The sequence below is a fragment of the Physcomitrium patens genome, chromosome 20 (genome assembly GCF_059467195.1).
Source record: "Physcomitrium patens ecotype Gransden chromosome 20, ASM5946719v1, whole genome shotgun sequence".
Lineage (NCBI taxonomy): Eukaryota > Viridiplantae > Streptophyta > Bryopsida > Funariales > Funariaceae > Physcomitrium > Physcomitrium patens.
Genome location: NC_143429.1, coordinates 14891521 through 14963609, shown reverse-complemented (window position 1 = coordinate 14963609; position 72089 = coordinate 14891521). Strand labels below are relative to the sequence as shown.

The 72089-nt window shown below is 33.7% G+C and overlaps 4 protein-coding genes across 10 annotated transcripts; 1 reads left to right on the top strand and 3 right to left on the bottom strand.

Annotated features, from left to right (window-relative positions):
• The first annotated feature begins 24669 nt into the window (after nucleotides 1–24669).
• LOC112273043 (callose synthase 9) lies at nucleotides 24670–45982 on the top strand. 4 transcript variants are annotated; one of them, XM_024501374.3, is made up of 53 exons: nucleotides 24670–24801; nucleotides 25021–25165; nucleotides 25715–25802; nucleotides 26064–26354; nucleotides 26693–26790; nucleotides 26939–27102; nucleotides 27208–27322; nucleotides 27750–27860; nucleotides 28091–28228; nucleotides 28527–28619; nucleotides 29162–29256; nucleotides 29636–29747; nucleotides 30204–30329; nucleotides 30727–30803; nucleotides 31052–31148; nucleotides 31438–31590; nucleotides 32068–32170; nucleotides 32445–32568; nucleotides 32782–32971; nucleotides 33142–33194; nucleotides 33437–33497; nucleotides 33648–33729; nucleotides 33936–33985; nucleotides 34200–34286; nucleotides 34480–34577; nucleotides 34817–34847; nucleotides 35069–35160; nucleotides 35492–35591; nucleotides 35823–35986; nucleotides 36393–36513; nucleotides 36821–36954; nucleotides 37530–37617; nucleotides 37832–37992; nucleotides 38178–38287; nucleotides 38429–38575; nucleotides 39095–39163; nucleotides 39708–39927; nucleotides 40194–40308; nucleotides 40575–40694; nucleotides 40878–40996; nucleotides 41113–41196; nucleotides 41380–41492; nucleotides 41766–41818; nucleotides 41927–42103; nucleotides 42308–42355; nucleotides 42612–42767; nucleotides 43200–43313; nucleotides 43661–43749; nucleotides 44036–44194; nucleotides 44336–44558; nucleotides 44868–44918; nucleotides 45132–45314; nucleotides 45458–45982. In XM_024501374.3, exons 4-53 carry the CDS (start codon nucleotides 26120–26122, stop codon nucleotides 45692–45694), a joined length of 5940 nt encoding a protein of 1979 aa, XP_024357142.1. In that variant the 5' UTR covers nucleotides 24670–24801; nucleotides 25021–25165; nucleotides 25715–25802; nucleotides 26064–26119; the 3' UTR covers nucleotides 45695–45982. The 4 variants fall into 4 exon arrangements, with proteins under 4 accessions (XP_024357142.1, XP_024357144.1, XP_090101341.1 ...); XM_024501376.3 differs by having other exon boundaries at nucleotides 25646–25802; XM_090245215.1 differs by having other exon boundaries at nucleotides 25635–25802.
• Nucleotides 45983–46727: 745 nt separating this feature from the next.
• Nucleotides 46728–48925, bottom strand: LOC112273045 (uncharacterized). The gene is made up of 3 exons (XM_024501381.3): nucleotides 48016–48925; nucleotides 47506–47735; nucleotides 46728–47370 (listed from the first exon to the last, which is right to left on the bottom strand). Exons 1-3 carry the CDS (start codon nucleotides 48329–48331, stop codon nucleotides 47092–47094), a joined length of 825 nt encoding a protein of 274 aa, XP_024357149.1. The 5' UTR covers nucleotides 48332–48925; the 3' UTR covers nucleotides 46728–47091.
• Nucleotides 48926–50509: 1584 nt separating this feature from the next.
• LOC112273044 (heat shock 70 kDa protein 14) lies at nucleotides 50510–53698 on the bottom strand. The gene has a single exon (XM_024501379.3). The coding sequence runs from the start codon at nucleotides 53217–53219 to the stop codon at nucleotides 50769–50771; it is 2451 nt and encodes an 816-aa protein (XP_024357147.1). The 5' UTR covers nucleotides 53220–53698; the 3' UTR covers nucleotides 50510–50768.
• A 2986-nt stretch (nucleotides 53699–56684) lies between these two features.
• On the bottom strand, nucleotides 56685–59499 carry LOC112272987 (uncharacterized). 4 transcript variants are annotated; one of them, XM_024501256.3, is made up of 5 exons: nucleotides 59160–59499; nucleotides 58331–58420; nucleotides 57716–58087; nucleotides 57243–57594; nucleotides 56685–57015 (listed from the first exon to the last, which is right to left on the bottom strand). In XM_024501256.3, the coding sequence occupies exons 2-5, from the start codon at nucleotides 58385–58387 to the stop codon at nucleotides 56840–56842; spliced, it is 957 nt and encodes a 318-aa protein (XP_024357024.1). In that variant the 5' UTR covers nucleotides 58388–58420; nucleotides 59160–59499; the 3' UTR covers nucleotides 56685–56839. The 4 variants fall into 4 exon arrangements, with proteins under 4 accessions (XP_024357024.1, XP_024357026.1, XP_090101337.1 ...); XM_024501258.3 differs by having other exon boundaries at nucleotides 59134–59493; XM_090245211.1 differs by having other exon boundaries at nucleotides 58331–58642; nucleotides 59160–59472.
• Nucleotides 59500–72089: the final 12590 nt, after the last annotated feature.

Genomic DNA, 72089 nt, shown 5'->3' with positions numbered 1-72089 from the left:
TAGGGAATCTTTAAAGAATATTCTAAGAGAATATTCAAGGAATCTTCTGGAAGTTTCTAGAGACTTCTTTCTAGAAGGTTCTAGAAACTTGCCTCTAGAAAGGTCTAAGGACTATGTCCCTAACATAAACATTACTTTGTATTAGAATTTTGTGTAAGGCATCTATCTTTAGTTATTGTATATTGTCAAGAGGACGAGCCTCCTCAAAAAAACATAGAATCCTTGATCACAAGTTGGTTATAAAAAAGAACAATGTTATTTCAAATAAAATCAAATATAAAAAATAACCAAAGAAAAAGTATAATTTATAGATTAATTTCTTTCTTATACTAAAATGCATCCAATATCTAACTCTAATCTCAAATCTAAACTCTTTTTTACTAAAATATCTATAATTTATTTATTATTAATTAAATCTAAAAAAAAATTAGCTCATTAAGAATAAAAAGAAAAGAAAATCTAATAAATGGTATAAAAATCTCAAATCAATCTTGAAATTTTTTGCCTAAAAAATCCACTAATTTCTTTCCACAAATTTGTTTGAATATCATTCATCAAAGCTCTATTTCTTATGTACTAAGGCTTATTGAAAATTTCATAATTAGATCTAGTTTTTTTAAAAATATCAACATAAAAAGACAAAAATACAAGAAGTGGTGTACAAAATCCCAAAGAAGTGTTGAATCTCCCCTCCTAAAAACTCCAGCAACCTCTTTTTTACAAATTTTCTTGGATTTCCGTCGTAAGAGCTTCATTTCTTATGTGCCATAGCTTGCTCAAAAGCTCACAATAAGATTTAACTTCACTTCAAATATCAATACAAAAAAAAAAAAAATGTAAGAAGTAGCATAGAAAATCCTAAATCAATATTAAATCTTCTCTCCAAAAAACTCTAGCAATCTCATTTTCACAAATTTGCTTCACTCTTCCTCCTCACAGCTTTATTTCTTGTGTGCTATAGCTTATTGAAAGGCTTACAATTAGATCTAGTTTTTCTTCAAATATCAATATAAAAAGATAAAACAAAAATTGGAGTAAAAAATTCTAAACTAATATTGAATCTTTTCTCTCAAAAATAATAGAAAAATAAAAATAAAAAAATAAAAAATAAAAAATAAAAAAACTACTTTTCTAAAATTGTTGCCCTAATCTTTTTCTAATACTTACCTTGAATCACTATATAGTTAGATATCTATTCTAAAAGATAATATCTTCAAGCTTAAATAATCCATTCAAACTAACAACTTTTTATTTCAAATTCCATTCAAATTTATAAATATATATTATCATTATATCCTTCTCTTTCTATAAGTAAAATTAATTATCCTTCAAATAAATTTGATGTACTTAAATTAAGTGCATCACAAAAATACCAAGACTTTATAAAATAATCATGTGATCTAAATATGATAACTATTCATGGCCGAATTTATATTTTTTATGATACAAGTATCATCTCCATTATTATAATCGCTTAGATATTACTTGTACATATATTATATGATCTTGTAGGATACTACTAAAAATATTAATATCATCAATGTAACATCTAATAATTGACAAGGTAGATAAAACTTGTTCTATAATTCATTGAAACTCAATTGGTGCATTCTTAAGATTAAATAGAAGAAACTTTTAGTAATATAATTTATATTTATTATCTTGATCAACTCTCCAAAATATTTTCTTCACCAAATCTTCAACAAGTAATTTTAATTGGTAATAATCATATCTTAAATCCAAAATCTTAAATACTTAAAAGAATCCTACTACATCAAATAATTCTATTATTATTAGCATTGGATATTAATCACACTTAATCTTATGATTAAATGGATAATAATCTCTATACATCTATTTCTCTATCTAATTACTAAAAATATCTTTCTTTGAATGCATAGCTATAATATAAGCATATTTACTATTAATAAGCTCAATCAAGCTTGTAGATAATAATTCTTTGCAACAAGCATGGACACCAATTTTTTTGAGGTACTAAGCTTGTAAGGTTATCAAAAGATTAGTTGATCAACTTTCAATTGGATGTGAATAGGTTTGCCTTTATAACCTTTAAGATTTTAGAACTAAATGCAAAATAATTGTAATATATGCAGATAAAAGCTCGTACCTTTCGTGCTTTGGCATTAGTAAGTTGTGGTCCTAATTTCAATTGTTAATCATCAAAATTTATGGTTTCTTTTTTCACCAATCAAATACCACTATATGCCAGCATGGCCTTTAACTGTTAATCTATTAAAGAAACAACTCCTATATCCTCAACATTCTCACTTCTAATTAAATGAGGGACTTCATCACCATAATATTTGTATAAATTAGAAATGTTGGTAGAATATGGAATGTCTTTCAAAAATAAATCTTGTGAAAGAATCTCTTGAATATTTGTTTTCTCTAAGTTTTTAGCTAAAATTACAAAAATACATTGAACTTGTAGTTCATCAATTGCATGCCTCTATAAGCAAAGAAATGACTTGGATTCTTCAACCTTAATAAATTTAGCATCTTTTAAATCATCAAATTGACTCACTAGTTTTTTTAAGACAATAGAATACCAAAACTACAATTTTTAGGTAAAGATGTACTTAAAGGATGTTAAATGAAGTAGAAAAATATTAGTGGAGAAGAAATAGAGTCTTAATAAGTCTTGGAGGTAATTATCTTAGTTGATTTAGTATTTTTTATTTATTATTGAATATTGAAGAATATTTACAAAGATCAATATTTCTATTGGATTTCTATCTATATATAATACTTATAAAAAAAAATATAAATGTTAGTTACTAGTTGAAAGAAGTGTAAGAAAGCACATCATGTCTTTTTAATTAGTTATATTGAAAGTAAAATTTATAGTAGATTTAAATTAATTTTATCACTATAAAAATTATCAAAGTATAAAATTATAGCCTTAAATTGATATTAGTATTATAAAACCATAATAAGAATTTTTAGAATTTATTTAGAATTTATTTAGAATTAAAAAAAAAATAGAGCAATTTCTAAGACTTTGGTAAAAATAGGTTTTATAACTTCGGAATCCATTATGAAGAAATGGAGTAAGATTTGAAGGCCTCATTAGATTCCTAGGCTAATTGAATTTTTTTAAATACCATAGTGAAGTTAAAAATATAAAATTATAGATTTTACCAAGTAAAAAATAGGAGGACTAGCAGCTAGTATAGTCCTTGAAAGAAGGGAGGTGCACAAGTTCCATATGGGTTGTAGCACCTTGAAGGTAGTTAGGAAGATAAGACTAAGGTCTCATGGCCTCTCTTTGGAATCCATATATACTACTTGTGAGCCTTGAAGAGGCTTAAACTCTTAATATCTTAAGGAAGTTACCCTTGAGGTAAAATTATTTACTTAATTATTTATTTATTTATTTGTTATTTTTCAAACCTTCATAATTTCCTCATAATAATTCGGATTTACATTTTTCTTATACTATTGAAAAGATAAAAAAAAAAAATCTTTTTAAAAATATATTTTTTACTTTTATTTTTTACTTTTTACTAAATAAAAACTCAATAAATAGACTGTGACTAGTTTTATTGTGTATAATTGTTTGATTGCACTTATTTTACTTATTTTGTATTTTTCATCTTTTATTATTTTTTTTTGCTACTTTTACTTCACACCACCTATTACAAACAGCTCTTAATTGAAGCCATCTTGTAATTGGATTAAGGAGTGAATTTTACACTCACACATCTACTATTCTTTGACTATTATTTTTTTATCCCAGAATACTATTATGGTCTTAAAAATGCTTTTAAATAATAAAACATATGCCAAAAATCCATATAAAAGTCTTGAGATCCATAGCCTAGCCTAAAAAAAAATAACATTTTTCAGTAAGATCATAAGCAATTGTAGTGTCAATTAAAAAGCCCATAGCACACTTTTTTTTTATTGGCATTAGGTTCTTCATAGGTTTGTGAATTGACATCCCAAAAAAAAAAAAAAAAAAAAAAAAAAAAAATAGACATTGGTTTCATGTTGTTTGAATTAATATTGAGATTTTGAGAGATTTTCAAAATTAATAATGTTCTTGGTAGAATTAGGATTTGAAAAATTAAAATATATATATAAATTTAAGGATTTCTTGAATTTTTTACTATATATATATATAAATATATAGGTGAAATCTAGGTAATATATTGGTGTGCTAGTTGTAAATGTGTATGCAAATTTTGAGGTCAATCAAACAACCAGATTGAAGTACATAAAGGTTTTTGTAGATTGAGGTCTTAAAAATTGGAGTTTGTAGGTTAGTGAGTGTTTCTAAGATCTTCAGCAATTTGTCAATTGGATTGAAGTGAAATTCTTTTTTCTGGATATTAAACTTGATTTTCAATGTATAGGTAAAATTTGAAAGCAATTCAATGGTTTAAGAAGGAGATATTGGCACTAGAAGTTCAGAATTTAGGTTGGAATAGAAGGCCCCCTAACATCCAATTAGATTATATTGTATTTGTCTCAATTGATAAGTGTAATTTATCTTTATATGTTTTAAAATTTTTCTTGTTATTTTTCTTTGAGCTAAAAATCATTTTTTGTATTTCTTTTGAGATTTTTTTAAAATTTATTTTGATAGGTTAAAGTTTGATTGGATTTATTTAGGATTATTTGAAGTTTATTTAAGGCTCTATCAGGCTTGATAGAATTATTGTTGTCTTTTTATTTATCTTCCACAACTAGGTGCTTTGTATATTTTCAAGTAAGAACATACATAATATGACAATGTAAATGACCTTGACAAGGCCATTTAATAATTAATAAGTTTATGTAGCCTAATTTTTTTAAATCTTCATGACTAATAAAAGTGACATCATAAAAGAGTTGACTAAAAAAGCTAAGGATGGTAGAAGATTGTAATTGTTTAGGATACATAATTAATAATCTTTGGAAATGATATTAAGCTATTTGATTAGGTGTAGTTCCAATATCCATGTGAATGTACTGTCAAATAATAAGCCTAATCTTTAATACTATTGCCAAACTTGTACCAATATTTGCAAAGAGCTCTACAAGAGTAATATCCTCATTTGGTAGATGCTATTAAATAAGTTAGACAAAGGTAGGTAAAAAAAGAAGAAGTTGATAACTTTAATATATCTAATGCGGATACAATCTCTTCACCTTGGCAAAAAAATTATGCACATGTTTTTTTGAGAAGAAATGGATCCTTTTTATATTTTGTATAAATTTCTAAAGTAAGTAGATTAGTTGGTCCTATAGAATGGAATATAAATATTAATATTTCTTCTAATAAAACCACTCCATAAAATAAATTAGATAAAAATGTACTACAATGAAAAAAGATTTTTGTTGATATAAGTATAGCAATTGCAGCAAATGTGACTAGAATGAATTCTTTTCTTCTATCACTAATAGACCATCCTAGTTGAATCCATGCTTCTTCAATCCAATTATTTAGGCCAAAACCAAATGGATAAAGGGCCTTTTGACCCACTAAAATATCACAGTTGGTGGTACTAGTTACTACATACTTTAGAGACAAATGTGAATAAAGTAGACCAAATATGATATAAAATATTAATTACAAAGGTTTCTTGGTATAGTTAATAATTTTCTTCATACTCCTTATTAAAGTAACAATGGTGAAAAGACAAGGTCCGAATTCTATACAAATAAGACTTAATTTTTGAGTAAGTTGCTTACTAATCATAACTAGCTGAATTTTAAAATTTAGCATAATATGAAAAAATATAGCATGACTAGTATTGCCACTAATATAACTAATAATTAGTATGTTATTATTATTAACTAATTGTATACTTCTTAGATATAAATTTTGATATTTTTGAACAAATCTAACTACAACATCAGATTAAAATGCTACCTCAGTATCCAATGGTACTTCACTTATAGGATTTATGTTTGTAGCCTTTAAATGACTTTCATTAAATATAGTAATAGCTTTGATTGTAAGTTTTGCTTGTAACTTAGCTAAATCTTCTTGAGCTGAAGGTTTTGTTATTACTTGAGTTTCTTCTGATAATGGCATAGATCCTTTGCCTTCCAACAATTTATTAACCAATTAAAAGATACTTATTCCTTTGAATTCTTAAGCTAATAAGTCAATACTAGAAAATATAGGCATATTCAATGCTATGTAAGTCAAAGTATGTATTATATTTTTAAGACTAATATCTTCATCTTACATTGAAGTTGAAATAAAAGGATTTTTTGGAAAATTAACATCTGCAAGGCCAAATGATAAATGAAATTGTACATTAAAGGATCTCTATAATTGCTTGAATGACCACACAAAGATTTTAGTGCCTTATTTTTTGTAGGTGCCATATTCTTAGTTGTTGTTTGGACATATATGGCAGTTTCAACCACCATATGTCTTCATATACTAAACATATAATTTTTTGGAAAAACAAAACTTGTTCTATTTCTAGAAGCCATATGAAATCTAATATTACATTATGTATATTCTTGCTTAAGAATGCACTGGGAACCTAGTAGTAGAAGATAAATAATTATTCAATAATAATTCTACTAAGTTTAATAAAACCTTAAATAAAATTCAAGTAATCCCTAATAACCCAATCAAATTTTATCTTATCAAAATAAATTTTTTAAAAATCTCAAAAAATATAAAGAATTTTTTAAAAATACTAAAAATAAATTCTTTAATATAATCTTAATTGATATCCTAATTGAATCTTAATTAAATCTTATGTCAAATTCTAATAAAATTCTAATTAAATCTTAGGTCTTAAATAAATTCTTAACTAATCCTATGGCAAAATAGAACCTCAACAATTAATGATCAAACCATTGTTAACAACTCAAAATTTGCATACTTTTTAATGTCTTAATAAGAAACAATCACAAAAAAGATGAAAACAATTGAACTTACCAATTGAGAGAAATGCAAGATAATCCAATTGGATGTTACATGGCCTCCTATTCCAATCTGAATATTCAACTTTTAGTGCAAATATCTCCTTTTTGAACTAGTTAATTTCTCTCAAATTTCACCTAAATATTGAAAATAAAATATAATATCTATACAAAAGAATTTCACTTCAATCCAATTGACAAATTGCAAAAGATTTTAGAAACACTCATTGACCTTCAAACTCCAATATCTAAGACCTCAATACACAAAAACCTTCATATACTTCAATTTAATTGTTTGATTGACCTCAAAATTTGCATACATATTTACAAGTAGCACACCAATACACTATTCAAATTTTACTTATATACACACTACAAAATTCAAAAAATCCTCAAATTTGTAAACATATTTTTATTTTTTTTAATACAATTATAAAGTTTTAAATTTTTTTAATGAAACCATAGTAAAAAATAATATCTTTTAATAAAAATTGGCATATTCTTTTAACATCTTTTATTCTTAATACTTGTCCTTCAATTATATTAGATAAATCTTCTCATACATGTATCAAATACTTCATTTATTTGAGTTCCATAGGCATTGCTACTAAATCCATCATCTACTTATAATATAAAGCTAAAGGATATATTGCATGTAATCCATCTCAATACCAAATGTTTGAATACTTTTGGTAAGTTTCACAAGATCCTATAAAATTTGCTACATCTTTGTGCATGCCCTTCCACCAATATTTCTCTTTTAACTTAGTAAATGTTGTCCAAATAATCTAATGTCTAGCCCATAGACTTTCATGAAATTCTTTAATAATCTTTTGTTGAGCTTCTAAACAACATATAATCTGTTGTGGTACTTCTCTTCTTTTTTTTGGATGCTTTCATAAATATCCATTATCTAAAAAATATCCTTAGGCTTTTTTAAGGATTTCTTAAATTCTTAATCTTTCTAATCTTCTTGTTGCTTTAATGTGCTTAAATACTCTCTAATATCTTTCTATTTTTTTTTATATAAATCTATTACAAATATTTCCAATGATATATTCAAATATTTACCTTCTTTCTTTAATAATGCATTAGTATAAAATTTTTTATCCACATCAACTTCCAAATAAATCATATCTTTTTCATCATAATATCTTATTCTTGATAATATATCTGCAATTAATTTTTTTTTCCTCCAATGTGTTTAAATTTTGGATTTATAAATTTGATATATGTTATCTATCTTAAGATAGCAATATTAGAAATTGAAAAACTTATAATCATGTCCAATAAAGATAGACAACCTATTTTTGTAACTACCAATATATTAATTAAATATTCTTTTTTAATTTTCATAGCTATTACTATACTTTATAATTTTATTTTGATTTATACATTTGTCGTTTGCCTAACATTCAAAATCTCTTTTTTAAACCTTATTATATATCTATTCCCCTATTCATCATCTTATCCAATTATTTAACTTATTCTAATTGGACTTACATCAATTATTCATATCACCAACCTTCTATATTCATAAATTACTTTCTTCAAAGTTAAAAGTAAAAAAAGAAGTTCTTTTAATTTTTCCATAGTTTTTTTTTTTTCTCCTTTCTATTAATTTTTTTTCTTAACAAATCATATAATAGATCTATTACATTTACAAAATGAAGTATCTATACATGATTAAAAATACATGCTCCTAAAAATCTTCTAATTTCTATCATGTTTATATATTCTTTTATTTTTTTAATAATATCAAATTTTTTCATATTTAACTTGCATCTATATAATCCACACATGTGTCCTACCACCAAAACTTTTTTTATTCCAAACATTGATTTTTCTCTTGATAAGGTTCAATGAAGTTCTTCTAAACTTGTCAAAATCTTCTTACAATCATCAATTTAATTGGCTACAAACTTTTTACATCCTTTTAAATCCAATATCTCACCTTTTTTTCTTCTTTACATTCCTTAATTAGTACATTATGTAGAAAAGGTATTATTATTCTTGAAATAAAACCCTTTAATATTTTATGCATTCCATTTATTATATGAGTCAGAAAATTTATAGCCCCTTGTATTAAAGTACTTATTTTGACTGATACTAATGATGTCTTTATAGTTGTCGATCTCTACTTTTTATTCTCAATTGAAATTTATCATATCTAAAATAAAGATCTTCTATAGAATAAATTGTTCTCTCAATAAATGTTTCTTCAAACTCATCCACAATTGGACTTGAATCCATATTTTTAATAGTTATCTTATTTATTGGTTGTATATCTTAAATAAGCCTTAATGTCTCATTTATCTTAGATACTATGAACCATCGATTGAAATATAGTATAATAGATATTTTTAAAAAAAATTCATAATATATTCATTGAGTAATTTGACTAGCTTTGGCAAATAGACCTTTAGAATTGGAATTAGCTTCAAATTCCATAGTTTATGTGGAATTATAAAAATAACCATAGGTACTATAATACTTAGATCAATGCACCTTATTTCATGAGATTCAAATACAAATGCCTTACTATGTTATGAAAGAATTTCTTTAAAATCTCTCTTCATTCCTTATTAAAAATTTCTCACATCTAACTTTTAAACCATCTAATGTTAATTCATTCTTAAATTCATGACCTATTTTTCTTGGATCTTTTAAATTAGGTTGTGTGAAAGCTTTCTCAATCCTTTCTTCAAAATCCAATGATAGTGGCAATATCACTAGTTTAAGCTTCTTAGCAATGATCTTATATTTTGTATTCACCTTTACTTCATATTTATTCACATATCGTTGTCAAGAAGGAGAGCCTCCTAAAGAGAATACAAGGTCCTTCATTACAAGTAAGTTGCAAGAAGAACAATGTTATCCAAATAAAGTCACATATAAAGATAGCCAAAGGCTAAGTACAAAATTTAGACTAATTTCTTTCTTGTATCAAGATGTATCCAACTCCTAACTCAAATCTTAAATCTATACTTTATTTTATTAAAATATCTATAATTTACTTATTACTAATCTAATTTAGGAAAATTTTAGCTTTTTGAGCTTAATTTAGGTTATAAATTTCAAATTTTTAAGTCTATAAATAAAATCTTATCGGAATGAGAGCCAAATCAAAGAAAAAACAAATTGGCAACTTGCTACAATCGCTGCCTCAAAACCTCTATCTACAAATCAACTTGGATTTCTCTCATCATAATTCTTTTTCTTATATGCTAAAGCTTTTTGAAAAGCTAACAATGAGCTCTAGCTTCTTCTAAATTCTCAAAATAAAAAGAAAAAAATCCAATAAATGAAAGATACAAAGTAGACTTGAATTATTGTCAAGGACAAGAACTCGATGAAAAAACAATTCAGACAAGTGAGCCTTCACTCAAAGAGAGGAAACAAAATATATATAAACAAGTATGTATATTGAAAGAGAAACTGGAATGGCTATTGCCAAAAGACAAGAAAACTAGAGACCTTTGAAACTAGATTAGAAGCAAGAAAGGAATTGACAAGAGTGAAGAGGCCTTCACTCTTATCTCTATATATACTATCTAACTAGGGGCTACGTGGCGACGTTCTATAGGACCTCTAATATGTGTTGACTTTGTAGGACACATGCCTTGACTTACAAGGCAAGTTTTTCTACATGTGGGCCACATAGTTAGCTTGATCTCCAAGCTAACAACATGTGTAGCACATGGCCAACTTGTTGACCACATTTCTAATCCAAAAAGTCAATTAAAGACACCTATGAAGTCAAAGCAGCGTCTAAGAAGTTTCTAAGAAGCTTCCATATTAAATATTATAGAATTAACTTACTTTTATCTACTTTTACTTACTTCTACCTATTTCTATATGTAATTATTAGCTTACATGATTATGGCCGTGACAATTATGCTATCTGAAAACTCTAGCAAATCCCCTCCAATAAATTCATGTGAATCTCTCTCATCATAAATCTTTTTTTTTTATAAAATAGCTTATTGAAAAGCTAAAATTATACTCTAACTTATCTTAAAATTTTTAAATAAGAAAAAGAAAATACAAGAAATATCATAGAAATTTCTAACTAGTTTTGAATCTTACTATCCAAAAACTTTACAATCTCTTTTTTACAAATTCGCATGGTTCTCCCTCTTGATAGCTCCATTTTTTGTGTGCTATAGCTTGTTGGAAAGCTGACAACATGATCTAACTTTTTTTTGTAAATTTTAAAACAAAAAATAAAATTTTTGTAAGTAGCCTTTAAAATCCCAAATCCAACTTGAATCTTACTCTCTCCTTGCAAACTCCAATGATCCTCCTTTCTCTTCTTTTTGATCCTAGTCTCCCCTCTTTTTTCAAAATAAAAAAAACTTTGATGCCATAAATTCCTATTCATAATCTTCTCTCAATATCCCTCTAAAACTATTTTAGATCTGAGTATATATTCTAAAAGATAATATCCTTAAGTTCAAATAATCCATTTAAGACATCAATTTCACATTCTAAATCCTATTCAAATTATAAATATATTATATTCCTTCTCTCTCCTTCTATAAGTAAAAGTAATTATCTTTTAAATATCTTTGATGCATTGAAATTAAGTGTATTACGAAATTATTTTACTACATCATAAATTTATTTAGAATACATGTTTATTACCTTATTAACACCTTCAAAATCTAAATCCAATAATATTTGTAAATTATCCATAGTATCACTAAAATAAGATTCTTTAAATATCTTTAATATATATTCATCTTCATCAATTATTCTATATTTCTTCAATTCATATTTTCTATTTTTGATATTTTTTCTTTCTATTTTTTTAAAATTATATGTATTTTTTAATAAAACATATTTATGCCCTGATAATCCTATAATGGCTTCATTTCTTCTACCAAGCAAGAAGCCATTATTCCTTCTACTATTACAACTTTTTTTTATAATAGTCTCTAATAAAAATCCTTTGAATTGTCAAGATCTTTAAATTCTTTGTATATCCTTGGCAAAAGATTCTTCTTCAAATTATTCCAATTTCTTTCTTGATTTGCACAAACCATTAAAAATTGCATTACATACTTTCTATCTTAACTTCTTATCTTTGCATAGATCAAACCATCATCTATAATCTATTTTTATTTGTATAGCAATAATATATGATTGTTCTAATATAATAGAATATATACACATATCTTGCACACAAAAAAATTATTCATGATTAAGATCTTTTATTTTCTTTTTGATATTTAGACAAGCTTCATATAAATCTTCTTTTGAATTATTTTCTATCCTTATCATCCATCCATGTTCAATATCAATAGGCCATTTTCCTCTTTCATATATTTCTTTTGATATCAAATTAATTTTAAAACCATGATCAATTGATGCCATAATTGATTCTTCTAAATCTCCTAATTTCACTAAAGTTTTTGTAAAAGCCATAGTTCAATGACTTTGAAAATAATGACTAAAAGTTTGAATCACATCTTTTTATTTGTAAATCTTACTAATGAAACATTTCCAAAGATTTGTATTTCATCTTCTTCATCTTCATTGTTTTTCGTTGCTCTTATTCCTTGTACATATGATGTCATAATATCTTCCATAGATTGTTGTTTTTTCTTTATCATATCAATAATAATTTCATGAAATTTATATTTTATAATTTTTTGAATTTCATCAATTATAAATTCAATTTTTTTACTTAAAATCCACTCCTCTAATACTTTCTTCAAATTTGTAGCAAATTTAATATCTAATTATAATTTATAAGGAAGAGCCTTTGTTTTTTTTTTTTTGTTTGTTTGTTTGTTTGTTTTTTTTCTTTTTTCTTTTTTACAATTTTTCTTTCTTTTGTAGTAATATTCTTTGTTCTTTCTTCATGACTAGCATTCTTTGGTTGTCATGCTTTTTTTCTCCTTATAATTCTTTTTAATGGCTGTTTATTATTTTTATCTCTTTTATTTTTTTTTATTAATGCTTCATATTGACTCTTTATACTATCAGTATGTACCAATAATCTATCTACTAGATCATTCCACCTAATAATTTATTAGATATTATTGCCAATATATTTTAAATTATTTCTAATAATTTTTTTCTTTTCAGCACAATTCATTGCATTTGGCCATAAAAAACTAGAGTTTTTTTAGAAATATTAGATTTATGCTTAAATATTTGCCTAGATTTTCTTCTATCCAATATGTTGATACTTCATTTCTTGAGATTTTAAAGGCTTTTTTTATAAGCACCCTCATCCTCCCCTCTTTATCAAAGTTTGTTTTCAATTTTTTTCTATTCTCTTTTAAATATATAATACTACCTTTAAAAAAAAATAACTACTTTGTATAATGTCTTTGTAAAATCTTTACATTCCTTTCTTAAATAATCTATACTATCACACCACATGTACCTATTTAATACATCTTTCATAGATTCCAATTTTTATCTGCTTGATATTCTTGATGATTGACTTTTCTCTTCAAGTTTTATAAATTTTATTTATAAATCTCTCATCTCTTGTATGATTTCATCAATGTCTATTTCTTCTTTCTTTGCTATAACCATTGAAGGTTGAATTATAGATGTACAATAAGTGATAGGTATTTTACCTTAAACGCTTTCAATGGTCTTTAAATACCTACCTTATCTTTTTTTCTTTTTCTTTTTGTAAGCAATCCTACTACTCCCATTTTTTTTGATTTGTTGTTAATTCTTTATGTTTTTTTTATCTTTAAGTAATATTTTTAACTTCTCTTGGAACTCTCTATTAATTGTTTGAAAAAAAAAAACTCTACTTTACTTCTATCCAATAATTGCCTTTAAAATAGGACTATTCTATCTCAAATGTCAAAGACCATTCTAATCCATAGCAACATAAGCCTTCATAATAAGGTAGGACAAATTAGACCAAAATAAAATTGGATATAATTAAATAAAATGGAATACAAAAAACAAAACTGAGCAACCAAAATTAAAACAAAACAGAATAAAATATGAAGATACAAAATCCAATTGTATTAAGAAAAAAGGTCCAAAATCATACTTGAACAAATGCCCTTAAAGACCCTGGCTAGTCCTATTTATACTTTTTTCCACCATCCTATACTTTTTAGAATGTTTCTAGATGATGGATCCTACTTAGATAACCACCTTAAATTCCTAAAATATTTTATGGTAGATCCCACCTAGATAACTATCATAAATTCTTTCTAGATAGTTCCACGATAGTTCCTACCTAGTCTACTAACTTAGTCTCAATTCTAAAAACTTCTATAGTTTTAATTATCTATCCATATGTGTCAATAATACAAATATCTTATTTGTACCTTGTTACAATTAATTCTCCTCTACTAATGCAAAATGTCTTCATTTTGCTTCCAATGGTATCTCTAAATTGTCTTTTGGCAATGGGCAAGATTTTGTGTAGGTTTCTATGTTGCATCATAGATGGGATAACCTTTCCAAAGAATTTTATACTGAAGTTGTAGATGTCCATTGCCATAGTGTTGTGATATAATACAACTATATAGTAAAACTATAATCAAAATTTAATTTCTAATTAATATCTAATTATCTTGGTTCAATAATAATTTTAGGTATCTAAACATGGCTTTTATAAAAGCATCTTAGTTTATTTTCTTATCTTAATAGTTAGTAGGTTGAAGCTTAGTACTTTTACCTTCTAGACCATAAATTAATATAATCAAATTAGGAGAAATAAATAATTAGTATGGTTGATACTAGGATTAATTTGAAGATAAAATTGGACTAAAAAAATCTTTAGAATAGGTTAGATTGTTACTTAGGGATCAATTGTTTGTGAGACAAGGTCAAAATCAGACCTCTGGCTACTAAAATGATTGCGGAGGATAAAATAGTGTTTCATTCAAAGATAGAAGATTAGAATTTGAGACCTAGGTTAGAGCTTGTTTCAAATACATAAGGATGGTTTTGATAGGATTTGTTTGGACTTTGCAATTGTTGTTCAAAATCAGGGTTTGTATTGGAAATTTGGAATTTATGCAATGCAATTAGATCTAGCATTCTTGGCTAGTTCGTAAAATTGGTGTCACATCTATAATTCAAATTTTGATAGTGCTTGGTTAATTAGGTGTGCTAAGCATGTATAAAATTTTGTGATAATCTAATTGTGTAATTGAGAGATATCTAGGTTTTGATACAAGAATGTACCAAAAGTTGGCAGTTTGAGGTTGGGAAGGATTTTTATGATATCTGAAGATCAACTAGTTGGATCAAGGTGAAATTTGGCATAGTATTGGAAGACTTAAAGATCAAGCTACACACCAATTTTGAATTGAATTTAATATTTAAAGAAGGAGAAATCATTGCTAGGAAATTTGCATCAACTTTCGAGTTGGCAGCCAAGTAACATTAGTATGGTTTTTGGGTATTTTTTCATAATTTGAAAGTTGAATTGGAAAGAATTCTTGTAAAGCACATAGAAGACTTGTAGTGGCATTTGTATGCAAAATTTTGCTCTAAAAGAATATTTAGATCACAAGCTATAGTTTGCTAAAGCTTACTGATTAAAATTAAGGTTTACAAAGAAAGTTCAAAATTACCTAATTATTGAAGTAATAAAGCAATTGGAATTTATATACAGTTGAGATTTCTAAGTAGAGTATTTTTGAGCACTTTGTATTGGATTTAAGCACTTTTTAATTAAAAATTAAATTACATTCTTTTAATAAGAGTGAAACATATTAATTTTTTTTGAATATTTATAAAACACAATCCTACCTTTTATAGTCAAATACCTAGTGCATTCCCAAACAAAACGACACGTAATACAATAATGGTAAAAGTAGTGATGGTCCAAAATATTATCTACTTTATATTCTTGTTGATCATCAACTACATCTGGTGGTGGTGGTGGTGGTTGGTGTCGATCCAAAAAGTACTTTGGCTCAATATGAAATTCTTTTAGTTGTGAAATATAGAAGATTGGATGGATTTGAATATGTAGCAGAAGTTTAAGGCAATATGCAACATTAGAAATTATTACAAAAATGCACAAAGGTCCAAGCTATCGAGGTGTTAGTTTATGGATTTGGATTGATATAGTAAGTGGCAAATTGGCATTAGACAGTAACACGTGATCACCCTCCTATAAGATCTTGTGTTATTGGTGATTATCTGAATACTGATTTTATCAATTTTATACAATAAGCAAGCGGTGTTGTGTCTCTTGTAAGGCTATTATAAGTTATTATATAAATTCTTCTATTATCAAGTTGTTGGTGTCAAAGAGATGATGAAGAGTTGTTGGCATAATGAATTCCTGATCAATGTTAAGAAAAAATTATGAATGACCGGTACTTGCTTGAATACTTTCATTGTCAATAAATTCTAAAGGTATCAAGTATTCATTCCAATCATTATGATGAACCACCACAAATATGTGCAGCATAACTTTTAAGGTCCAATTTACATGTTTTGTTTGTCCATCTGTTTCAGGATAGAAGGTTGTAGATATGGCAAGTCGTGTGCTTAATAGCTTGAAAAAGGCTTTCTAAAAAATTCCTTTGAAGCATGGATCTTAATCTAAAACAATGACATGAGGTAATATATGGAAACGAAAGAAATTATTAACAAAGACTACTACAAGTGTTGGGCATCAATATCTAAGTACACTATGGCTAAATAAAATTACTTCAAGAATTGATCTACAAAGATAGCAATCGCGATATGATTATGCCATGTCTTTGGCAAACATGTAATGAGATCTATAGTCACCTACTTCTAATATGTCGTAGATAGTAAAATTGGTTGCAATATTCAAAGAGACATTGCGTTGCATGCTTTATTATATTGACATGACTTACAAGAGTGTACAAAAGCTCAAACATCACAATCCAAACTTGTCTAAAATATTTTCTTTGAGATTTATTTTAAAGTCTTCTCTCATCCCAAATGTTCAAATATTAGGATGGCATCTCTTTCTTAAAGTATGCACATTTAAAGTATAACATTGTTAGGTACATAAATCTACTTCTTAAAATAGAATAAGCCATCACTAAGATTATAATCTTGATACTGTATATTGCCTACTTTCAGCCGATTGCTAACTATCTTGAAATAAATATCTTAATGAGTATCTTTCTTCCATTCTACTTCTTTGATTAGATTTGAAATGATACTACTAATAGTAGCAACTTCTATCTTGTTTTTCAATTCATCCTTTAAGTTTGGTCTTCACAATAAGTTGCCTAGCACAATATGTTGTTGTCCTTGCTTGTATTCAAGTTTGATATAAAAAAGCTATAATTATTCTTTTTAAGAATGATGTCATTATTTCATATTTTTCAAATATAAATTATGTAGCAAGGGTCAATGGTCAATCCAAAAAACCACTAGCTTCTCGAACATGTAGTGTCACCACATCTTTGCAGAGTGTACAATAGTTAATTTTTCTCAATTATGTACAAAGTAATTGTGCTTTGTCCTTCTGAGCTTGCATAATTTGTATGCTATAAGTTGAAGGCTCCTACCAAAGTTTTGTTGAAAGACCACTCTAATAGCAAAGTTAAAAGCATCAATATTAAGCATACTAGGAAGGTTGGAATTATATAGTTCTAATATTAAAGTAGTAATAAATGCATCTTTCAACCTATCAAAGATATTTTTTTGCTCCAATTTTCATTCAAATAGAGCACCCTTCTTTAATAGGTTTATCAATGAAATAGCATTGTATACAAATTATCAAATAAAATGGCGATAATATCCAACAAGGCTTAAAAATGAGCAGACTTTAGAAGCATCCTTGAGAGGTGGCCAATCTTCCATTACTTTCATCTTATCTTGCTCCATATGCACATCTTTGAAGGACATGTTCCAAAAAGGTGACTTATGACTTCTAAAGTTTATACTTTAATTTCTTATAATAGAAGCAACTATCTTATAATCAATGTAGTACTTTTTATAGGTATTCTTCATACTCTTCAAGGATTTTATTATATATGAGGATATTATCAATGAAAATAACTACATACTTGTCGAAAAGGTCCTAAAACAATCTGTTCTTATGACCCATAAAAGAGACTAGAGCATTGGTAAGACTAAAAGGTAAAATCAACTATTCAAAATGTCCATAGTGTGTACAAAATGTTGTCTTTTTTACATCCTCTTTTGTAATAGATATTTACTAATAGCCGCTTTTAAGATCCATTTTACTAAAGATGATCGCACCTTGAAATTGGTCAAGAAGATTATCTATGCGTGGAAGTAGATACATATTTTTAATAATTTATTTATTGAGATCTCAATAATTGATGCAAAGACAAAATCCACTATTCTTCTTAAGTTCAAAGAATATAGATGCTTTCTATGGTGATGTATTTTTTTGAATGAGTCTTTTTTTTAATAGTTCATCTAATGTCTTTTACAACTCTTTAAGTTCTTTTGGTGCTAGGCAATAAATTGGTCAACTTGGCTAAATTGAAAAGAAGCACCTCAATTAGGAGGCACATCACTAGGTAGGTCGGTTGAAAAAACATCCTGATATTCCCGTATGAGCTGATTTATATGTTCTATTCATTTACTTGTCTTTCCTACCACTGATGGAAGATTTGAAACTACCATATATACCAATTGCATTTGCTTCTTTATAAAGGTCATTCCTATGAGTAAGTCTTTAGTTGTAGATTTTCTTTTCTCTTCACTTGATGTGGAGGTACAAAGAGTCATCTTGTGTCCACCATCTTTAAATAAGATTATCTTTATTATCCAATCAACTTGCTTATTTTCTATCTCTAGCTATAGCATACCAAAGATAATATCATATCTTAGCTTTGTCACCTTGAACTTCTTTCTTAAGACGTAGGTGTCAATCAAGTTCAAGGTTTCTTTTTCACATATCTCACTCAATACGTTCTCTCAATCATGTGCAATATATATAATTCTTTCCTTGATTGCCTAAGTTTTAATTCTAAGTCAATCGATAATTTTAATTGAGAAGTTATTTTTTATAGAGCCACAATCTACAAACATTTGACATGATTATCTTCTTAACAGTCTTATTAAATGCACCAATTGAGTCTTTTTATAGCTGTTTGAGGCCATGCCATTTGTCTTTGAGAGATAGTAGCTATCTCTAGTATTAGCTTTTGGTGCCTTTACTAGGGATTTTTATTTTTTTGCTCTATCTCATTATTGACTTGATGGATTTTGAGACTATGAACTTGCCTTGTTTTGTTGGTGCTTGAATTTTGACATTTTTGATAATCTTCAATTTGATGGCCTAAGATTTGATAATAAAAATATAATCCCTTTTGCACAAATATTTGTCATCTTTGTAGTGTCAATGATCCTTGTAGGGCATCAAATTCCATTGACATTCGTTGTTATGCCATAATATTAGATAGCAACATAGGACTTTGGAATATAGGTCGTGTTCCTTAATATTTGAAATCTGTAGTATCAACCTTCTTTGCAATCCTAATTGCCTCTTTGAATGTTTGTAGATTCTTTACTTCCACCTCTCGTTGGACCACAAGTTTCAAATCTCATAAGAATTAATCCATCATCTTCGCCTCTGAAACATTGTCAATTTGGAGACATATGGACTTGAATTAGGAAACATAAACTTACACCAATCTAGATTGTGTATGATTTTTCAACTCATCGCATGCTATCTTCTTAACATTGATGGGCGAAAATTGATTATTAATCTTGGTTTCAAACTCCTTCCAATCATAAAATGCACCTTGAACTCCATAATCTTAAAATTGATGTCACCACCAAATGATCGCTACATCTCTCAAATAGTTGGCTGCATATATAATTTCTGCAGTGGTATTTATTTCAGATAGTTAGAGGTATTGTTGCATGTTGAAGAGCCATTGACATATATCTTCTTATCTTAAAGTCCCATAGTATATACTAGGCTTACTCAATTTTGGCCTAATAGATGTCAATTCTCTTATCCTCAAGGCTTCTATTTGTCCTTACAAAATAGCTATCTAGCGTAAGAGATGTTGTATTTGAGCTTCCATCTCAGATTACTCTATCATATCTTCCATATTATAATTTTTTTGCTAGACTCTACTATTGCAATGCCTTCTTACTTCCTAATTGACTTTTTAAGACTAGCTTGTAGTAGCCTCAACACAATATCTAGTATGACCATAACAATTAACCTTGGACTAGATGATGACTACAATACACTACCAAAAAAAATAGCCTAATATCCGCTTCGATACCAATGAAATAGGACCAATCAATTTCTAGTGTGCAAGACTCTTTTAATCTATAGCAACATAAAACTTTATCACAAGGTAAGAAAAATTAGGCTAGAATAAAATTAGACAAAACTAAATAGAATGGAATGTAGAAGACAAAACTAAGCAATTAGAATTAGAATTGAACAAAATAAAATAGAAAGATACAAAGTCCAATTATATTAAAAAAAAGGGTCAAAAACCATATCCGACAAGATGCCCTAAAAAGCCGTGGATAGTCCTATTTATACTTTATTCTACTATCCTAGACTTTCTAGAATATTCTTAGATGATGAATTCCACTTAAAGAACTACCTTAAACTCCTTTTAGAAGATTCTATGGTAGACTCTACCTAAATAACCATCCTAAACTCTTTCTAAAATGTTCCACAATGGTACCTACTTGATCTACTAATCTAACTCCAAGAAACTTCGATAGTTTTAACTATCTATCCCTATGTATCAATAATACAAATATCTTATCTATACCTTGTTATAGCTTTTTTTTTCTTTAATAAATAAGAATATTTCTTTTCAAACTTTCTTAATAATTTTTTTGTTAGAAGATCCTTTTTATGTCTTTCAATCCATTCAAAACATGACTTCTTTGTAATCTAATGACTATCTTTTAAGAAAAATTCATCCTTTAATACCTGTGAAAATTTCTCTCTTGAACCTCCAAAATATCTTATAATAGACTTTACTTGATTTTTTATCTATGATATAGTAGCTTATTCAAATAATTAAACCATCTCTTTTTTTTGAAATATGCTTTAATTCTATTTCTTTTCTATAAAATCTTTAATATTTTGTAATATCCTTCCTTTTGAATTGATCAATCTTATCCACAACTCCTTATAATGCTTTGTTTGCTATACCCTCTTTATAATTTTTAATATATTGTTGTTACATAAATAAAGCAAAAGCCTCAAACGTGCTTGCAAAGTTGGGATCAAAATACATATCTTGTCCTTTATTTGTAACTCCACTTCTAACTTGATTTGAAGTACTATCAAAAGCCTTACTTCCATTTTTTTGCTTTTTTATTTTTTTTATAATTCAAATAAATTAAAAACAATTCCAAACACCTTCTATCTTAAGATTTTTATGTCAAATTTATCAATTATGTTGTATTACGTATATTCTTATTTTAAAATGTATGAAGCATCTAACTATGGAAGATAAATAACAATGCAGCAACAATTCAATTAAGTCTAATAGAATCTTAAATAAACTTCAAGTAATCCCTAATAATCCAATCAAACTTTAAATTATCAAAATAAATATAAAAAAAAGTCATAAAAGAAATAAAAAGAATCCTAAAAAAATAATAAAAATAAAAAAATTAATGTAACCTTAATTAAAATCCTAACTAAATTTTAATCAAATTCTAAATCAAATCCTATTGAAATCTTAATCAAATCCTAAATCCTAAATAAATTCTACATAAGTTCCAAACCAAATCTTAAAAAAATTCTAATTCTAATCAAATCTTAGACCAAATCCTAAACCAAATTCTAATCAAATCCTAGATTTTAAATATACTCTTAATAAATCCTATAGCAAAATGGAACTTCAACAACTAATGATCAAACCATTGATATCAATTCAAAATTTTGCACACTTCTTAATGTCTTTGTAAGAAACAACCACAAGAAAGATAAAATCAATTGCACTTACCAATTGAGAGAAATGCTAAATAATTCAATTAGATATTGGGCAGCCTCCTACTCTAACCTGAATACTCAACTTCTAGTGCAAATATCTCCTTCTTGAACTAGTGAATTATTTTCAAATTTCATCTAAATATTAAAAATCAAATCTATTTTCTATATAAAATAATTTCACTTCAATCTAATTGATAAATTGCTGAAGATCTTAAGAACACTCACTAACCTTCAAACTCCAATTTCTAAGACCTCAATCCACAAAAACCTTCATTCACTTCAATCTAATTGTTTGATTGGCGTCAAAATTTGTATACACATTTACAACTATCACACCAATACACTATCTAAATTTCACTTATACATATACTACAAAACTTAAGAAACCCTCAAATTTGTAAAAATATTTTTATTTTTTAAATCTTAATTCTATCAAAAACATAACTAACTTTGAAAATTTTTCAAAATCTCAATATTAATTCAAATGACATAAAAATAATACCTATTTTATTTTATTTTATTTTTTTTTTTTCAAGTCAACTCTCAAATTCTATTCTCTAAACTATCAAAAAAACCTTAGAGTCATTGTAGGTGCATAGCTTTATGTCTTAGTATCTGATTTTAACCCAGGTTGACAACTGGACTTCTCTAGGTATCAATTCTTAGCTTCTTGAGGTAAATTTTGCTAAAATCTCTTCTTAACTCCCTCCTATACATGCTTATATCATTTAATTTTCAATCTACTTTATTTTGCCTTATTTATAGTCCTACAAAGTAAGTAGAAGGCTATTTTACAAAAAGGTAGTATTAGCACTTTTTTGTTTTACTATCTTTTGACTATTATCTATATTTTTAAGATAATTTGCTATAATATTTTAAAATAAGATCATTTATAATATAATATTTTTTTTTATCTTTCATTTATTAACTATATCACATCATAACAATAAAAAAACTATCAATGGATGAAAAATTATTAACCACATTAAACTACATACATTCAACGAGATTTGGCACCTGATGCCATATCACATGACAATGCCATGGGCCCAATGAGCATGAATAACTTGACTTTTATCATTTTTCAAAAAAATTTCTAATAATTGCATACTTGGATGCCATTTCACTTAACATACATTCATTAGACTAACCTATATTGCTTACATAAGAAAATATTTTAATTTATATTTACATTCACTTAAATTAATATGGAATATTTTTTAAAAATAATAATAATATAAAAAGTTTATCAAAGCAAAAAATATATTATAATTGTGAAAAATAAGCACTTTAATTTAGATTTTAGAAAAAAAAAAATAATTAAAAAATTATACTTAATATGACATTTATAATATTTATTTTTTTGTACTTATATATATATATATATATATATATATATATTTATATTATATAGATGCTTTTAATTTTTTTAGAATATTGTTAATGTAGAAATTTAAAATTGATAAACTTTAGAAGATATTTGTATATTTATTATTCAAATTAATAAATTAATATATTTTGAAATTATAAGTTATTTATATCATAAAAGCTTAATTATCTAATAGTAGATTTAAGCATTTAGAGATTTTATAATTTTTTTTTTTATAATTTCAATATTTTATTAATATTTTTATTAAATATTATTATATTATTATATTATTATATTATTTATTTAAATTCTAATTAAAGCTACAATTTTAACCTATTTTTTATAATATTTTTTTGTACATTACATAAAATATTATATTTCAAAAATTAGTAGGATAATATGATTTTGTAAAGAATAAATAAATATATAAAACCCTTGTTCTATTAATTAAAAATGTTTTTTTGACTAAAATTAAATACATGTATATTTATATATTAATTTAAATTATAAAAATATATTATAATATTTTAAATATATTTGCAACTTAAAAATAATAATATTTTTAACATTAGTTTTATTATTGATATAACAATATGCTTTTAAACTTTTTTTTTGTCTTTTATCAATTAGATTTAAAAAATTAATCCATACTAAAATAGAATGTAGAAATTATTATTTTTATTATTGTTATAATAATAAAATATTGTTTTTAAGCGCTAGTATCTATCAAACAAGGTTAGAGATTTTACAAATGGGATTTGAATTGTCAGTGGTATAATACTGACTTGCCATCGTGTAATAGTTTAAAGTCATTGTAGATAATCTTATATATATCTCTCAGTACAAGCTTGATTGAGACAAATAAAGAATCAAATGGTCTTGTACATGTTTAGATGGTAAAAGCCTTATCATTTGTCTCATTCCTATATGCTACTAAAATATTATATTCTATAACTGATTTGACACTCTAGAATAATTGTGATTTATATTTTATTTATTTATTGTTTCTTTTGGTGGGTCATATTTTCTTGCTTCTATGTTGCAATAAAATGTTATTTATTACTCTAAAATTAGAAAGTGCAAGCTATCCTACTTCACACTCGTTACCACCAGAATTTGACTATCTGAAGGTATCACCTTAAACTCTGTCTTATCTGTCTGATGTCTCAACACCTCTTAAAAGAAAACACCTAATGATAATAATTTAATTTATTTTACATCTTATTTACATCAAAGTATAAAATAATTTATCTCATGAGTTCTAAATAATATATAACAAAAATAGACAATTTTAATAGACTAAAATACAACACAGCCCAAACATAATAGGAGCAACGGTAATAGGAGAAAGTATTGGATATCGGTGAGCAATGACCGGGAAAGGCCACGGAGACAGGGAACGGCATTTGAAATGGAGATGTTCCCCATAGGGAGTGCCCGTGGGAAATCGGGAACCCTGGGAACTCTGGGAATGCTCGGGGTAGTGGGAGGGAGAGAGGGGGCTGGGCTGGGCAGCATCGATGAGGCTGCCCGTCCCCCGTCTTCTTCCTCCTCCTCTCGGTGTTTGCGAAATGCAGCTCCTCCGGCATCGTCATTGCCGTCTCGATCCATGAGCTTGCTGAATTTTCAGGCCTTCCAGGTGTTGCTGCCTCTCGCTCCTCTCAATTATCTCTTGTATCAACAATTGCGTAGTTCCGTTCAGTATTGACTGAGTCTTGCTTCGGTTCAGTTTGTCTCGGAGCGGTGTATGTGGTGATGATTTTATTCCTTTCGGGATGAGTCTCTGGTTTCCGTTTCGCAATTGGAGGTGTCTGTGCGAGAGCGGGAGGTATTTGATCGTCCGTGGCGGTGATTTCAGGTGCTCTTTGGTAGAAGATTGGCTCAGGATTTAATTGTCAATCTTTTTGCCGAGGATGAGTGGTTGTTGATGAGATTTGAGCGATGAAAGACAAGTTTCTGAGTTGCGGTGGCGAGAAGAGGCTTGCAGACATGGAAGAATTTCGGTACGCGCTAAGACCAGTTTTCGATATTCTTTTGAAATTTGATCTTCGATTTTGATTTGGAACAATCCAGATTAGGTGCGAGGTAATTGTTCGCGTTTTGTGCTGCATCGATCAGTTGCTGTTTCATGCGATTCTTGAATGCCTGAAATTTTCGGTCGAAAAAAATTGCCTTTGCCTTCTTCCACGTAGAGTAATTAATTTCACATGAGTCCAGAACCTGTTTTCTTTTCAACGTTGATGGAACCAGTATACTCTATCGTTTGAGTACTGGATAAGTCATCTGGGATTTTTTGAGCTAGGCGTTCTGTTTTCAAGTGAAACGAATTTACACCAGCTACTTGAGGAAGTAGTATGTCTGTAGGAATGGTCCGGTTAGTACAAAAGTGGTGCCAATTTACCTGAACGAGGCTCCTCGAAGGTTGTGCATCTGTGATTACTGTCCAGGATCGCATCATAACTTCGTTTGCAGGTGTATGATAGTTCCGGGACAATATACGGTTTCTTTTCACAAGTTCTAAGCATTTGCATGAATGTCACGTGCAATATCAGTCGAAGAAAATGATTTTGATGCTCGACTCCAAAGAGACGCGATTGATTATAAGCATCGAGATGCACCTGATCAGCTCTATGTGATTCTGTAAGTGCTCCGGTTTAACGTGGACATTAGTTTTTGACCTTCAGTATAAATCCATACATTTACGACCATAAAGGGTCCCATACAGTCCCAAGTCGGTGCATCGCACTTGAAGAAGGTTTCTTTTCCTGTCCAATGTGAAGCTAAAGTATTAACCAGAATATATACATCATTTTACCCCCTTGCAACATTAATTTAGGTCGTCAATGTGAGCAGCTATATGCCATAGTCAGATCTTTTCTCAAGTTCATGGTGCCCGTGTAGGCGTTAGCTGGATTCCGGCACATGCAAGGGAGTACTTGACATAAACAGCTTATGCTATGTCGACGCGATCGCGAGAGCCGAACCGGATCTCTAAACGAATACTCCACAGATGGGAGACACTAGTTTACAGAGCGAAGATGGCGGCGGAGCGGAAAGATTTGACGATGTCGCACGCAGGATCATCTTCTAATACCACTGTACCTCAAAGCTTGCTTCAGCAAGCGAACGTTGATTCCATTTTGCAGGCTGCTGATGAACTTGCACTGGAGAATCCAGATGTAGGACGAATCTGTATGTGCAAATTTATCCTGTTACCTTGTGTTAATTTGAAGTAGCCGCATGGGTTCATTTTATACCTGTGGTATATGGAACATAAGACTTGATGTCTAGTTTGTTTTAATAATTCCATTTCAGAAGCCCGAACTAAATGAATTGAATCGAGGCATATTAATTTGGAGGGAGATTGCTGAACATAGCGTATCTTAGATTTATCTTTTAAGCATAACAATACGCTTTTTCCTCCGTCAAAGCTTCAGCGCATTCTGCCTGCGACCGAGTGGATGATCGTATTCTCTGCGTAATTCGGGAGCTAATGGTTTCTACGCTTTTCGAATTCGAAACCTGTGCAGTGTCCGAGTATGCGTATACTCTAGTGCAAGATCTGGATCCCAACAGTGAAGGCAGGGGTGTGTTGCAGTTCAAGACGGGTTTGTTGTCCGTCATCAAGGTATGCATGCCTTGACCCAAGATTCAAAGCCCTATCAACTTATGAGTACACACTCTTTTGTCCAGTTACATCTCCTTATCCATTTATTTTGCTGCACAGGCGCTGTTGAGTACACTCGTTATGCTTATGAAGTATGTGTTCTCTGCAGCAAAGGCGCTCCAAAAAAGGGGCAGAGAAGATTAATCGAAGTCAGGATATCAACATATTACAAGATTTCTACAGAACATACAGAGAAAGGAATCACCTTGACCAACTGGAGGATGAAGACAGGAGGTTCAAGCAAAGTTATTCCTATGACGAAGATTCAACAACGTGCGTGCTCTCTGTGGAACGCCACATTAACTTTTAGTTAATATGTACCGGTATTTCTTGAATTGAGATGTTCTCAATCGTTGACGTTCGCACTTGTTTGTGCAGAACTGAACAACGGGGCAAGTTGATAAGGAAAATATACACTACAGCAAGAATTCTGAATCAAGTAATTGATGCCCTTCTGAAGCAGAATGAGAAATACGAAGATTTTGATCCAGAGGTAAATCTGCGGAAAGCCCTTCGTTTTGAAGGAAAACCGGATGCACATGCCACAATATATATTCTGTCTGGAAAGCAAACATTCGAATGATACTCTGGTCACAGGAAATTTAACGTGGGGTTCGCTTGGAATGATTTGAACTCTAGTAGCCAGCGTGGGGAATGAATGAATGATGATGAATTCTGAAGTTATATACCTGTATATATTTGACATCATGCTATCATGAAGCATTTTCGATGGATTTCCTTGCGGGTCTTCTCCTCGAGCGGTTGCTGTGTGCACCTGTGGAGTGCATTCCTGACATGGGTATCAATTCTTATTTTCGATGGGTGTAAACATTCCAAGTCATGTTTTTGATGCTGAGGTTCACAAATGAACCACCATGATGCTGTCTCTGCAAGTACCTGACACCTGTGACCTTCATCAGTTGAAAAGGATTATGGAAGAAGATGCACAGAAGGAGAAAGGTTTCAAAGCTTACAACATCTTACCACTCGAGACCCCTGGCGTGGCAAATGTCTTCCATAATTTTCCAGAGGTAAATATTATGATAGGAAATGATATATTATTTACCTCTCTAGGAAGTATACCTTTTCTTCTATCACTACAGCATGAAACTGTTTTTGATGGCGTTCTGCTTACATTGGTTGTGTACTGAAGGTTTGCTTGAATGTAACTACAATACGTGTTTCCGTATTATCTCAAAGATTTGATATTGGTTACTGTGGTAGCGTCCGCTCCATATTTGACTGAGTTTTTTGAGCATAGGTGGTTGGAGCGAAGAGAGCACTTGAGTACAATAGTTCGTCAGCAACGCTCCCTGCGTTCCCGGAGGAAAATTTCGAGAGGCCATCGGATAGGCCGCTGGACATCTTTGATTTCTTACAGTATGTGTTTGGTTTTCAGGTCTGTAGCTTTGAATGCTGAGAATCTTATTTATCTGTTTAGTTTCCTGCTATTTTATTTACAATTTGAATGGAAGTAGGTTAACATCTTTAATAGCGTTGCACTGGTGCACTAGCCATTGCAGGCAGGGTGAAAAATTTAATGATTCACTAAATTAAAAAATTTCTTATGTTTGTTCGGATGCGTAAGCATCCATGTTTGCAACAACGTGCATTTTTACGGCCCTTCATCGTCAGTCACTCGGAATCTGAATTCATTATTGAATGCTAAGAATAGCTGGATTGATGGTGATTTGCAGGTAGACAATGCGGCAAATCAGAGAGAGCATTTGATATTGTTACTATCCAACTCGCAATCGCGATTGGGCGTGCTAGTGGATACGGAAAATAAGGTGCTTTAAATTGCTTGTCAACCATACCTGTCTATTCCAGGAAACACACATAAAAGTTGATTTTAGATATCTAAGATACTCCGAGGCGGGAAAAATGCGAACAACTTTAAAGTAGGGTTCAGTTCATGATCTTTAACAGGCTTAAAGTGATTCACTAAAGTCCTACTTCTTAATTATGATCTGAAAATATATATATATGCAGTATAGGTTGCGAACAATATTTATCTTAATGTTGATAATACCTCTATTTTCAACTCCGTTCAGATGTTATTCTCTTATCCTTGAGACTTGTAAGGGTTGCAGTAAAAGAGGACTTTGTTGATCTTCAAAGTGAAACAGAAACTCTTCATGTTAGCTTGTCTTGGCACTATACTGTACTTCACGATTTTGCATGTTAGTTTGCGAGGTGGCTCTTATCAAGTTGTTACCATATAGATTACCTTGTAGCACTTATGGTGTTTAGCACCTTATTAGAGCTTATTTATTGAAGCCTTGTATGATAATCAACAGTGAGATTTTAATATATTGCATTTTTGTGGCAGCTGGATGATGGGGCCACAAATGGCGTACACATCAGCATGATGAAGAACTACGAGTGGTGGTGCCGGTTCTTAAATAAGGACTCCATGGCAAAACGGTATAGTCTCTGCAGTCAATATCAAGTGCACTGGTCCTTGAATGATGCATATTCTCTGGGTGACTTAGGCTTAGTACAATGCAACATAAGCCACATTTCTACGTGCTTTCACATGCTGACTTTAGTACATGAGCCTCTAATGTAGATGTGTTTTATTGTTGTGCTTAATGTTGCGCTTTAACAACTTACTGTATTCAAGTTTGATGGTCCTACAGCTTGTTTAATTACGGATGTCGAGTGGTTTGCGATTATTAATAAAACAATTATCCTCAATGATATATCTTGGTTGTTTTGTTTTGCGGAATCAATGAACGTGTAAATTAGGTATGGTGGGCGATGATAGATTTGATTAGTAATGGTTTCGACATTTTCCATGCAGAGCCTATTCGACGCAATTAAGGCTATTCCTTACCGCTCTTTATCTGTTAATTTGGGGAGAGGCAGCAAACTTACGCTTCTTACCAGAGTGCCTATGTTACATCTTCCATCATGTAAGGAGCCTATTATCTGCGTATGTATGTTTTTTGTAATTTTTGTTCTAGCATGTTTTTAATCTCACTTTCACCATCTCCATTAACAAAGAACCAGCTTGTTGCATTCTGGTCGTCACATCTTCATTTCTGATCTAATTTTCATTCATTAACTAAAGAAAAATTGCTTAGACAATCAACGTGACATAAATGGTTCGACTTTCAGTAGTAAATATTTTTAAATTATTGGCATATAAGATACATTACAACTCTTCAATAGCTGCCGTATTTGTATATCGTCAGCCTTGAAAGGGCGTTCATGTCGACTAAGATTAATTCAAAATGGTGGGTGTGCTATTCATTCGCGTTCTCAACGCGATATTTTGCAGATCTATGAACCCAGTTTCAGTTAATATGCATGATTGAACAGAAGGACTAGGTCGGACCTAAATTTTGAAATCTCTGATGTGGTTACAGATGGCTGATGAAATGTATGATCTGCTTGATGAGGATGAAGTGAAGAGGTCACGGACGTTCCTCTCTGATTCGCCCCACTCTTTCTTGGACAATATCATAAAGCCTGTTTATGATATTCTAGCTGCGGTAAGGTTTTGATTCATGGTCTATATTCTATTATGCATTCCTGTGGAGCTTCAATTTGCTGCAGGTCTGCATCTGCTGTTCTCAGTTATTTTTGGCCTGCGGAGTTTTATAAAATTACATATGTGTCATCAAGAGAGAAATCGCGTTTGTTCATGTGTAGTTGTGTTACATTGAGTGATGAAAAAAGTGTGGTTTTGAGCTACCCTTCAGTACTTACATTGCCTGTTAATACATAGTTTTATTTCTAGTGGTCATGCATTGCTCCGTTGTGTGGTTTGAGATTTCTGTCGTATGCAGCAACTTCTCGAAGTTGTAGCTTTATTCTGGATTTTGAGTGCTTCCATAAAGATTTCAGAAGTCGTGATTGGTGAATTAGCGGACTTTTTTCTGGATTCAGGAGGCTAAAGTATCTGCCGATGGCAGAAATCCGCATTCTGCCTGGAGAAACTATGATGACGTTAATGAGTTCTTCTGGTTGGTATCTTCCCTTTCATAATAATTTTGGTGGCCCTTCATGTACTGTGTTCACGCCGCTTGTCTGGAATACAACATCAAATCTACTCTCATTTCCCTTTGAGCTACGTCTGCTCATGCCGAAATATCAACTAGTTATAAGATCTCTTTATGGTTATTTGTATTTAGCTATTCTAAGAACCTTTTAATTCATTTATAGTAGGTTTTTATTTTTAATAAATCTTGTTCTCTTGCTTCATTATGAGCAGGGCGCCGACTTGCTTTGAGCTATCATGGCCTTGGAGGCTTGATGCAGGATTCTTCAAAAAGCCCGAGAAAGTGATTTACTCAGAAGCTGACAGATGTGTAAGTTTATTCACCATAGGCACTCATGTAGTATCATTTTTTTATTTTATTTTAATTTTTTTTAATTTTTTTTCTGTGATGTTGGTTTAATTCTTTTTTTCTTTTTAAGTGCATTTTTCTATGTTATATCTAACGTAGAAAGGTATAATCGGTGAAATATTCCAAACTTATTGATTGCTTAGACCTGAACTTATTTCAACTTCTTATCTATTGGTCTCATTTCTTTTTTACTTTTCTCATCTTCTGTGAGTGTAAAATGATGAAGCTCATGAACCGAGTTCATTTGTAGGAGCAAATACCAGAAGAACCGGAGGAGCCACAAAATTTGGGTGAAAAACGGGAGAAAAAAGTAGGAAAAACCCATTTCGTTGAGCACCGGACTGGCTTCCATATTTATCATAGCTTTCATCGTCTTTGGATTTTACTTGTGTGCATGCTTCAGGTAAACAAGCCGTTTGTAAACAAATTTGATTTTTTTTTTTTCGTTTCTGTTTGTTTTGTTTGTTTTTATTTTTGTTTCTGTTTGTTTAATTGTTTGTTTGATTAGTTTTTTTCGTTACTTTTGTTATTGTTGTTATTTTTGTTATTTTTTCTATATTTTTTAATGTTTTTTTTTATTTTTTTTTTGATTTTTTTTTTGATTTTTTTTTTTTTGTTTTTTGCGTACTTATAGTCATATCTGAATTCAATCTCACTTCTAATATTCCCTCCTTTGAACTCTGATCTATAGCCGTGCTCATAGTACATTACTAGATCATGCTTTTTTTTTGAGTTATATTTGAACTGCATCATGCTTGCTGACTTCATCACATAGCAATATACATTACAAGCTGACTTTGATAATTAGCGTTGAACGAATCATTGATCTCATCATTGGTGGGAGCTAGTTTCATTGACATGCTGTGTGCCTGTACCGTAGGGGCTGGGCATATTTGCCTTTTGTGACCGCAGATTCACTGTTCGAACTGTTAAGTTTGTAATGAGTGTTGGGCCTACTTTTGTTCTCATGAAGCTCCTCCAATGTGAGTCGTCTTTTTAGCTCTGTCTAATGCTTGTATCTTTCATATGTTCTAGTGTTCTATTTTACGAAACATAGACGAACCTCAAACTTTAGTTCACTCACTCAGGGCATATATATCATACCGATTAAGTTATTGGGCTAAAGTTAGGATGATTGGAGACTTTTAAGTTGAGTTACCACTTTTAGGTCAAAAGTACACCACGCTTGGCTGCTGTGAACCTATTGGTTGGTTCTCAAACTATTGTCAAGTGAACTGTTTGTGGTTATGTGTGCAGCTGTGATGGATGTCACCTTGACGATTGGGGCTTATAGAAGCACTCGAGCACGGAACATCTCGAGGATGTTGATGCGTTTCACTTGGTTCACCATCCTCTCAGCAGTCGTAGTCGTGCTATATGTGTGAGTCTACCGAATATTCTATGCAAGTAGAATATGTATTTCACTCTTAAATATTCTTGGATATAGCATGCCTTTCATTGCGAGGTCGTAAGATTGTAGACTATTTTACAGCCTATTGACCATTGTGCTATTATTTAAGTGTGGCTCATGCCCCTTGTAGATAGCAACCATGGTAAATGTGGTTGTAACTCTAGGTGATTTTCCTGGTTGCAGGAAGACAATCGAAGAGGAAAACGGTGGATCAGGAACTAATACTTGGTTTAGGGCCTTTTACTTAGTGATGGGCATTTGTGGTGGCCTGCAACTCTTTTTCGCTTTGATACTACGTGTTCCCTGGTTTCGGATGCAAGCAGATAAATGTTCAAATTTTTATGTGGTACAGTTCGTTAAATGGGTACATCAGGTACTTCTGTCTTCAACCCGGCTACTGCTTCTGATTATGCAAGAATTTCTCTTTATTTAATATCCACCAGGTTTAGTGCAACAGCGCTAACTGATAGCTTATTGGTGGATGCCCCACGCATTTACTTGTAAAAATTTTGACACCTTTTTGGGCGGACATGTTATAATCAGGAGAGATACTACGTGGGAAGTAAAATGTACGAGAGAACTCGTGACTATTTCACGTAAGAAATTCTTTCATGACATAATCGTAAAATCAATTTGTTGCCATTTGATTGCAAATCCACTATTTTGAAAGTCCTGTGCACAGAAATTTTCAATTCAAATCGATTCTATGATACTATGCACAGCCAGGTATATGATATAGTTAGAAGTGAAATATGATACATTGTGAAATAGAAAGCTCTCAATGTATTTCACAACTTTCTAAATGTTGAAATCCCCGTTCTGTCATCGATTTCTACAGGTACACTTTATTCTGGTTTGTTGTTGGAACTTGCAAGTTTGCCTTCAGCTATTTTTTGCAGGTATGATCATTTGGTTTATCGTGCTCTGATTTTCTCCTAGGAAGAATATTCAGTAACTTGCATAGCTATTAGTTCATGTTTTCCCGGAAAACTTGGATTTTAAGGAGCTATGTTGGTGCTTTCCTTATGTATGTGGTTTGAAGAGCACAGATCCATCCTATGGTGGAACCGACAAGAACTATCATCGGTATCCGAAATATCAATTACCGATGGAAAGATCTCGTTTCTCAGAGTACTTTTCTTCCAGCTGTTAATGCGCCCTCATGTTATTTGATACAATCTTTTCTTAAGCTCTCTCTGGAATACATGTTTGAATCTTAGATATTTTGTTCATTCCACCATCGTAGAGTTTCTGTATGTTATGTGATGAATCGGGAGGAAATTGTGATTGCGAGCAGTAAAAATAATATTGATGTTGTACGTGCTATATCTTGACAGATAATTATAATGCCCTTACACTGGTGTCTTTGTGGGCTCCTATTGTTATGGTAATCATCCTCACCTGTTATGTCTTGTTTTTCTATTTCGGCCTTGCTTTTTCTTTGACAATTAGCTGGTCGAATTTTAATTGACGGGCTTTGATGTCACTCAAGGAAATCCCTCTGCATTATTAATAAAGTCAAGCTATATTACTGGAAAATCGTGATTGCCAACTTGCAAGTTCGTATGAAGCAAGTTATTGATTGAAATATTTGCTCACAGGTTTACTTCCTGGATACACAAGTGTGGTATACGATAATTGCTGCTCTTGTCGGAGGGTTGGTTGGTGCCAGGATGCATCTTGGGGAGGTATCTTTCAACTTGAACTCTCACCAATGTGCACCTTGCTACAGATGTTTGTGTATGCAGATTACGCTGCAGATCTGAATCAGTAAGAAGCTGACTAGATTTTTTACATTTCTTCTTAGCATAAAGCATCTACCCATCTGTCTCAGCTTGAAATTTCTATTGTTGTTCAAGAAATTATTTTTATTCATGGCAGATCCGATCTCTTGACATGTTGAGGTCGCGGTTTTCTTCTTTGCCGGGCGCATTCGTCAAGAACCTAGTTCCCTCCAGAGGTGGTTGCCACTCTCAAATGTAAACATATTCGTTACTACTTTTCACTTTCACAAGTATGGCATGATATTTAATTGCAAGCATAGAGCAGACCAGATTGAAGTTACTGAACCATTTATTTTTCATGCTGATTGTTTCATGCCTACTTCTCTTCTTCTAGTCAGTACCTCTTTGACTTGTGGATATATTCAGCTAGAAACGATTTGAATTCTTTATGAATAGTATTCTCTTCTCTCTGATTCCCTTTTAACTCTTCGCAGGGATGTAAATGTTCCTCTTAGTGCAGTCAAGGTGCAGTGCCAAACTTGCCTACTACCTAGCATAATATCTTGCATGTTTTTCTATGATACGATCTTATGAAATATTTCTCTTGGTCATTCATCCCATCAGCTTTACTTTTGTTTTACTGGTGAGGCTATATTTTGCATTAGTTCATAGCAGGTTTTCTTGCACATCTACCTGTAACATTGTGTACTATGACTGAATTCGCTACCTGTGAGCTGGCCTTGCAGCCTGGGAATCCAAAAGTTGATGCCATTCGATTTGCTCCACTGTGGAATGAGGTCGTTCTCTCCCTGCGTGAAGAAGATCTCATCAACAACCGGTAAGGGCCTGAGCTCTTCTGTCAGTTGTACGATCACCGAAGATTTTCACCTTATTTACCACCTCTGTATCATTGCTACGTTGTGAACGGATGTGAAAAGTTCCATCCTAAGTTGCGCAATTTGAGAAATTACTGAATTATTTGAAATCCCGGGAATTGTTTCGATTATCGATCCGAGGTGTACTGTAATTTTCTGATCACTACCCGAATAGCTATTTTATGACATAAGCCTATATTCTGTGCAATGGAACATGTCAACGATTACATTTGCTTCACGTTTTTCACTGTTACAAGGGATAATTTCTCATGTATCATCGTGATGTTTTGTCAGAGAGAGAGACTGGTTGCTTATGCCTGACAACATGATCACTCTTACTGCGTTGGGGCAACACACATTGGTTCAGTGGCCTTTATTCCTACTTGCAAATAAGGTTAGTGTTCATGTATCATTTCATCTTGGTTTCAGTTTTACATGTTAGAGCATTTCACATGGCTGTGATTCTGTGATTCTGTGATTCTGTATAGGATCTCAGTCTTTTTACGAGGCATAATCGGCTGATAGAAGAGTAACAACTTGAAACATTCGGAATCTTCATTCATGAAGTTGAATCGAGTCATTTGCGTGGTTATGCTTGAACCTCAACTCGCTACTGGATTAACAGGTATATATTGGATTAGAAATCGTACATGAAAACAGGCATGGTAATCAAGCTGAGCTATGGGACAGAATCAAGCACGATACATATTTGGATTACGCTGTGCGGGAAGCATATGCATCTTCACAAAGTGTCTTGTGGGACATATTGAACGAAGATGGCCGTGCGTGGTAGGTGGTTGCTAGCGTTTATACCTGTTTCCTTAGTTTTGTTGCGAGTCCTCTGTATAAAGTTGGGGTGTGATGCCGTTTCTCAACCTAACCTGCCAGCAATTAACAATTATTTCAAGTGCAAAGAAAGCTCAGATTAGGATCGCTGTATCGTGATGATAAGTGGATCGCTGTATCGAATTTCAGCTACTTGTGGACTTTGATGGGATAGTTACTTGCTTCTTGTGGGAGTTTTCCTTGAAGCGTATATTGAAGAAAACATGTTTGACCTCTGATAGTATTACAAATTTTACGATCTCCTTCAGGGCTTTAGAGACTGGAGCTTTACTTTAATTCTCCAGGTTGTAAAGGCTACAGCCATATGAAGGCATTACTTATGAATAAGCGATACTTCTGGCTTGAACAGGATAAGACGTATCTATCAAGACATTGATGATGCTATTGAAAGTTCTCTTCTATTGAAAAAGTTTAATTTCGAGGATTTTGGCGACGTCATGGAAAAAATCTTAAATCTGACAGAAATCCTGGTATGTTTTTTCCCCCTTAGAAATAGAGATTTCCCCAAATCCATTCAGGGCCATTATTGTTTATGCACCTTACTATTTTCTAGAGATGTTCTTGTGTCCTGTAGTGCTGGTCTCCTTTTTATAACCTTCTATATCGAGGACTTCATGTGTCCACATTACTCTATTCATATTTTAATAAAAGAAGATCATGTCAATTCTTTCGGACCGACTGAAGAATCGTCACTAATTTTTTTGGAAAGTTATTGGTCTACATTCAGATGTGTTTATAATTCCCTCTTTGAAGAAGGTTCATTTTGTTATGATTCAGGTGACTGAGCCTAAGAAAGACGATGAGGACGGGAGACACGAAGAAGAGTCTAAGTTGCATGAAAGTGCAATTGGGGCGTTAGTGGACTTGTATGAAGTCGTGATGCGGGATTTTATTATGGATTCGAACCTCAGGTGTGATGTTCGAAATGTGTGATCTATCAAATCTGAGATTTGAATAGAAATGGATATTACTGCTGTCTTTGGGTTTCACAAGGAGGGCAAGTTCCAAGTTCATTCCTGCAGGTTGAATGTTATGTTGTTCAGATGGGTCTATCACGTTGCGCCATCTTCTGGATTCTGAAACTTCCACCTCCAGATCTCCTCTTCCCCTTTATTTACCTGCTTCAATATCTCCAAATTTAGAACATAGGAACTGTCATATGTTTTATGAATTGGACGATAATTGATCTGGTGATATCTGATGATAGTATTATATCGATTTGACTGCAGTGAATTTGGACATGTTTCCGTTAGATCTTTTTATAGTGTTTGGGTTGTGGGAGCACACTTTTAATATATTTTTTTAATTGTCATCCCTTGTAACATATTTGGATAAATTACCTAGTTTAGCTTATTTTATCTTTGTATTCATGGTTTTTGGGCCGTTAAGATTCTGAATCGCATATCTATGGTTGAGTTTTATTTTCTTTGTACTAGTTTAGAGGAAGATCGTCAACTTAGATTCTTTCTTGTCTTTTGTGCTCCAGGGCTAATTATGAAAGTGACACAGTGTTACAAGCTTCAAAGCAGGATGGTTCTCTGTTCAGTCAATTGAAATGGCCCACAGGGCAGGCTGTAAGTAGTCTCCATCTTGAAAATTACTCGTTCTTCCAATCTTCGAACTACGGCTTATCTTACCACATATAGCACCTTTGAAAGTTTCTTTTATTTGGTAAGGTGCGCGACAGCACTTTGAAATATCGTACTTGAAGAGAGCTTCTAATTCTTCTTTTCATTTTTACTGAATAGTACTAAGGTAGCTGGTCCCTCAATTATGTGGCATGTACAGAAAGAACAAGTTCGACGACTTAATTACATTTTGGCAATCAAGGATTCGGCATTAAATGTTCCAGTTAATTTAGAAGCTCGTCGACGTTTGCAATTCTTTAGCAACTCACTGTTTATGTCAATGCCTCAGCCACCACCTGTTCGTAAAATGATTTCTTTCAGGTCCCTACATCTCTCCTCTCTCTATATTTATTTATCATTTTACGATGTTCGTGCTAATTTTGTTGTTACAATGAGATGAAACTATTTTTTTTGTGTCTTTTATTCTTCTCTTTTTTGATGTATTTTCTTTCTAGGTGAGATGTGATCTAAATGCAATTTCCGGTTGGGTGGTGATTGTTTTGCAGTGTGCTCACTCCTTATTACGAAGAAGATGTGATGTACTCCAAGAAACAGCTGGAAGATGCGAATGAAGATGGTATTACCATCCTTTATTATCTGCAAACTATTGTTCCAGGTTTGTGCAATCATCTCAAACCTTTCTATGTGCAAACATCCAGTTGCACTGATAGTAAGCATAGAGGAGGCTATTTGTTCCAATTTTATTCTCCCCTTCAATTTTTTTCTTCTTTTAACAAGTCAAGTCATGTAAATGCAGACGAATGGACAAATTTTCTTGAGAGAATGTATCCTAATGTAGGTTACAATCAATTGAAAACCTTCAGCGAAAAAGCTTTTAGCGAAGAACAATTTCTAGAGTTACGTCTATGGGCTTCGTATCGAGGGCAGACCCTTGCACGAACAGGTGAGGTGGTATTGCTGTCTTTGAGTTGGCCACTTTTTCGGGCTGTGAGGCATGACACTTTTAGAGTGGTGCTTAGGATTATTAGATACTCTATGCTCTTGGATTTTTACTATATTTATTTGCCTGCAAATCATTGCATTGGTTATGTACAATTGTTGAAGAGACATTGTCACATCTAAATTCCAGGACCATTAAACGTCTTGCTTTTAAGTAAAAGAATCTTGACAATTCTTGTCAGACGCCGACGAGAATTGACAAGTTCTTGATCTCTAGACTTATTATTTGCCTTGTGTAGTCTTTTTATGTATATTGTTACATTGTTTTGTTAATGATGGCATGACGTCGTTCTGTTCTTTTTGCCTCGTTTTTAATCAGATAAGTATTTTATTAGTGAGAATTTTAATGAGCATTTCTGAATTACCACATTTAGCACTATGGTATAAATAGATCATCATTGTTTTCCGTACTGGTTAGTAATTATGAATTCAAGTCTATTTCTGATGTAGTTCTGTTTTGCAGTTCGTGGGATGATGTATTATAAAAGGGCTCTTGTATTACAAGCACAACAAGAGGGTGCTTCAATGGAAGGTGCTGGTTTCTTATTGATCAGCGTACAGAACCCGAACATGTTTTGTGTTAGGAATGCTTAGGTTTAGCAAATACTGCTCAAGGAAACCAACTTATCTAAGATCATATCAAGGGAAGACTTTGAAGCATAGTATTATATTATAAACGCACAAAACACCAAACTCATCTGCTTGATCATCATGACACAAGAACTTATAATATTCTTTCTTTTATATTATGTGAATATATTAAGTGGATTATTTATTTACTTGATTGTTTGAGTCCGTAATGCTAACTTGATGATCACTAAGCATTTGTGAATATAAAATTCTCTTTCATTTTACAACATCCTTTATGTCGGGTAAAATCCAAAAGATTCGCCGAGGATCATGCCCTCGAAGGCAGTTTGGAGCTAACAAAAATATCCCTGGGAAGTGATCAGGAAGTCCGCGCTTGTGTGTCGAGCTTCTCAAGTAGTTCTGGTTGTATTTTTAGTCTTCCAAACGCTTTATTTTCTCATTCAGCACAAATACCTGACTTGTATTTCTTAACTTTATTGATATAGAGGACGAGGAGGGAGGACATAATCTTGAAGGAAATGAGCTTACAATTGTTAATGTGAACACACCTCGCACTCCGAAGGGGTCTCTGGTGAGGACTGCAAGAGCTCAGGCGGAGCTTAAGTTTAGTTACGTTGTCACTGCTCAAAATTACGGGAAACATAAGAGCAGCTCGACACCAACACAGCAGGAAAAAGCTGCAGATATATTATATCTCATGCATAAGTACGTTTTTGTCCCATTGTTTAACCTCTGCTCTTGTTCTTTGTCAACATTTTCTGGAAAAATTATACGTGAAAACCGCAGGATGACGTGTTATTTTTGGTCTTCTAGTAATAGGTTTCTTACCGATATTTGTGTTCACTTTGAGCAGTTCAATGATTTTCTGGTTGTGTCATTCGATCGACCTGGGATAAGAATTTATCAGCTACTGGGCAATAAAAATTTGATTTATCATGCGAAGTGATTGATCTTTTAACTTGAAATGGCAGGAATGATTCTCTAAGGATAGCTTACATCCATGAAGCGAAGAAGACAATTCGCGGAAACCTGGTCAGTGAGTACTACTCCAAGCTTCTTAAAGCTAGTCCTGGTGGAAAGGATGAGGTAATGATCAAGTTATACCTTCTCTTAAACTCGTGCCTTAAGAGGTTCCCAGTGCTCTAATGGTGGTAGTCTTCATGGCACATATATGGTTCAGCCTTGCAAAATTCTTTCCCGCACACACACATGGATTTTTGATTCACAACAGCCGAGTTAACCAAGAGTCCCTATCTGCCATCGTAGCATTTTTTTTTTATTTTTTTATTTTTTTTTTTAATTTCATTTTATTTTATGTTATCTCCTTTTTCTTAGTGAAATTTCTTGTGTAGGAAATATATTCTATCAAACTGCCTGGAGCAGTCACTTTGGGAGAAGGAAAATCTGAGAATCAGAATCACGCAATTGTGTTCACACGTGGAGAGGCCCTTCAGACCATCGACATGAACCAGGTTGTTATGATTATTTTTTTCTGGACACATTAGAAAGTTAATATCAAGTTAACATTAATCAAATACGAGTTATTACAGTTTGATCACACTATATCGGCGTTAGTGGTTCTTTTCCACATAGATATTATGTATGTGAGTTATGTAGCAACTACCTGTCTAATGGTATCCTGTTTTGTGTTCAAGGAGCATTACTTAGAGGAAACTCTTAAGATGCGCAATCTCCTTGAAGAGTTTGATTCGAAGGATCATGGACTTCGTTCCCCTACCATTCTTGGAGTTCGTGAGCATGTCTTCACAGGCAGGTGTGGCCATGGTTTGTCCAAGTCAAATTCAAAAGTATCGCATATCTCTTATATTTAAGCACTTTTGTATTTGAAAATTATTGAATCTCCCCTCTGATGTGCTTTCTGGTTTGTAGTGTATCATCGTTGGCGTGGTTCATGTCTCTGCAAGAAAGGAGCTTTGTTACCCTTGGGCAACGAGTCCTGGCGAAGTCACTTAAGTGAGTTTTCTGGCAAGTTCTGACTATTTTCTGCATATTTGTTAGATTGTATATTTCTTTCATATCTTCAACCTCTTAAGGATAAGAAAAAGTTGTAGGGGAACTCAAGAACTTTGAAAAGCTTTCTTGCACATGTCATCAAAGTTTCGATGACTTTGTATGATTAATTCGCATGCTCGGCAGGGTAAGAATGCACTATGGTCATCCCGATGTTTTCGATCGGATATTCCACATAACAAGGGGAGGTATCAGCAAATCTTCAAAAGAGATCAATCTGAGTAAAGATATTTTTGCAGGTTTGATTTCTTGATGCCTATACTTTCCATCTAATACTATCTATTACTATCTACGTGAGAATATGACAAACTTGTGACTGTATGTGCGTGTATGTGTTGTTTAAGCCTTATCCGGATTTGTCTATTTATGTTGTGTAAAGTTATTACCAACATGTTTGGGAAGTAAGCTAGTGTTTACGTGAATGCTGCTTTAGTTACTGCTTTTTAGGAGTAAGGTCATGCCAATATTCATGAGACCCACATATCTTACTCTCTTCTTCAATTTTTATGTAGGTTTTAACTCGACGTTACGGCAGGGAAATATCACTCACCACGAATACATTCAGGTTAGTTGTGTCGACGCCTTTAAATTCGGAACACATGAGCACCATTGGCTGCGTTTCACTGAGGCATCTAATCTGTTACTGAGTTTTACAAGGGTGTGGGGATGGCAGTGCGGGAAGGGACGGGACGTAGGTTTGAACCAAATTGCAGCTTTTGAAGGCAGAGTTGCTTCTGGAAATGGGGAGCAAACGATTAGTCGTGATATATATCGTTTGGGCCAGCTTTTTGACTTCTTCAGAATGTGCTCCTTCTTCTTTACGTCCATTGGTTTCTATTTCACGACAATGGTTGGTGATCTTGAATCCATCCTAGTTCACGTATGGCACTCTGTTGTCCTGTATTTTACTCCATAGATGTACACACCACTTGTCTAACGGCGCACACTGCCGACTTATTTTTCAGTTCTATCGTTTGCTACTCTGTGTTTGTTGTGCACAAATAATCCCACAGTTTAATTTGTTTTTGTTTTAACGATACTGATTGGGTGGCAGTTGACTGTCTTAACTATTTACGTGTTCCTGTACGGAAAAATATATCTGGTATGTGATTCTGCGGCAACATTCATATCTTGGTAGCTTGACGTAGCTAAGTTGTTTTTTGCAATCTGGCACTAATCGGATCTAATTCTTTTTATTTCAATCAACTATTGACTGATCTGTTCCATATGAAAACTTAATTTTAGATTGATCTGGCCACTAATGATAAAATGTCAGGGATGTTCAACTTGTAGTCCTGCATTATCTGTATGGACGTCTATGTAAAACTTTAATAAATTCTATTGTTGGTAAATTATAGGCTCTCTCAGGTGTTGATGAAGTGCTCAAACAGAATAACTTGTTGGAGAACACGGCCTTGCAATCAGCGCTAAACACGCAGTTTCTTCTTCAAATTGGTATCTTCACAGCTCTGCCAATGATCGTGAACTTCATTTTAGAACAAGGAGTCTTGCCGGTATGGGGCTTCATCAAATTCTCCTTTGAAGTTGCTCGATTTTCTTTTTGTAGTAGAGTTTGCACTGCCATTTGTTAAGGTTTAAGTTTCATGTCTGATTGCTGCTGCATTTTATTGTTTCAACTAAAAGTTCTATTCGAAGACCAAATAATGGGACTTTTTGCGATTCATATGAGCCTTAGTTAAGACACCCAATCGTAATTAACAATGTGTGTAGTATACCTTATCAGTCCTCTGCTTAACTTGAAATTCTCTGAGGGGAATATTGTGCTTCTCTACTTCATTATCACTCCTAAGGTCCACTGTCTAGATTTATGTAGTCGTATCATCCTCCTATATGCTGATGCTTTTTTTTAATGAAGCACTCCAATAATAAGTGTGAGAGTCAGTTTCTGACTTGACTTATCTCAAATATTGTGATGCCTGTTGCAGGCGGTTATCAGCTTCCTTACCATGCAGTTCCAATTAAGTTCAGTATTCTTCGCATTTTCACTTGGAACACGGACTCATTACTTTGGCCGTACACTTCTTCATGGTGGTGCTAAGGTATGGAGTCATGAGCCTTTTAAACATGTTACATGCCGATTTTTGTTTTTGACTCTGCGGTTCCTGATACTGGTTAGGAATATGCATGATTGTACATGTACACTTTGCATATCTTTCTTATTTTTGGATTGAAATTCAAGACTCGTTTTAGAAGGTTCTTACTTGCTGAGCTTGCTTGGTATCAATGTAATCTTGTCTGAGATTGGAGTCTCTTCCTACAATCACAGTAGATGAGTTTGGCGAGGAAAGTTACATGACTTGGAGCTTCGAAGTTGCTTGCCACCTCCCAAGACCTTATTTATAGCTTCTTTCTTATTTTGTGGTGGATGTTTGTGTTCAACTCACAGTATAAATCTACTGGAAGAGGTTTTGTTGTCGAACATATTCCATTTGCTGAGAACTATCGTACTTACGCACGGAGTCATTTCGTAAAGGGGTATGATTTCTTTCTTCATGACAATCTTGCTTTTGTGTAACATGCAATCTTCAAAGCTGTACTTAAAGAAGTTAGTCCCCTTGGTTTTATTTTGTTGAAATTTATTAAGCTCTTTTACCTAAAGTTGAAGATCTTTTCATGTAAGGCTTCTCTTGCTTAATTGTTGAAGGCTTGAGGCACACTTTTTATTTGTTCTGCTTGTCTTGGTTACATGTAAACGGACACAGTATAGCCTCTTAACCAAATTCACAAAGTTAAATATTCAACCTTTGTTACTTTCTTGCAGAATGGAGATTATTATGCTGCTCATTGTTTACGTTGTCTACGGAGCCTATAATCGGTCTAATGCCAGCTACATTCTTCTCACATTTAGTAGTTGGTTTCTTGCTCTCTCATGGTTATACGCTCCTTTCATCTTCAATCCTTCTGGATTCGAATGGCAGAAGTAAGATAACTCAACCAATCTTGATCATGTGCGACAGACTTGTCATTGTTGGCCCTACTTAGACTAGCATGGTTTTCTTCCAGGATGTAGTTCGGATATTCCAGATGTGAAGTGATTCTAATTTTCATTCTGTAACTTCAGGACCGTGATAGATTTTGAAGACTGGACAAACTGGTTATTTCACAAAGGAGGGATTGGAGATGAAGGGAAAAAGAGTTGGGAAATTTGGTGGGACGAGGAGCAAGCTCACGTTCAGACGTTCAGAGGAAAGTTTTGGGAAATCATTTTCAGTCTGCGGTTTTTCATATTCCAGTATGGTATAGTTTATACCTTAGATGCTGCTGGCAATGACAAATCTTTATGGGTAAGTTAGCATGTTGTCTTTTGGAGCATAATGTCCTTGAGTGTGTTTACTCATGTTGAAACAGACAGGGAGGAGATTTTATGAAGCGATCGATTCATGGAGAGCTACGTATTATAATCATAGGGGAAAGCTACGCTTATTTGATTATAAAGACAAACTGCTCGAAAAAAATCGGTCTCTCAAACCGTAGGAATCAGCACATATTAGTAAGATTTATTGTGACAGGACTCTGTTATACTTAGATGAGGGCTCCGTCCGTTACAGTTCATCAGCGTTAATATTTTGAGGGCTCTTTGTGGAGTGAAACAGGTTTATGGATACTCCTGGGTAGTGCTTCTTGGTATATTTCTTTTATTTAAGGTGGGTATCGCTTTCTGGTAGAAGATTGATCGGATTACGTAGTCATGTTATGGCATCATCGAATTGGGTCTTAAAATTAGTTGTCAGTAGTTCATGAGTATATGTAACCAGCATGTAGATTGCTCTTCAATTTCAGTTCATTTTCGTTTAGACCTCAGTCTTAAAGTGTGGGTCGTAACATCAGATTCTTGATTTGGTCACGTTGATATACAGATTTTCACCTTCAGCCGTAAAGCATCAGCAAACTTCCAACTTATCGTGCGACTTTTACAAGGCGTTGTGTTCCTGGCTGCTGTTGCTGGTGTGAGCGTGGCAGTGGTTCTGACACGACTCACAGTTGGTGATGTGTTTGCAAGTATATTGGCTCTTGTTCCAACAGGCTGGGGCCTTCTCTCTGTAAGTATTCCTTTCTGTGTATGCGCACTGAGGACACACACGAGGTTTGCATTGGAGATTGTTTGTAGTCTAGTAATAAATGGAAATGGAAATATCATACATAAGGTTATCTGATGCTTTGGATCCTCATTCAACGTGTGCAGATCGCTATTCCATTGCGTCCAATCTGCAAGTGGTTTAGGATTTGGGGTTCAGTACGAGGAATTGCTCGGCTTTATGACGCGGCCATGGGAATAGTACTGTTCATGCCCATCGCCCTGTTGTCATGGTTACCCTTCGTCTCCACATTCCAAACTCGTCTCGTTTTCAATCAAGCGTTTAGTCGTGGTCTTGAGATCAACATTTTGTTGGCTGGGAATAATCCTAATCCTGCTCTGTAGTCTGTACAGTTTTTGCATTTTTTATCACCACTGAACTTCAAGTCGTATTTGTTTTCATTCAGTTGTAACAATTATATCTCCATTAGAATGCACTAGCAGTGTTTGTATGTAGTTTTGATGCATGTACATATCAAACCGAGGCATTTTTTGGGTACGTCGACTGAGAAATCTTGTAGCATTGCAACTGAGGCATCAAATGGCTACTGTATGAGAAAAATACTGTGGTCTATGTTATCATGCATCTTGTGCTCGTCTACAAAAAATTAAAGTCAAGATTTCCAAAGTTCACATGCATGAATGTGATGCTCAAATGAGTGCCACTACTCGGATGGAAGAATTTCCAAAGAAACAGGTTTCATCAATTGATGTTAAATCTTTATGTTCAAGTTTTCGAATTTTTTTTATAGCATAGTAAAATGATAAATAGCGTTAAATTTTAGTTATTAAATTAAAAAATATATATTTGCAACTCATTCTATGTGTGCATGTGCATGAATCGAACTTATATTTATTCACTTATAAAAAAGAAAATTAGATTGATATGACTGTTAAGCTTAATATTCATCCATGTAAGTTACATTGAAAGTTTGCTACTATTTCAATGATAAAGAAATCTAAACAATTAACATGGATTATACAAAATAGGAAATTAATAGTACTGATTTCAGAACAATGAAAGATGAAATAAAATCAAGCAACAAATACAATTACATATTTAAGTAACAATGAATCACAAGTGGGATTGTATATTTGGATATATATATATATATTAGCTGATGAAGAATGTAAAATAAATCAAGTTTTGAAATGTGTTGCATCACTTATACACGACATGATATAGAATAAAATGTAATACTTTACAAGGCAGCTTTTTTCCTACTAAGTTGAGAAAATTATTGCATAGTTTACCAAAAAGTATTCCACATTAGACCTATCTCTAGGAATGTCATGCACGATCCAAAATACACGATTTCCAACATGTTTAAAACTCAGTGCAATCCAAACGTGTCCCCCCCCCCCCCACCACAACTCCTCCAGTTTCTAAAAATATTTTGTTAGCTTATTAAATATGTACAACCCTAAAACTATGGTATTTTCTTTTTCTTAGTTTTTCGTTCTCGTTTATTCTTTGAAGAAAAATTACAGTGCTACCACATACACATTAGATTGCAATGAGTTCATCTATTGCCAGTTCACTGGTGGTTGTGCCGAAACAACCATCCTAAGAAGCATCAACTTGGGGTGGAGAAAACGTGAAGTTTTCTCCACAGAATAACGTTGGCAGGTTTTCAACAAACGTACAGAAGCATAGCAGCTGGATGCAGCAGAGCTCTTTGAATGCAAGAATGGCAAGAGCTATGCACTCAAAGAAACAAGAGCTATGCAGGAAGGTTCACTTACAGAGATGACCAAATGGGCAAGCCGGGTAGGCTCTGGCCGCCATCCACAATGAACGTGTTGCCGGTGATGTACTGGGAGTCGTCACTAGCAAGCAAGATCACAAGTGACGTCAAGTCCGGATCAACAGCTCCCCATTTTCCAGCAGGCACGATCTTCGTAGCAACCTTGTGCAGCCACTCTTTCTGGAACAGGTCGTTTGTGATCTCCGACTTGAACAATCCTGCAGCTATGGCGTTCGTGCGGATGTTGTGATGCCCAAGCTCCATTGCCATAATCTGGTCACCACCACAGAATATTCGAGCCGCACATGAGATCAAGCAACGTAGCCAGTACAATTTCTTTAATCGTCAAAATCCTTTGGAATCAATGCATGACGCTGTAGGATTTTGGCAGAGAGGTGGGAATCGGACCTTGGAGAGATGTATTACGGCGGCTTTGGACGTGGAGTATGCTAAGCCACCGGGCAACAAGCCCCGTTCAATGCCCCCAATTGATGAAATGTTAATAATGGAGCCTCCTCTCTTCGCTGCCACTAATCGCTTCGATACAGCCTTGGACATGAGCCACGTGCCGCGCAAATTGGTGTTGAAGATGGCATTCCATTCATGCTCTTCTTGATCTATGGGGGTTCTGACAGGACCTGCGAATGATTTGGATTGATTCATGCGATGATCAGAAAATCGTTCTCTAAAACCTTCTAAAATACGCACAGGCCTTTAACATTCTTCAAACCTGCCGTTGAAATGAAGCTGCAGCAATTTATGGGAGTAAATCTTGTAGTGTCCTTGTACATTTAAGGACCTGGCGAGTACAGCTTCAGACTTGTGAACGAGACTACTGCCGACTCCTGAAGGTTTGATCAGTTTCAATTCGAACACCATATTGAGCATCTGAATAAACATAATATGAACATTAATTACCTCTCAATCCGGCATTGTTGACGAGAACATCGATATACCCTAACGCTGCCCACGCTTTTTCCACTGCAGCATCAATAACGGGCTCACTGGCACTCACATCCAACTCTATCGCTACCGCTTTCCCTGACCTTGGCCCTTTCCCTTCGCTTTGGTTCGCAAGTGCGTTGATCTCATCACAAAGCGAATCCAGCAAGTTCTTTCGCCGGGCGGCTAGAATCACATTGGCACCGTTTTTAGACAGCGACAATGCAAACTCCCGGCCCAAACCCGACGACGCCCCTGTTATAAGTGCCACTTTCCCTTCAAGCACTGCCATGTCTCTCTCCCTAACCTTTCCTTCACAACCTACAAATCCCTGGGAATACACTACAAATTACCTTCGTCCCAAATTCCAATTGCACAGTGTCTTCTATTTCTGAAAAACCCTATGGAAAAGAGTTCCTAAACCAATGGCCAACACAAAGATTCGATATGCCGATCACGGCGATGATAATCCAGACAGTGTTTTCAACAAGTACTGAAGATTGCGGTGAGCGCCTCGCAAATAGAGCTCGTAACAACTTCGTAAGCACACAAAATATAGAAGCGATAAAAATGCACCGCTATGAAGAAATCATAATCCCTCTCTGCTAAGACAGGACTTCGCTCTTTAACTACCGGTCAATGCGAATCGCGGAGCACAATTCACCCAATAAACAGCTGTATCTAGTCCAGCATCAGGGCAAATTGACCTTTAAGTCTGCACATCGAACATTTCTGCCAAATTTTCCAGTTTTTAGGCTGGTCAGGAGTCGTGATCGCCCGAAGCTCACAGAAACCTTTTGACGTCAGGAGAGCCGAAGAAAAGGGCCCTTGACGGTGGCGACGACGACGACTAGCACATCACACTCAGAGCCTCGCCATGTATCTAATTCAAGAAACTCAATATTACAACTATGATTTCTATTAGAATCTAGCTTTCACAGAAATTTCCAACCAATTTGGTTTATATGGGACCAAGATATCAAAAGTGTCGACGTAGAGAATTTGCTTGATTGAATTTCTGGATTTATGGTGATATGACTTCCTCTTCTAAGTAAAAAATCCATGAGGTTTTCTTCGCGTTTTTTCTTTTACCTATTTCCTTTCAGTCTTTTTCCCTCTCGCTCGCTCTCTCTCCCACTCTCAATCGGCTTGTTTCCACATTCCTGATAAATACAAATAGCAAGCAACTACGGAATCGCATCGGGCATCATGCATGCGGCGTGACGCATCGGGGCTGGCCACGTGACTGTGCGAGCATCAGCATGCCAGCGTGCGCACTTGTCACGAATTTAGCAGGCCTCAGCAAAGAAAGCAATTCAACAACAATGCTTGCTGAGACGGTACACAATGCTCCACCAGAAGCAGATTCCGCTTCCTCTACTACAAACAAGTACGACTGCAGAGCTGGAAGGCAAGAGCAACCTGCACGACGCAAAGGAAACAAGACGTTGTCACTTCATGCTCACGGCCGTTGTCATAGCCGTGTCATTCCGAATCCACAGGCTGCGGTTTTTTCAATTCGATCTGAAAGAGCTACTAATGCATCTGTGGCTCCGCAAAAAGCAAAGGCGAGGAAAGCAAGGCAAATGTGACAGAAGCTCTCATCCGTCATTGATGAATCGTCTCCGTTGCAACACTGTGAGGAAACTTGCCCCGATCTAGGGCTTGCATGGGTTCAAGCCCTTAATGCCAAAGCCAAGCCCCACCAAGCAATAGAATGAAATACACACACACACACATTTATACATAAATAAGATGATCAATGCATTAATAAAATATGAATGTGAATGTTCATTAAATAGTTCGCAAAGTCTACAGTAGTTGCTTTCATTTGCCAATGTAAAATAATAATCCTTCATTAAATCATAGTTTGTTGCAATTTAATCACCAACACTGATCAATCTTCAAATAGTACTCAAACAAATGCATGAACATTTTCTTGTTGAGAAATAACATGATTCTCGTGTTGACACATTCATTGGTGTGAAGATACCTAAGAACCAGAATTTTTTGTTGAAAATACGGGGCGGATTAGCAATAGCAGAAAATGCTTGTTTAATCTTCAAAATTGAACATGTGTGAAGACAGACACATAAGGGTGCTCCCTGGCTTCAGTCCCAGCAATTCAACATTCCTGACTTGGTAACATTGGTCATGAACAGAATCGTGAGTGTCATCAGTTAACCCTCTAATGACTTCATGGAGAGTCCTTGCAACCGAAAATCAAATCCGATAGTATAAAATCTCCACGTATGTTGCCCAATTATATTCGAAACGAAACGGAATGAAATGAAATGGTTGAAGGAAATAAACAAGTACTCTTAGGTCGATGGACGGAGGAGCTCAAAAAAGTTGTAAACACGCTTGTCGGAGGCTTTGCGACCTGCAATCGCCCCTAAGTCACGTCCAGAAAATCCACCAACAAAGAAGCTCTTCAAGGAATTTGCATATGCAGAGTATTACACAAAAATGATTGAAAAAACATGGTCACACAGCTTTGTTAGGATTAGAATGCTTGCAAGCTGCTGGACCCATTAATTTGAGGAATGGGGAGCAGAATGAGCAAAATTGTCCTTACTACGTTACTTTGCCCCTCCAAAAAATTAAGATAGCAATTGTACTTGTTAAGTATGATCCTCCTTGCCTAGGTTTGAGGATCCCAAGGATGTCAAGTACCTACTCATAATATGCAATTCTAATTATGAGGTAGTCCATTTCTATATCTTATACTATGTTTGCATGCTCTCAGGTTCAGGAGCTGGTGCTGCGGCATCAGTCTCCATTGGCTCGGGCGCTGGGTTATCTCCAGCAGCTGGGGCTTGTTGTTCTGGAGCAGGCTTGGCCTCCGCAGGAGTACTCTTAGGTGGTACTGGCCTTGCCTTTGTCATGATTGGCTTGCAGAATCTATCAAGGACTTCAGTCTTCTTCTTCACTTCAGCTGCAAGTAGGACCGGATTGGCACACTTAGGAAGTGCATCTTGTTGCTGCTTCTTGTCCTTGAACCATTCCTCTGCCTTGTTGCACTCGGCTATCACCTTCTCTTTGTCGGCAGCGTCGATGTGATCAAACTTCGGGTCCGGGCTTTGGGCAGCTTCGCGGAAACTTGTGATGCAGTAGGTCAGCGCCATAACAGCAGGACCCCTGAGCTCCTCTTCTCTTTCCCTAACCTCCAGTGGGTCTCCAAGCTTCTTGAGTTCGGCAAGCTTGGCAATATAAACACTTTTAATTTCATCTTCACCGTCTTCGTACAGCCAGTCTTCGGTTTCTTGCAGTCTGGCAGTCATTTCCTCACGTTCACTTTCGGTCACGTAGTTTTGCAGTTTCTCATACAATTTGTTCCTCATACTGTAGACATATGCCTCGACAGCATTCTTGCTCTCCTTTGTCTCCTCCATAACGCGATCTTGTAGCGCCATTTCGAATTCCTTCTCGACGGCTTTAGTCAATTCAGGTTGGGGAAGTCCACCGTGGATCACTTCGTGCACAGGTACATCTGTCCTCTTCGTCTTCTTCTTCTTCACAACTTCAGGCTTGGGAGCATCAGTTTCCATTTTAGCAGGAACGTCCGCAGCACCGTTCTCTGCAACGGCTGCATCTTCAGGCTTGGCATCAGTAGGAGGGGAGGCCTTCTCTGACTCGTCCTTCTTCGTGGTAGGAACTTCCACTTCCTCTTCTTCAATCATCGTGGCAGCTTCCAGGGACACGACACCGTGCAGGTTGAGCCTGATCTTAACTTTAATCTTAGCCTTCTCTGTCATGGTAGGCGTAAAGGGGCCAATAGTAAACGTGGCAATTTTGGGATTTATGTTTGGTGGCAAATCGCTCGTCTCGGCATAAAACGCGTCTATAGCAAACGTGCTCGCTCGATAGAAAGTCAACAACTTAGTGCTAGGGACGGGATTGCCTTTCACGAACACAATGTTATTGGATGAGACCTCTTCCTCACCCTCCGTCTCGGGGGCTGCTCCCTTCCACGAAAGGCCAATAGCGAAGGGAAACGAATCCTGAACCTCAAAATCCCGAACACGGAATGTCGGGCTCAGCATCGCGCACTGAAGAGTGCACCCGCGAGCAATACACTCGCTCGCATTCATCGTGCGGCTGGGTTCCTTTCCAAACACAGAACTCAGAATCTTCAAAATTGCAGGAACACGGGAACCGGATCCGACTACTTCCACGGCGTAGATCTTGTCAAGGGTAAGCTTAGACGCAGCGAGAGCCTTCTCGCAAGGGCCCCTCACCTTTTCCAAAATAGGTTTTGCCAGCTCCTCAAACTCATCACGCTTAATCATGCCCCTCACATCCTTCTCGTCCATCAAGCACTCAATGTTCAAGGGCGCGATAGGATTGGCGCTCAAAATTTTCTTCGCCTTCTCGCAACCAGAACGAAGCCTGAGACTAGCACGAGCATTAGAAACCACATCGATCTTGAGATCTTCCTTGAACTTGGTAGCAAAGTGATTAAACAGCACCTCGTCGAAGTCCCGGCCCCCGAGGCTCCTTTCGAATTCATGACTTAAAATCTTCAGCTGACCCTTCTTGAACGCAGCAATGCAAACCTGCATACTAGCGTGGCCAACGTCCACGAAAACAACATTGATTGGCTCCGTGTCGGACAAATCCGTCTTGTAGATCCCGTAAGCCAATGCCGTCGCCGTGGTCTCATGCATCAACCTCAAAGGATGTAGACCGGCAACCTGGGCAGCGTCCAAGTACGCCCGCCTCTGGAGCTCAGTGAAATAGACCGGCACACCAATAACACAATCCACCACCGATGTCCCTAAATTCTTTTCTGCAATGGACTTCAAATTTGACAGCAACATACCAAGGACCTGCGTGGGCGTGAACTGACGGGGCTCACCCAAATACTGCACGTTGATTAAGGGGGAGCCATCGGGACCCTCAGTGACCGTGAAGGGAAACAAGTGCAAATCTTTCTGGAGCTCCGGATCCGAGAACGAGCGCCCTATCATACGCTTGATCTGGGAGATAGTGTTCCTCGGATTCATCAGCGCCGACGCCGCGCCCGCCACTCCGACAAACCGTTGCTTCTCTCCGAAGGACACCACCCCTGGGGTCTCCCGCTTCGACTCATCGTTCAGCACGACATCAATCCCGCGCTGCCTCGCTACTCCCACGATGCAGTTCTCATTTCCTACGTCCAACCCTACCACACTCATGGTACCCGTTCACCTTTCTCCCCTTCAGTCGCCTCCTTGTACCGACCGACACCTCTCAAAAACCCCCGCACTACCTCACACTCCACCAACTAAATCGGAACACAAAAAATAAACACACACACACAGAGAGAGAGAGAGAGAGAGAGAGAGAGAGAGAGAGAAGCGAAAGAAGCTAGTAATCGACCTGTCTAGTACACACACAGATGTAAATGAGAGAAGCGAAAGAAGCTAGGCAACAGGGAGGCAGCAGAGAGTGGGAAGAGCAGCAATAGATGAAGCCCTAAAAGAGCCGAAAGGAAACAAACACGATGGCGAAGGGGGAGGGGACGGTCCTGGATGGTTTAAGAATTGATGGAAGGTTCTCGAGCCCCCATTAATAAGAACAACAGCAACAACAATAGCAGCTTCGTCGAGAAGCCTGCCCTGCTCTGCCCCTCTGGACCAGCGTGCACTCAGCGCCCCTTCGCTTGTGCGTGAGTGTGTGTGTGAATGTTTGAGTGCGTGCGTCTGAGTTCGGGATAGTCTAGAGCCTTCTTCTCTCCCCCCCTTCTTTTCTCGGTCCTACCTGGCAGCGTGGCTGTCGGACTCAGTACCTTCCATGGATGGATGAAATCTTGTTTGTGTTTTCATCTACGGTTCGTCAACGGATGAGTTGCTTGCGTGGCATGGCTTGGTTTCAAAGCACTTGTCTTTTATGTTTTTATCTTTTTCCTTTATTCCTGGTCGTGGATTTCAATATTAAGAATAAATAATAATTAGAGAAGTGTGTGTTTTTTGATGTAGTGTATCAATGGTTGATGGAGGTTGATGATATTTTTGTTCTAATTATGTCTGATTTATCAGAAATAAAATGACAAGCATTGGTGTGTTAGTGGAGTTTGATTGGATATTGTTGGTTGATGTTTTTTTAATCATGTTAAATTTTGTGTAAAGCCAAGTAAAATTTAGAGGGAATGCATTAATAGAAATATTCTAAAATACATAAATTATTGTGCAATTTTTAAGTTTAACTGATAATAGATGATAAGTTTAGTATCTGAATTATTGTTACTTTTGAATGTGCTAGAAATATGAAAAATGTGAAATTATTATTAATAACATGATCATCAATTCATAATCAAAATTAATTGCTATCTTACTTTTTTATTAAGATTTTTAAAATAATTATTAGAAATATTAATAGAAAATAGTTATATTGTCACATTTTCACATGCTACACTAGAGTGACCATATTTACATGCTTTTTTGTAAAATACACGTTTTGATATTTTTTCTATTTTTTCTATTTTTTATTAGACATAGTATAAAATAAAATGATAAATCTTTAAGATAGAAATCAAAACTAAGATCAATTTTATCAAAGCTTTCATACCAAAATACTTCATAATACATCAAATTTCTGTTTGCAATGTTTTAAATTTTAATTTGAATGAAACCAATTTTTTTTTTGGTGTTTGTAGGCAATAGGTTTTAAAAAATATATATATACCAAAATATTTGTACAACTTATTTTATTAAGAAAACAAATTATAGAAAAATTGTAATCCAATTGTATGTTTGTATGTGATATTGATTGGTTTTATAAATATGAAAAATAACAGAATTATTGATAATATATAATTCCCATAAAAAAAATCTCAAGAAGGAATTATTAAAACATTACTTATTTTTTTAATGATAATAAAATCATTTTTTTCTTATTTTTAAAAATAATTACTATCATTTATTTAGTTGGTTAATATTTTTTAGAGGGTTATTAAAGAATTGAAGCAATAATCTGATAAAATGATTACTGAATTTTATTTTTAGCACATTAAAATTAAAAATATAAATATAATTTTTAGTATTGCATTCCATAAAATTTTTTAAATTTTCTATTATAAATAATATTTTTCTTTCAACAAGAATAATATTTTTTAGATTTAGAATAAATTGTGGCAAATTTTATTTAAAAAATTATGTCTTTTTTCTAATAGAATCAACAAAATTAGTCAAAAAAAATTTAAGTATTTTTAATGGAAGAACTTGTTGAGTGAAAAACTTAATATGTATAATTAGAAAGTAACAATTAATTTTCACTTATAATTATTGTTGGAAATGAAATAATATTTTTAAAGACTTACTTGCAAAAATATCATAATTCTAAGGACTTATTCATAAATTTACAAATATATATATATATATATATGTCTTAGTACTATTATTATTACCATCATCATTACTCTCTATAAATATTGATCATAAAATTGAAACCAAGTTTTTTTAAAAAATGTATTCATTGGTGATAACACTTTAGAGAATATGTATTTACAATGACACTTACAAACTAAGCAAAAAAACAAATCCACGGGCATTACACCTACCATTGGCTATTCCTTGTTACAAAAACTCAGGATTTAGAAAGCTGATTTGAGACAAAAATGCGATTGGAAAAGCCTAGTTCACATCACTACCTCAGAAGTCCAAAACCCCATTTATTTTATCACTCTAGTAGTATTCCAATTAGGGGGTTTTAAGCATGGCACTTTCCCCAAACCAAATAATTGGGATTTAGCACTTGATATTTTGAACATCATTCAAAATATCACTATTCAAACTTTATTACCCCCCTAATATTTTGTGAAATATCACTTATTAGGCAGTGTGGTATGGAGTCAAGAGGGAAGAGAGCTAAGACAAGCGACACAATTTTTGATATTTGACCTACCTCTCTTTTGATATTTCAATTTCCAAATCACCCACCAAGTATCCTGATTTGATGAAGTATCAAGTGATATTTCAAAATATCACGGGATACTTCAAACAAATATCACCCAAAATGCCAAAAAGGCCATGTTTGAAACCACCTAATGTGTGGTTTTTTACAGCAACCAAGATGTGGGTAAGATCCATGGTGAAGACCTGTTTGCTTGCAGAACATAGAGGATTCAACTCACATGAAACGGTCCATCTGTTGCGGCGGCAGACCTGGTGAGCAGCTGGGTCCATGCTGGTCCAAGTTCTGAGGACCAATGGCGCTCAGATCCATCACTGTGCACACACTGGCCCAAAATACGGACACTGGACCAATTGTTTCCTGCTTGAAAACATTCTGGGACTCCATTGTCTCATGAAGTTGAGGGCCGTGTCACGTGCACTCTCCACACCCCTCTCTCTCTCTCACGGTTCACTGTTACAACACTGCATGGGGCATGTCCAGAATATATGCTGCAGGCTGCAACGTCTCACAAAAAGTCAAGGTATGGTTTTGAGAGTCGTTTCCTATTAAGCATAAAATAAAATGTTTCGGGTTTCAAGCACTTGATAGTTATAATTAGGATAGACCCAGAGTTGGCAGCTGCAGAAATACACAGGAACCTCATGTCCTGTCATTCATATGGGACGAAAGCGTTACAGGAGAGAAGAATGTGATCACAGAGAATGTCGCGAGGATACGCATAGTATATCAGCAATGCACGTGAACTCTTATCTAGGCAACGGAATTTCAGTCTTTGGTTAAAGTACACAGTAAACACGGTTTCGCTTTACAAAAGACGTGCTCAGATGAGACGCAGGAGCATGTTCTCAAAACGTGCATGGACTGCTTCCCGAGCACGGTGTGATGGAAAATGGTAATTGCATCACCTCAAATACAAAGAGCTGAACCACAGGGAGAACAGCACAAACTCACTGACAACTATCGCAGGTGACCCAATTCCTAATATTGGAACAATGTCTACACGCAGCCAAGACTCCACCAATCCACCCAGCAACGCTCCTGACACAAGTCCTCCAATCGTGATGAGAGCCGCTTTTCCTGCCAACGCATTAAACACTCAAGAAACCATAAGAGTGCTGTTCCATATAACCTCAACGAATTGTCTCCTTCATATCAACAGAGAAATCCGTTGCCAAGAAGTCCCATTTCAATCGTTCTGTCCATAAGAGACCAATGAAGATTCTAACCAGGATAAACCCCATGAAAGCTGAAGATGCTAATCAAGAAGAAAACGAATAGAATATGTGCTGCTTAAGGACTCTCACCTAATTTGATGTTTTGCTTCCTCAAGAAGTAAACAGCAAGTCCAAATCCAATAGCCAAAATAAATCCTGGTGTATCCTGCCCAGAAACTGCTGGATATGACGTAACTCCAGTTGCAAACACCCAAACACTCAATGCTGCGAATAGTCCTGTTTGAAGGCCAAGTTCAGAATTTGAAGGAGTTTGAAAAGACACAGGAGCGTTCTTCAATGACTTTTGCAACCATTCCGGTCCTCCACCAGATGACGACTTAGGCTTGCGAACGTCAGCATATCGGACAGCACTATCAACAACTTTTCCAGCTCGCCGCTGTGAAAAACTTTGCATCAATAGCGTGTCGTAAGCTGCCTCGACCTGAAAGCAAATCACAACCACTAGTTTTTGTGAATTACTGCATTACCATGAGGTAGGCGCAGTCACATTGCAACACGAGTGAAACATACAACTTCATGAGACAGAATCAATAAGTACTAACCTGAACAATTTGTTCTTGGTCTCCGCCAGTCTTCTCTATCATCTTCTTAGCTCTCAATATCTCTTCAAAAGACGCACCCTCTCTAACCCCAAGCAGCTGAAGGGCATTCTCTAATGACATCTCTGAAGGGAGGGGTTCATCTGCTGTCGAATCATTAGTTTGGGCATTTGAACGCAGGTTTAATTTGCCAGATACTCTCTTGATATTCCTATGAGTTTTGGATAAGCGTGCGCCCAGAAAGGTACCGCGCGAATTAAGACTACGAAGTCGTGATGAAGAGGTGGGATTTGGAGCCGCAAAAAAGGGAGAGAGAGAGGAACTGGTGACGGGAACTAGAATCGAATGTGGTGAAGTCTTCTCACAGACAATCGCCTGCGAGGCACACAAATGCTGAAATTATAAGCCTCAGTAAACAGCACCGCACAAGCACATCTATCGAGAGGTTTGCTTCAATATTATACCTCTCGGAGTTAAAAGTTGACTGTCATAAAAGAGCAAAACAAAACCAACCAGCATGAGAGTTTGAAGCCACAAACTACAGTGTGAACACAAGAAAGAAACGTATAGAATCAAACACTTTTATTCATAAAAAGAAATACATTTGGAATCACGAACCTGTTGACTGGAGCAAGATATCGAAGCTTGCGATTGCAAGTATTGCACTGGCCCCATTTTACAGTGTTAAGCTCCTTAAATAAATCGGCACTGTCAACCACAAGCTTCATGTCACATTGGCAGCATTGACTGTTTAAGAAGGCAATCCCTAGGCATCCAGAAAGACTTGATGCAAAGCGTTTCCCTCGATCAGGACGGTGATTTTATCGAGAACGGTCGCAATCCATAGGTCGCAATCCATAGGTGCAAATTGCCCGACCAAGTCGTTATATGATGCTTGGAAAATTCGAAATGGATACAGTGCTTTAATTACTGCTTCAAGTGATAGCCAAGTCATCAGTAGATTCTTTCAATTCCCAGCTATACTTGCATTCAGCCAGCTAAATTTTTGAGACGAGCTTCGACACACCAAAAAACGCAACAAAGAAAAAAAGCCGCCTGAGTGTTTGGAGGACGCTGCGATTGCCTCTTCATATATTTAGCCTTTAAAATAGTGAGTCATAGCTGGCTCTAGCTACTAATGTAGCTAATGCTCAGACGCTAGTCTATAGTTTCACAAACCAACTAGGTATAATTCCTCGCTGTATCCCACCACCGCAGCAAAATTCAAAGCAACATCTCATCAGAAACCAAGGAAAATGCTCCACCGGCTCAAATTCCTGTAATCACTCGCACAAACTTGACCAATCCATCAAACCCGAGAACCAAGCTGGTTGAGCAATGTTCCACAGACTCAACAATGGCGAAAACCCAAGCCATAGATTGGTAGTAACACGACCCACCAAAGACCCACAGAAATCTACCAGAAATTGGGCGAGGAAGCACCCACAAGGTTCGAACGCCTCCGACGAGCGCGGCCACGTCTGCACTCAATCCCCCCGGTTGAACCCAGAAAACGAAATTAAGAATTCGACGGAGCAGAAGACTGAGGATCGGAATAAGGAGCGGTGCCCCGGCGTGAGCGGAGGGTTCGGGAAAGCCCGTAGTGGGAAGAGAGGGTGGGAATGGCGTGGCCAATCCAGACAGACGAAGAGGAATCTGTGCAAGCGAACGATGCGTCAACCAGGAACACAAATCGACAGCGGGGGGTACACCGCGCGACGCCAAATTCGGGTGAGAGGAGCGGGCGTTGCGAGGCGGACGCAGGCGGGGGATGCGAAAAGGGGGGGGGGGATTGTGTGACGTGAGTGTGATGCTGGCGTGGACGGGGTGCATGGGCGAGGGAGGGAGTGAGGTGTGCAATTGCGGATCCGACATGCTTTGGCTTTCCATCCTCGTCCTCCTGGTCTGCAACAACAACAACATACCTCCCTCTTTATTCCTACGTCTTCCTCCTCCGCCGCTTACTCTTGTGGGTAATTTCCTCTCCCTCTTGTGCATCACTCCAGGACAACAGGCGAAGGGGCGTTGCGCTTGTCGGAAACGGACCCAATGCCGGGCCTGGCGAGTCTAATCCAACTAAGTTAAAGTTTTCATTTTTATATATGAAAAATATAGAAAATTGTTAATGCTACATCTCCAATTGATATTGCTACACTACAATAGTAGCTAAATAAAAACCACAAGAAGTTTGGAATGTGGGATTTGACAATTCTTTTGTTGAAAGGTTGTTAATTACATATTAGAAAGAAAAGGGCATTGAGAACAAATTCAAAACATTGGTTTTGGCCACCATGGTCATCTCTATGAACAAAGAGTTCGGTGTAACATTTAAATGAAACCTACTTGAGTATTGCCATAGTATAGTATAAGTTAACTTCCATAAATATAAAAAATAAGATAGAATTTTTATTTTTTTAATATATATATATATATATATATATATTACAAATTTGTAAAGAATTTAGTAATGTGTGCAAGTTACAAGAAACTTTGGAATTTGGTAGGAATAATGATCTAAATATTGTTACTGTAGAAGATAATTTCACCAAGATATTAAAAACCTTCTCTTGTATTTTTGTTTGAGATTGACTATCCAATAATATAAAGAAATAAGAAAACTTAAAAGTTCAACTAAGTAGATCAAAGAATCTTTTAGTAGATTTTTGTTGCATAAGAATTTATGCAACTTTAAGAAGATATCCTTAGACATTCTTGCTTGTTCTTCGAAGCCAGATGCAATTAGCAAAGATGGAATTTCTTATATCAAAGTCCTACTTTGTAAAACAAAATATCAAATTAAAACATGTTTGCACAAAGCAAGAACTTCATTTTACACAAAAAGAACAAGGTTGTCACTATTCTATTGAAGCCCATGGTTGAAAGAGGTGTTGAGGAAGTAAGGGAGGAAGAACAAGTTAAAAAATGGAAAAGTGTCATGGACATACATATTTACATTAAAAATTATTTAGATTTTAAGATTCAAATAGAAATTAATAGAAAAAAGTAAATTTGATATTTTATTATAGAGAAGCTTTGTAGACTCAAATTTGACATTCTAAGTATCAATAGATGATTAGTGGATTAAAGAATGGTCAACAAATTGGCTATGTATTGCATATGTTGGCTGCTTATGATAAAAATTGGTTATGTGGCATACATATAGGAAACTTGTATTATAAGTTAGATACGTATCTTATAAGTTAGATATGTGTTGGAGGTCTTATAGAATGTTGTTACATAGCTTCTAGTTAGATAGTGTATAGAGGCAAGAATGAGGCCTTTCTTACTCTTATCAATTCCTTTTTTGATTTCAAGATTTTATAGTTTTTTAATCTTTGAAAATAGCCTTTTAATTTCTCCTTGAATGTATATATATATATATATATATATATATATTTATAAACTCACTTTGATACACATCTCACTTGAATATTTACATTCTTTAAGTTCTTGTCTTTGTCAAAGAAAAAACACTAAGAAATAGAAGAAAAAATAACTTAGAAAATAGTATAGAAATTGATTAGAGAAAAAGAAAAAGACATAATAAGCACGAGAGATGAAGAGAGAATAAGCAAGAGAGAAGAAGAAGTAATCTAATAACATATAACAAATGCATGGATAAAAAATATTGTGTGTGTGAGAAACCAAGCACTAATTTGGTTTGATGTAATTAGCACTCAAAGAATCTTTGTTGGATAAGTTAAAAAAAACATAATAACTCCATTCAATATTTTTTATTTCAATAATATTTAGTAGATTTTTAAATGCAACCTCATACTACATACTATATTACAACATGAACTATATCCTTGATAATTAATACAATTCATTCAAAAATAGCATTATTAACATATAATAATTTATATTTTGCTATAATTATGCTATTTTCAAGAAATGATTAATAAATAATAGCAAAGTTTAATTCAAATACATAATTGTATTTATTAGACTAATAAGTTTTTAATGTCTTTATTGCATGTTGTTGAAATGACATCATTGACTTCTATATTTTTTTATTTTTTTTTTAGAAAAAAAATTAAAATAGATTATATTTAAGTTCTTAAAAAAGTACAATTTTTTTTTTATTGATAGAATCATGCCAAAGATCTTTATAATTGATTCCAAACTTGCATTCATGTCTTTATTACAAACTATTTTTTCTTCATCTACAAATCTATTTTATATGTGGCACATCAATAAGAATATTTTGATACATTATAAATACAACTTCTTACATGAAAAATGAATAATCTTCTTGTAGGAATGGAATTAAGTCATAAAAAGTTGAGCAATGGAAGCCTTTGACAATAGATTGAAAAGGTTTAAAACAAAGCATGAGGTTGGTCACTTGAATGTTGTCACTTATATTTTCTTAACTTAAATACTTTTAAATGAATATTTTGTGGCATTTTGATCACTTCAACATGTCTACTTTGATAATATCAACACTTCTTGCATAAAAAACAATCAATTGGCATTAAAACAATGACTTCAAGTATCAACACTTGATTTTTATAATATTCATAATTAGATCACTGTGCATATTAATTACTATGAGAAGGAATTGAATAGAAAGAATAGGGATGAAAAGATGTAACTTTGAAGGATATTGATGAGTAGTTTTATGATCTAGTAGTGACATATTATAATATTATAATATAATGTATTGTATTTTGTATTATTAAAGATCTATGCTTTGTAGTCTAAGAGAACATAAAAAAAAAGATGATTATTCTAGATATTTTACCATCTCATTTGGAATGCCTTGCAATCATATAATGCAAATATATCTTATAAAAAATAATATATTATACATTGAAAAATTCTATTCTCACTCACACCTTAAAACTCTACTTCATTTTTTTTTTTTTTTTTTTTTTTTTGTTTTTATATATATATATATATATATATATATATATAAATTCTGACAATAATTACTTCAATTTTCACATTGATTGCTAATACCTATTTTAGTTTGGATCCAAATCAAAAAATTACAACATGAAATTTTTTAATTCAATTGGCATTGTAATGCTTTTGTACTCCAAAAAATTTGATCTTTTAAATAGCAAAAAGAATGTTGCCATGGAGCTTTGAATTAGATACCAATGTCTTCTATGTAATGAAATCTTTTATTTTTAGAGATTATAGAAGGTTGTAAGATTAGCCTAAAAAATAGAGGAGATATTATCAAATTGAGTATAATATTTATACTTATTTTAGTAATTTAAAGATGAAAAGCTTATAAATAGAAGTAGCTTAAAATAATAGTGAAGCTACAATTGACATCCAAGTAGAGAATATTAGCATGTTGATTTTTTAAAATAAAGAAAAAAAATACATATATACAAAAAAAGATATATTATTAATTAATTATCTACAAAGAGATTATATAGCTTTTTTATGTTATAATATGGCCATTAGGTAAATTATTAACTTCCAAGATAATTTTTTTATGTGTGCGCTCTATAATTACCTTGTTCCACAAGCTATCCACACGTATGACTTGTGGCTAACTTGTTGATCAAGTTTTTAACTTTAAAGTCAACTATAAACATATGTAAAGTCAAAACAATGTCTATAAAGTTTTTAGGAAGTTTCTTTAGAAGATATTATGAAATTAATCTATTTTTATTTATTTCTACCTAATCATATAGGTAATTATTAGAATAAATATGTATATCTGTAATAGCATGTCTATGGTATTATTCTCCTATGTAGAAACAAGTTCCATGAGACATAGTCATTATATACTAAAAATGTCTAAAATACAGCAACTTATATTTGATATATACTCTAATCTTTGTTTTTTTTTTAAGATGGTTGAAAGATCCTCTCAGCCATCAATAATTTTCCATATTAGGGTGGAAAGACTACTTTGTTATTAAATCATTGTTGAGGCCTTTGTAACTCATTAGTGCCAAAATATACACAAAAGCTATAAATAAGGGTAGAAGGTAGAATATTATATTTTCTTGATCTTATTTTTTTTATAGCAAAGATTTGCTATTCTTCATCTAGATTTTGATGGATGTTGTTGATGAAAAGCCTCCACCTTCTTTGATATATTTGCAAGATTCTTTATTAGCTCTTATGTATGTTCATTAATATCCTACTTGCACTAATGAATAAGATATTCCAATCTATTTCACTGCCACTTTGAGTCTAAGACTTCTTCCACCTCAAATTCTTCATTATTATCTACTTCTACAAAAAGAAGTGGTACATATTTTCTTCTTAATATATTTATTGTCTTGTATGATTTAAGAAGTGATACATGGAATATGAAATAGATCTTCATTAACTTTGATAGATGTAACCAATAAGCAATTGGATTGATTTGTTCACAAATAGAAAAAGGTCTAATTTTACAATAGTCCAACTTATTACAAATGCAAGTAGTCTTGATATTATGATGAAGTAATCATATCCTATCACCTATGTTGAATTGTGGTTGTTTCTTGCAATAGGTATCTACGTTTTTGTTTTGTTATTCTTCAGTTTCTTTTAATTGCATCTTTTTGTTGCATGTAGCTTTGACAAATAATTTGTCAAATCTTTTATTGCACAATTATTAACTTATAAAAAATCAAAAGTTATAGATGATAATCATAATTAACAAAAAAAAGGTATTTGGTGAATAAAAGAATTTATCATGTTATAATAGGCAAATTCTATCAATGACAAAAGAACCGTCCAATCATCTTGTTAGTAGTTCATAGTGTCATATTTCATGAAATATTGCTTGAGAGTATACCAAGCACTTGGTTGTGGAAGATTGAATAAAAATTATAATAATAAAGTCTTAATTCTAATAGAATACTAAATAAATTATAATTAAACCTTAATAATGTTAAATAAACTTTAATCAAATTCAAAAGAAACCTTAAAGAAATTACAAAAGAAATAATAAAAAATCTTAAATGAATTGAAAGATAATTGACAATAAACCTTAAAAGAATCCTTAAGGAGTTCTAAAAAATATTAAAATAATTACAATATATCTTAAATAAATCTCAATGAATTTCTAATTTAATCCTAATTGAAATCTTAATGGATTTCAATAAAATCTTAGACAAATCTTAAATCCTAAATCCAACCCTAATCAAATCTTAGTCAAATTTTAAATTCTAAATCAAATCCTAAATAAATCCTAAATCCTAAATCAAATCCTAACCAAATTCTAAGCTTTAAATCAAATCCTAACCAAATCCTAACCAAATCCTAACCAATCCTAAATTCCTAACCAAACCTTAAATTCTAATCCAAATCCTAGACAAATCCTAAATCCTAAATCAAATCTTAACCAAATCTTAAATTCTAAATCAAATACTAATTAAATTCTAATCAACTCTAAATTCTAAACCATATCCTAGACAAATCCTAAATTCTAAACCAAATCCTAGAAAAATCTTAAATCTTAAACTCAACCCTAATCAAACTCTCGCCAAATCCAAAATCCTAAACCAAATCTTAGATAAATCTTAAATCCTAAATCAAAACCTAATTAAATCTTAAATTCTAAATAGGACCTTTACTAGGTATTGTACAAGATTGTTGTGATATGATCCCTATTATAGCTGAACAAACCCATTTTTTAACATATAATCTTTTTTGATAATCATACTCTTTATTTTGTGGTTGCATAGCTTCTTTGGATAATATCAAGCAGTATGTTTAGGTTCTCTACATTACAAGCACAATCCTTCTTGACAACAATGAATCTTTTCTTGATCAATATGAAGTTTGAAACGTACCACATCACTTTGCATATCTTCCACTACTAAAGGAATTTGTTGAGGAGACGTTGATGTTGCCATTGAATTATGGTGTCACGGACATATATATTTACCTCAATAGTTATTTATATAATTAAGTAGAAGTAAATAAAATAGAATAATTTCATAAAGTCTTCTAGAGAAGCTTCTCAAAAGCTTCATAGATACGGTTTTGACTTTAGATGTGTTCGTAGGTTAGAAACTTGGCCAAAAAGCTAACCATATATTGGTAGCTTGTGGAATAAGTTATCTCTGTGTAGTAGCTTGTAAAATAAGCCAACTACTTGGCGCATACATAGATAACTTGCCTTGCAAGATAAGACATGTGGCTAATAAAGTCAACACATGTTAGAGGTCGTATAGGACATTGCCATGTGGGTCTTAGTTAGATAGTATATATGGAGGCAAGAGTGAAGCCTTCTTCAATGTGGTCAACGCCTTTCTAGTCTAAGTCTTGTTTTAAGACTTTCTAGTCTTTTTCTTTTTGGCAATAGCCATTTTAGTTAATATTACATCACCTTTTGAGTGACTTTCTAGTTCTCTTCACTGATAGAAGAAAGTATTGAGGATTTCCTTTCTTCGAGATTCATGTCTTTGACAGTTTAACAAGAGTATTAACATATTTTTTTTGTCTTGTTGTAGAAGTGAGTGGTTTACCCCACTTCTATTATTGTATTTTGAAGATTGTAGAATATCCACCTTTAAACAAAAAATCATGTTTTTTAATATTGATCTTTTCCTTAAAGAGAGTGGATTATCCCTCTTTGTGGAATTTACTTTTAGAGGTTGCAGATTACCGTCCTCTTATTTAATTTTTGAATTTGTTTGAGTTGTCTATGGAAGGAAAGATTATGGATGCTACTCTCAATGGAAGTGAGAATAGATTTGCAACTATAGCAGATCTTCATGAGTTTGTCAACATTCTAAGAGTAGAAATCTCACGTATTTCCAACATGAATCATGAAACTACTATGCCTACACCTATGGAAGAAGTTCAGAGTCTGTGACAAGAAGTTGTACGGTTGAAAGAAGCAAGTAGATCAACATCACAACCAAATCTAGGGAGTTTTGCTTCTACAAGTATGCCAGGGACAAGGATTAGTATGCCTGAGAAGTTTAATGGAACAAGATCAAAATTTTGAGGATTTTTGCAACAAGTCAAGCTCTATCTAAGGTTGCATCCTTTCCAATATCCTGATGGATTTATCCAAGTCAGATTTATAGGTGCACTACTATCAAGAAGTATTCTCTTTTGCTTTGCACCTTTAATAAAAAAAGATTCATGACTCCTTTACGATTTGAATTCATTTCTAGAAGTGTTTATGGATACATATGAAGAAAGTGATCGAGAACGAGTAGTAGAGACCAAGCTTCTATCCTTATGGCAAGGATCATAATCAGCTACTACATATGTTGCTGAATTCTAAAATCTTGCTTGCAATAAGGACTGGAATGACAAAGCACGTTATCGTGTTGTAGTTCCGCTACTATATAAAAATGATGTAATTATGTACTTAATATATAATTCATTAAGTAATATGGTGAGAGCCATATTAGTAGATTTTAGTTGATTGTAGAATATAATTTGATTATTACCTTGAAAAGAGGTTGTTTAAAAATATTACTATAGAATTTGTATAACTTTAATTTCCTTTTGATAGTAGCTTTTAAGATTGGTTTTGCTTGATAGTACCTTCTAAATATTTAGAATCACCTTTGTTAGACATTGGTGACCTTTGAAAACTTCTTTTGGTTCTTCTATTTGGTGTTGAGAGCATAAATTATGTAAATCTTATAAAAAAAGGATTGAAGAAGGATTTTGGTAGCAAAGGGAGTAATTAGGGCACCAATATAGATGAATGGAGATGAATAATGAAAATCTCCATTCCTATTTGTCAAAAATCATGACCAATGGACTTTGAGGAGGCTGCCCGAGGCCATATTAGAGATTAGGATTAGTTTCTTAAGGCCATTCGAACTGTGAAGGCTGGAGTTAGAAAGTTTAGGGTTTTGGATATGGTTTTGGTACAAAATTTGTGTCATTTGGGGTTTTTATGAAGAAGTTATAGGCGCTCAAAGTTAAGATGTTAGTTTTTGGACCTACTGTCACTCTTTGGGGCATTGCACACGCACACAGATAGCAAACGAGGATCGGCGACTGGAGTTGGAGAGCGCACTTTTTCGGCTACAATTTATGCCTATATTTTGTTAAATTCCAAGCTTTGATGAAGGAGATATTGGCAGTTAAAGTCAGCGCTTGGAATCTAAGGGTAGTAAGTAGTCTGATTTACTTGTACTTGTGATTTGAGCTATATCTTAGACAATTTGACGAGGTTTTGACTCAAAATTTCCAAGATTTTGTATAATCTTGTTATAAAACTTTCTACATAAGTTTTGTGGAATTTGGAGTTTGGGTTTTTGAGATATAGGGAGAATAGTTTTCGGGTGCTTGTAAGTTAGGGTTTTGTGCACCTGCTAGGGTTTCTAAGATGCTGAAAGATCGGTGATAGATGTACGGTTCATTTTCGTTGTGATAAGGGTTAAGAATAGCATCTATCTTATGTAGAAATTTGAAACAAATTGAACGGTTGGATCGAGATATATGAGATCCTAAAGTCTGATGTAAAAAGGTCTTTGCGGGAAGAAAAATGTTTTGAAGGATTTTAATATATTTTGAGTTTTTTATACAATGCAAAGAGGATTTTTGGGAGCTAAGGCATAATATACAAGTGAAACCTAAACCTTCTACAGCTAGATACCTAGTGTATTCTAAGATAGCAAATCACGCCATACGACAATGTATCAACTAATTTTGATATGAATTGAAGGATAGGGTCAAAAATTTGTTATTAACAATGCCAAAAGTAGAATCTTTAGAATAATTTATTACTCAAGCCATTGCATGCAACAATTGTTTATTTGAAAGGCATCAAGAACAAAGATTTAGTTTGAGAGGAATAAGTCAAGTAATGGCGGCAGCTCCCAAGTTTTCTGAAACGTATTCGTCAAAGTCGAAAATAATGTAAATTGATATGATACGTTTTAAACCTCTCACGAAGTAGAAAAAGACTCGACATCGCTAAGAGGGATTGTGTTTATATTGTGGAGAAGCTAAGCACACTGCTCAATATTATCTAAAGAAGAAACACAATTACAAAATAGGAAGCATAATTCCCAAAGAAGATAGTGTGTCAAAAAATGAGTTTTTTCAGCTACAATAGGGACCGTGCGGCTAGAATCTTGTGCAATACCTAGTAAAGGTCCTATCCTCTCCTCAGACCCCTCATCTTATTTTATAATAGAAGTATATTTAGAACCTAATAATCACAAAGTCTTTGTCTTCTAAGATTCAAGAGCCTCAGCATGTTTTATAGATGAAGATTTTGCCAAAAATCAAAAAATACCTTTATTGAAGAAAATTAAATATGTACATGTAGAAGTCATAGATGGTCATTCATTGTCTTCTGAAAATGTTAGCCATGAAACTTTCCTTTAGATATAGCAATTAAAGATCATAATAACATAGTAGTATTTAATGTAATAAAATCTTCCTCTAATCCGGTTATTTTAGGATTATCATGGCTAAAAAAATATAATCCTCAAATAGATTGAATTTCTCATAACCTTAACTTTCTTGATAGTATAATCCAAGATCGCATTAACAAAGTAGAAGTATATAAATCCAATACGTCCAAAATTTTACTAGTAGGTGCAAAAGCTTTTATGCATGTTGCAAAAGAAGGATCATCTTTTGTTATATATGCTACACCCATTTCTAATGGCGAAACAACGACGAGTGGTATTCTTAAGCAATATCAAGAATTTCGAGACGTTTTTGAAAAGAAAAAATGCAAATATTCTTTCTGAGCATTGACCTTATGATTGTTCAATTGATGTGCAAGAAAGAGCTCAACCACCATTCGAACCAATCTATAACTTATTGCAGAATGAGTTGGCTGCATTAAAGGAGTACATTGATGAGAATTTGGCAAAGAACTTCATATACCATTCTAAATTTCCAATCGGGGCTCTTATCTTATTTGTGAAGAAGAAAGACAGATCTCTACAAATGTGTGTGGATTATCGGGGACTCAACAAGATCACCATCAAAAATAGGTATCATTTGCTTTTGATTTCAAAACTTCTTGATCAATTCAATTAAGCAAAGATCTATATCAAAATAGATATATGAAGAGTATACAACTTAGTTCATATCAAAGAAAGAGATGAATGGAAGACTACTTTTCGAACTAGGTATGGACATTTTGAATATAATGTCATGCCTTTTGGACTCATGAATGCACCGATCGCTTTTCAATATCTTATGAATGATGTTTTTCATGATTTTTTAGATGATTTTGTTGTTTTCTATTTAGACGACATTCTAATCTACTCTAAGAAGTTCATGTTCTTCCGTATTCTTAGAGTAGATTACAAAAACTTAGAGATACAAGATTATATGCCAAATTGAAAAAGTGTGTATTTCACACTACTCAAGTTGATTTTTTAGCATACATCATTTCCAACGAAGGCTTTATTATGGATCCCAAGAAGGTTCAAACTATCATAGATTAGAAGATTCCAAGAATAGTACGAGATGTGCAATGCTTTTTGGGTTTTGTTAATTACTATCAAATCTTCATCAAGAATTTTTCTCAAGTTGCAACTCCACTTATACGTTTGACTTGTAAAGACAAACTTAAGTGGAATAAAGAAGCAAAAGTATCATTTAATGCTTTAAAGAAGGAATTTATTTCTATACCAATCTTATATTTTGTTGACTTTTCCGAGGTATTTTTTATGGAAACAGATGCGTCAGATTTTGCTATAGGTGTCGTATTGTCACAAATAGAAACAGATGACAAACTCCATTCAATAGCTTTCCATTTGAAAAAAATTTTAGCAACCGAGATTAATTATGAGATCCATGACAAAGAGCTCCTTGCAATCATGGATTCATTTCAAGAATGGTGTCATTATCTAGAAGGTATCTCAAGTCTAGTTACCGTGTATACAGACCATAAGAACCTCGAGTACTTCATGTCAACACAAGTCTTGAATCATCATCAAGTCCATTAGAGTATGTCTTTATCTAGATTCAATTTCAAGATCACTTATCGACTCAAAAAATAACAAGGTCTATTGGATGCTCTTTCTAGATGTTTTTTTATCTTGCACCAAAAGAAGGAGATGCAACTTTTGATTAACAAAGATCAATTTTCTTGAAGCTCAAGCATTTTCATCTTCGAGCTATAAAATCAACATTAATTGTTGATTCAATATTTGTGAAGCAAATTCAATCAAGCATGTCCTCTGATCCTCTTGTTTGGGATATCAAGGATACTTTCTCTAAGTCACATGATACTTCCAAGTTTGAATTCAAGAATAATCTATTATATTTTGAAGGACGCCTATAAGTTCCAGAAGATGAAGCTCAATTATGTGTTCTTCAAGTTCCTCATGACTTTTCAACAATAGGACATTTTCAGTACAATAAAACTTTATAACTAATCTCTAGGGATTTTTGATGGCCGCAAATATAGAAGGCAGTCAAAGATTTTGTACAATCTTGTGATGTTTACTCAAGATCAAAAACTCCTCGTCATCGACCTTACAGACTTCTTCAGCTGTTACCTATTCCTGAACAACCATGATCTTCTGTTTTTATGGATTTCATCACCAATCTTCCAATCTCAGGTTTTTATGACTCTATATTTGTGATAGTAGATCATTTTATCAATATGGCACATTTTGTACCATATACAAAATCTATCATAGGTGAAGAAATAACTAAGCTTTTAATTAATAATATCTATCGCTATCATGGATTGCCAAAAGATATTATAGCAGATAGAGGGACTGTCACGGACACAAAATACAGACTTGAAATCTAACAAGAAATTCAAGAAGAAGTGGCAGAACTAGATTAAACAGATGAGTACAAGAACAACACCAGAAAGGTGAGCTAGAACTCCAAGAGATGTGTTGTCGAGACTGAAGAACTCTTCAGCCTCGATCCCTATATATACTCCTACTTAAGAAGCTTCTCGAGCTACTTCTATTAACTAGGAAGCTTCTAGAAGGTTCCAGAGGCTTCTTTTCTAGAAGGTTCTAGAAACTTCTCGAGCTACTTCTATTAACTAGGAAGCTTCTAGAAAGTTCCAGGGGATTCCTTTCTAGAAGCTTCTAGAAACTTCTCTTCTAGAAGGTTCCAGAGACTTCCTTTCTAGAAGCTTCTAGAAACTTCTCTCTAAAAGGTTCCAGAGGCTTCTCTTCTAGAAGGTTCCAGAGGCTTGTTTTCTAGAAGGTTCTAGAAACTTCTCTCTAGAAAGTTCTAAGGAATATGTCCCTAACATCACCCCCGCCATTAGCTTCGAGGTCTTTGAGAAGCAATGTTGTTGATCAGTACCAATGCAAGAAAATGAAGATCTGTCGCATAACTTCTGCTATGAACTCCAACTGTTGTTGAAGAGGCAAGTGGTTCATCGACCCTTGAAGCCAACGGTAGTGGCCCACGCCTTCGACTTCTGACCAAGCATGAACTTCCGTGTCGTCATTGTGAAATTGTCCTGCAAACACGCCTTCTGGTTGACCATCGT

Coding starts and splice junctions, on each gene's coding strand:
- LOC112273044 (XM_024501379.3), bottom strand. CDS start 53,219: ATGAGTGTGGTAGGGTTGGACGTAGGAAATGAGAACTGCATCGTGGGA.
- LOC112273043 (XM_024501374.3), top strand. CDS start 26,120: ATGTCGACGCGATCGCGAGAGCCGAACCGGATCTCTAAACGAATACTC. Junction 30,330..30,726: donor TTTATGATATTCTAGCTGCG/GTAAGGTTTTGA, acceptor TTCTGGATTCAG/GAGGCTAAAGTATCTGCCGA. Junction 33,498..33,647: donor CCTTCAGCTATTTTTTGCAG/GTATGATCATTT, acceptor TGAAGAGCACAG/ATCCATCCTATGGTGGAACC.
- LOC112273045 (XM_024501381.3), bottom strand. CDS start 48,331: ATGGCAGTGCTTGAAGGGAAAGTGGCACTTATAACAGGGGCGTCGTCG. Junction 47,736..48,015: donor CAACAATGCCGGATTGAGAG/GTAATTAATGTT, acceptor AATCATTCGCAG/GTCCTGTCAGAACCCCCATA. Junction 47,371..47,505: donor CCGTAATACATCTCTCCAAG/GTCCGATTCCCA, acceptor GGTGGTGACCAG/ATTATGGCAATGGAGCTTGG.
- LOC112272987 (XM_024501256.3), bottom strand. CDS start 58,387: ATGGGGCCAGTGCAATACTTGCAATCGCAAGCTTCGATATCTTGCTCC. Junction 58,088..58,330: donor TATCTTGCTCCAGTCAACAG/GTTCGTGATTCC, acceptor TGTGCCTCGCAG/GCGATTGTCTGTGAGAAGAC. Junction 57,595..57,715: donor ACCAAGAACAAATTGTTCAG/GTTAGTACTTAT, acceptor ATTTGCTTTCAG/GTCGAGGCAGCTTACGACAC.